The sequence below is a fragment of the Centropristis striata genome, chromosome 17, assembly GCF_030273125.1.
Source record: "Centropristis striata isolate RG_2023a ecotype Rhode Island chromosome 17, C.striata_1.0, whole genome shotgun sequence".
In the NCBI taxonomy this organism is placed as follows: Eukaryota; Metazoa; Chordata; class Actinopteri; order Perciformes; family Serranidae; genus Centropristis; species Centropristis striata.
Window position 1 is genome coordinate 28783093 of NC_081533.1, and position 72089 is coordinate 28855181.

Below are 72089 nucleotides of genomic sequence, written 5' to 3' on the forward strand. Positions count from 1 at the left end.
GTGACAAGGAATGTGAAAGTCCCAGTTGATTCCCAATGCCTAACCCAATTAGTTACTCTGGATGTAAAAGGTGTTCCATTATCTCAATATATTCCTAAAGGTGTTCCAAATTGGGGAATAATGTTCCATTAAACACTTAACCACAGTTCTTTTCTTGTCGCAAACGCTTCCAGCTTTTTTGAAAATCTATCAAATGACTAAAAGAGAGGAATATCCTCTACATTTAGGCATGTGTGAAATCAATTTGTAATGACCGGAATGGTCCTTCAGGTCTAGGCAAATGGTGTAACTCATGTAAATTATAAACCAATAACACAAAAACGCACACAAACGCACAAACCCACCAAAACATGACCATGTACATGATGTACAAGGGTATCATAAGCTACTTTTAGGTAAATCTTGTTTTGGTCTTTCCATAGAAGATAACTGTCTTTGAAATATGTTATGACTTAAAAGGATTGTTACAGTTTCGGGTGCCTGTACTTGAAAAGCAATTAAGTCATTAGTAGTAAAAGGAGGATCAGAAACTTGTATTGTCACTAATGCTGCATCTATCCATAGTGGAAAAGATGTGTTTATTGTGGCTTCTTTGGCATATTTTACAGCTAAGTAATTTCCTTTTGCTACATCTGAATCAAGCTGTGTCCAGCACATTTTACTATGGCGATTTGAGCAGGCAGCATTATTGCTGTTAACAATTTTTTTTTTATTTTTTTTTTACAAATTCAGAATGTTGAATTAGGTTTTATTACTACTGCTGTAAAACCATTTTCCCATATTTTACTAATCACGTGCAACTGAGTAAGCATAGTTAGAATCTGGGTAAATTGTTACTGATTTATCTTTTGCAACAACTAATTGATAGGCCTCAACACAGTTATCAGGTTATGCGATTGTCAATGATCAAGATAACAGTTTTATAATCAGGGCGCATGGATGAACTGATGGTGTGCATTTTAGAACAAGATAAGTGTTTGTTTAATACACATTTATTCCATCCGACGTCGGGCTCATCTCGGCCATGCATACAGAAGATATGCTGACAACTCACTGACCCAGTGTAGAGACGCAAAGTCTGTTCCTGGAAATGCACACATACCTAAGTATCAAGGGTGCTGAGTTTACAGATGCATGCTGTGGAGAAAACTGAGAAAAGCATTGTAAATTAGGTAAACAATTTATTAAGCTACTGATTCGCTACCGTGTCAAAACCGCTGGATAGCCTGTCGGAGACCGGCTGAAGCTAACGGTAGGCTACTGACGTTTAAGTCGTGTGACTGTAGTATAACGTTAGCTTTTTACTTTTGTCAGCTGCATTAACGCTTCAAACATAATAACAGTGGTGTTCATTTGTGAAGATTCTTCCTTCTGAACAAAACACGTAAGCAACAGAAACGTGTTTGCCACACAGCTTATTTTCTGCCATGATCCATAATAAAAATAATCCAATGCAAAAATCCCATAGGCTGATTCTCGATAGACCCTATGGAGATGCTACTTCCGGGTTGGCCTACAAAAATACATACTTTTGTTTGCTTTAAACTCAGTGCACAGACCAAGAGACACCACATCTCCTTTTGTTTGCTTCATTTACATTACTAGCCAAACTCAGCAGTGAACTGGCTGACAGGGGTTGGCAAGGTTTGAAGCTGCTCAGGCTCATCTGGGCTCTTGGGCTAGAAGATCTGGGCCATATGTTCTTTAACATGGCATGCTGCCATCAATTTGAATCGTGTTTTCAGGAATTGGGACGTCCTTAAATCAAGTATGACACTTTTAAATCAAACGTCTTACAAAATAACTTGCATTAGTAAATATATTTAATTTGCATTGAGTTTATATTAAAACACTGTACTTCAACAACTGATCATTCTTAACTGGGTCATGTAGAACAGATTCATTAAAATTATACATCCCATATGATTTCACATTAATCAATTATAAATAATTATAAATCCTGAAAAATCACGCTTAAGTTGCATGGTTTCTTATTTGTTGTGTTTTTGAAAATGGTTATCATCACAAAAGCTCAAAAGGTATTAACCCTAATCAACCTCAGGATCATGTGTTAACACTGCAAAGTTATATTGTGTTAACTGTGCAGTAATGCAGTATGGCTATAATGATTTTTTTAAAAATGTAACTGAAACATAATTATACTTGAGCCGTTGCTATTTTAAAATGGCATTATTGCATAATTCACATGTATAATTCATAATATCAGACATGTTATAGAACAGATAGTGAATATTTATATTTTACACCCATGAAGTGTGATGAAATACTAAAACGCTGGCAGGCAGGTGTCATAAAAGAGTATTAAACAATGTCCCAACTTTTTGTTTTTCAAGATTCAGGGTTGTACTGGTCCATTAGTTTAACTGTGTTAAGATCTTTTAGCATTGGACTGGTTATTGGTTTAAAAGTTCTACAATTGTTTCAAACAGATTAAGAGTTCATAACAGTGGACAGGATTCCAGGATAAAGTGTTAGATTTTGGCCATCATGTTGTACAGGACATTTTGAATTGCACTTAGAATTTCACAGACACTTTTCCATGGTTGTAGTCCAGAGGCGGTTCTAGAGTTTCGGGCGGAGGGATCCGACGCCAGGCTTGTCTGAAGAAAACTCTTTCCACCAGGAGGGCCGCTCCAGCACCTGGCTGCCCTGCATCACTGTCGACCACAGGTTCTTGTAAAGCTATGTGAAGAAGAAACACGGAACGGGTTTTAATGAGGTCACTGAAAAACGTCCTGATCCATTTCCAACCTTCTGGTTCTTTCAATATATAGAGGGGGAAAAACACCTCATTCTGCTGAAATACTGGAACCATTTCCTGATACAGCTTTCTGACAGAACTGATAAATACCGCTGGGTTATCTTCTTCATGCCATATTTTGATATGACAGAGTTCCCTTCCTGTATAATCTAAGCTGTCATCATCACTTCCTGTCTAACCAGACATCACAAACCTGCAATCAAAATGCCTTCTGGGTCCACACCAACCACAAGAGGCAACGCTGTCTTCTTGAGGAAACTATAAACTTATTACTGTTCTTCCAAAGGTCACATCACAACAAACAGATTTGATGAATTATGGCTCGAAACCTCAACATGTATTTGCATGTGGCCGCTGCTGAACAGGAAGTTTGTTTATGTGGGTTAATAAAGATTGCAGAGAGTGATTCATAGCAGAGCTGCCTGCTGAGAAACTCTGACTTCAGTGTTTATCTTTCTGGATCATTTTTATGTTATTTGTGTTTCTCTATATTGTTGTTGTTCCAAGTTTACAGGAAGGAGGATTAGTAGGACATGATGCGTGACCATGGTCAATGACTTCCTCCTATTTGGCTTGGACATGAGTCATATCATGATATGATTAATCTTTAATACATCTGCTGTGGGAAACGTGCAACTAGAGGCTTTCAAACTGAATTATCAAGCAGACATCTGCCTGAAGGAGTCTAATACCCCTTTTCCACCAAGGTAATTCCAGGGCCAGCTCGGAGGGGGTGTCCAATCTCGAACCAGTTCTTCACTTTTTGACAGCCAAAAAAATGCCTCTCAGCCAGGAAAACTGGTTGTCAGAGTTATAATTAGGCTTTATGTGGTTGTATGTCTTTACCTGTCCATCAGCGTAGCCAATAGGTGAGTTGAGAATGAAATCAGAAGGTGCCAAAACATCCACCAGTGCTACTGCATCATCTTTCAGCTGGAGGAGACACAGACAGCACATGAGCTTAAAGGCAGGTGGATGTGCATGTAGCAGAGTCAGAACTTTTGTTAAAAATTAAACTGTAATTAAGAAACACAGAAGATATAAAGATCATGTACCAGTGAGCAGAGAGTGAGAATGGCCGTCTGGACCAAGTCTGTGGGCATCCTTCCACTTAAATAACCACCTGTACAGGAACAAAACTATGTTACAAATATCTTTTCAGCAGGATGTGTTATCTAGATCAGTGGTTCTCAACCTTTTTTCAGATGTACCCCCTGTGAAATATTTTTTTAAAGCCAAGTACCCCCTAACCAGGGCAAAGCATTTTTGGTTGAAAAAAAAAAAAGACAGTGCTGTGCCATCAGTGTCTGAAAAAAATACCCTATTCCAAAGTTTAATAAAATCAAATGTTTGGAACTGATAAATGTATACAAAATTCAAACATTTTAAATGTTAATAATCCATGACTAAATTTATTGTAATATTTCTCATCACTAAAATGTGGTGATTCAAACTAATATAGTTTTCAATGCTTATATGGTCACTGTTTTTACTACAGCTGCTATGCTTCAACCACCAACTCCATCTTTGGGTTTTCAAGTGATTGACAGGTGATGCCAGGTGGCATATGACAGGTTGGGTCGAACCATCCTGGTATGGGGGAGACTCTGGGTTTTTAGGATAAATAAATTGAATAGCCTACTGAATATGAAATTCATTTTATGAAGTTATACCTATATTTTCCTAAAATATTTAAAAATAATTAAAATTAAAATCTCACGTACCCCTGGAGTGCCTTCCCGTACCCCCATTTAAGAACTACTGATCTAGATGGATGCATGCAGATTACAGAGTTCAGTACACACCCTGGTAAAGTGTGGTCATGTGGTTGCTGAGGCTCCACAGTCCATACAGGGCACACAGTCTGCTTAGCACAAGTCTGAGACCAGCTGGAGTGTCCTGATCAGTAGTCAGCTCATGGAACCTCTGGAGGCAGTTGAGTTCGATGTAGGCCATGGCCAGGGAACGACAGTGGTACACCTAAACACGCACAGCCACACACATGCACACACAGAACATTTGTAGCATACATGTTATTTCTGCTTTAAACATCTCGGTCTGGATACCATTACTCCAATCTTGAATTTTCTCTCAGATCCCTCCCTCCCTCCACTCACTCACACTCTCTCTCTCTCTCTCTCTCTCTCTCTCACTCACTCACTCACTCACTCACTCACTCACTCACTCACACTCTCTCACTCTCTCACTCACTCACACTCTCTCTCTCTCTCTCTCTCACACTCTCTCTCTCTCTCTCTCTCACACTCTCTCTCTCTCTCTCTCTCTCTCTCTCTCTCTCTCTCTCTCTCTCTCTCTCTCTCTCTCTCTCTCCCCCCTTAGTGTTCATTGTAGAACTGTATTATTACACAATCATAATGTCTGATGTGTGCACGTCATATTAATTCTCAAAAACAAGTCTATTAAATTAGTTCTGGGAAATGTGTGTGTCCCTGAATTAACTACTACTAGACACACCCGTCTGACACTGTAACCTCCAGTCTGTGTCTGTGACATAAAGATATAAAGCAGATGACGGCAGCCTCGGAGTCAAAAACTCACAACTAAACACCATTTATTGCTGTTTCTTATCATCTGGCCTGGAGACAAAACATATATCTTCTGTGGACGGCAGTTCAATTGCGAGACTTTACTAATACTGCTTTGGTTTGACCATGATTTACATCATTGGCTAAAACTTTGGATGTCAATAGTGATACAGAGAAGTGGATACGATGGTGCTGAGAAACAGGCTGATATATTCAGCATTATGATGATTCCAATTAAAATGATTACTAAATAGATAGTCGAGCTGTAGAGCTGATCGCAGCATTGACTTGGAAACATAATCTTTGAATTGTCTCGATTGTCATTTCATTGCTCTCATGTATTATAAAAAGACGGGAGATATAATAATTTTTCTTTCAGTTTGAATTATGGGCCTAGCTGATAGTATCCATAGAGTCTGAACTGCACGAACCTGTATGAAAGTTGCTTCACAAAGTTTGATTGCATTTCAAAGTGATACCTGTATGAAAGTTGCTTCACAAAGTTTGATTGATTGAATGATTAGTTAAGTGCAGTTCAAAGTGCTTTACAGATGACTGACAAGCCAATAATACGACAGAACAATAAAAATAATAATTGAAAAAATTATTGAAAAAAACCATTGAACACTTATAGACCAATGCACGGGAGACAAAAAAATCAAAAGAAATTACAATAAAATAGCTATATAATAACATTTAATAAATATAAATAATATATAATACAATACATATGTATATTGAAAAGAAGATACAAGCTAGATAAAAAGACAAAATTGAAGACTAACACTTACAATAATTATAATAATTTAAAAGATGAAATAGAATAGGCTTAAATTATACTTAATAAAATAAAAAATAAATTGTAAAATTACATAAATAAAGTTAATAAAATAAGAGGAGGGGCTGTAAACTGTAAGCATGTGAGTCATAGATGCTGCTGCAAGACAAAAAAATGCTTTAAAAACAAGTAAAATATATATATTTTTTAATCTGTGTGTGTGTCTTACCTGGCTGTTGTTATGGGCTTCAAACTCCCCCTTTCCTGAAGCGCTCTGCTCAGCCAGCCTCTTCTGGCTCTCTTCCAACAGGAAACAAACGAGCCACTTATAGGCAGCCAGAGGCACTGATGTGATAGACAAAGAGTATAGAGATGAGGGTAAACTGAGAAATCACTTTGCAATCAGTAGAATGTTTCTATCTGTGATATTAAGTTAACTGGCTGAATTTAGTACCTGCAGAGTCCATAACCTCTTCCATCGTTGTGGCTGTAAACTTGCTTTCCATGATCTTGTGGAAATCATTGAGGAAATCCACAGTGTGCAGAGGAGACTCAATCCGCTCACCATCTGACAGCAGAAAACACAGCAGCTTTAACTTTACAGATCCTGGGCTCATTATATTACTAAAGCTGTCACTGCCTGAAGTTGCCAATACATTTTCTAATGTTTTATACATATTTACTTAAACCCCTTTTCGGGATCCTGATTCTTGTGATGAGCTGGTGCTGATTCGCAGTTGGTTCAACTTGTGAACCGTCTCAGAACCTGTTTGCTTTTCTACAGACTCAAGAGCCACGTCATTACATCACTGCTCTCTCAGCAAGTATAATAACAATGGCTTTCTACATTGTGTCTTTACAAATGTTGCTCCTGGCTTCGGGAGCCTACTTTGGCATCCGAACACTACTAGTACAACACATTTGTGCTGCTCGTCTTGAACGATATAGACCGCCATTAAATTCCAATTAAAACTGAACGTAAGATGTTAATGTTAGACTTTGTTGTAAGCTAACACTAACCCAGTAGTGCTAATCCACTAACACAAGCCCGTATCAATCACATTGCAGTTAACCCTCTATGGTACGGTGTTGCCCTCAGGCAACATGTCCATTTTTGGCCTGTCAAATTTCTACAATGCATCTTTTGGAGTGTTGAAACACTTTTAAAAAGAGGGAAGATCATAGACTTTTCCAAACAGCTTTGCAATATGTGCCACAAAAAAGCTCTCCAAACATAATTTCCTGGCCTTTTTCTTTCTGGAAAAAAAATCCTACTAATAAGCGAGTCAATTTTTCATTTTGGATACTTTCATGCAGTTTATTTTCTAATGAAATAATGAAAACTTGCTAAAATGCAACTGTTGCCCTGAGGCAACAACATACCATTATGGAAAATTGCTATGTTGCCTCGAGGGAACAATGAACCATTGCAGTTAAACATAATTAAATGAATGATACACGTTTTAGTTGGTCTTGTTGGTCAGATAATCCCGCCCCCAGCCCCTGATGTAAGTGGTTTGTGGTTCAAGACCAGCAAAGAGTTGCTGCTGCTCTGGAACCAGTTTTTCGGAGAGCCGGTTCTTTGGCAGTCGAAAAGTGAAGAACGGTTTAGGATTAACCCGGTCCTGGGACCGCCTTGGTCGAAAAGGAGTATTCGTGTGCCGGGGACTGACCGCAGCGATTAGCATGCAGCCAGCTGAGCAGGTAGTTGCTGGTCTGTTGCAGTAGAACGTTGTTGTCTCCTTCATATGTGCAGTTTGGGTCATTGTCATTACGCAGATCACCCAGCCGGTTCACTGAAAGAGAGACAATGTAGTTAGGTAGGATAGAAACTTTATTAATCCTTTGGGAAGGTTCCCTCAGGAAATTGTGTTTATAAATATCTGAATGTTTAAAGACTTACTGGCCAGGTATCCATGTCCACCACAGGCCTCTCTGCACTCCTGGATCCCTCTCTGAGCAGTCCACGAGCCCAGTGGTTTACTGGAGCAGCCTATAGCATGGATCTCCCTGCCCATCTCTGCCTGCAACACACACAACAGACATGTAAAACTAGAGTTTATACAGTATAAGAACACTGGAAATAAACACACACATGCACCTTATCTTTACTTACCTGTCTGTCACTGTTGTCCTTCATCATCAGTCCCATCTGGAACTCAACATAGTTCATGAAGATGGATTTGGTGAAGTTTTGAAGAGCATATGCTGCTGCCAGGTACGGGATCAGACGCCATTGCTGAAACAACATTAAAATATACAAAGGAATTAAACCATTTACAACTAGGGCTGCTTATTGTGTGCAAAAAAAACTCCATAGGCTAGAGAGACGTCATTATGTCACTATACATCTGTAAATGTCCCTACTTTCCCAGAAATGCTAGAGCCAACTTCAGGTATAATAACATCAACAATGACGGACTACATCGTCTCTCTACAAATGTTGCTCCTGGCTTTGCGAGGAGCTGCTAAAACACATTTGTGCTGTTCGTCTTGATTGCTATGGATGGCGATTATGCTCTTATTAACACAGAACATAAGGTTTTCATGTTCGTGCTCAGTAACTAGCAGACAGCTAGTATCATATATAACTAGCGGACAACCTGGTATCGATCACACTGCAGTTAAATAATTATATACGTCTTAGTTAGTCTTGTTGGTCAGACAATCCAGTCCCCAGCCCCTGACGTAAGTGGTTTGTGGTTCAAGACAAGCCAAGAGTTGGTGCTGCTCTGGAACCAGTTTGATGTTTTTGTTTTTTTTGGCAGGAAAAGCATCAAAAGGTACACAGGCATTACCAATTGATTCAAACAATTCATTGTCAATTCAGTTGACCATTGGCCCAAGCCTAATTATAACCATACTCTTGTACATACATACCATGCAAAAAAAAAATCTCATTTTTAAGTGTTTTTAGATTAGTTTAACTTCAGTTATCTTGCCAAGATATTCTGTAGTTTGATAAAAGTACATCTGGTATCACATCCACCCTCTCCATCCTGACCTGTAACTGGTACTCCAAAACAGGAATCTCCTCTGTGTCTTTGGGTCCAAACTGTCTCCTGGTGGCTGAGAAACGAATGGCGATGACCAGAGCCAGCCTCAGGTTGGCCAGAGACACCCTTGTAATGTACACCCTGCCTCCTGACAGGGCACCCAGAGACACCCCGAAACGCCTGTTGGGGTCCTGAAGGAGACGAAAGAAACAACGGTGAGAGAGACATGAGAAACAACTGAATGAATAAGGAAAATAACATTATTAAGCCATGTTTCATCAAAATCCTAGAAGGTTTTGTTGTTGGGTCACGGTGGACTGGAGCCGAGCTCCATTTGTATTGACCGAGTTCAGATAAGTGCTTAAGGATAATGAATGAATGACTTTCCTGCATTTACAGCTGTAACTGTGTTGCTTTTAGCTTGGATTATATGTTTAATTTCTTCGTATTCATGAAAGACAGTAGACTCCTCCGTGTTTGCGATTGGTCATATGCTGCAACCCTCGGCCTTTCATGTGAACATGCTCATAACTGAATTGGGAAACCCTGGGTTAACTTACCGAGTTAAAAAGCAGCGTTGTACGACCCCTTACCCCGATTACGGATGCTAGGTTTAGTGAAGCCAGATAATAAAAAGATACCATCGGTATGTTGAGAGTACAGGCCCAGGTGTGGCAAGGTATTAATCATTTGATACTTGTTTACTGAGCCTGGTGGGATGTTTGGTTCAAGTTAAACTTAGTGAAGCCAGCTAACCTAAAGAGAACCAGACTAAGTCTTACAGTGGCCATTCTGAATGAGCAGCATCACCAAGCTGCTTTGAATTGGTTCAGTAACTCTGAAAATGCTCAGTGCTTGAAAAAGCCCAAAGTGAAACAGGCAGAAACCAAAAAGTGATATTGCGCATTGTGAAATATCGACAATATAATCACATAACTGTAATAGAAACAGAAGCTTGGGAAACACAAGAAATTATTTCCAAATTAATAAAAGTAAATGAATAACTGCAGGGATTATTATAAATGTACAGCTAGGGATGGGTACAGAATTCGGTACTTTTATAGGTACCGACCGAATTCCGTCGGTACTACCGAGTAACGATTCATGTAAAATCGTTAGGCTAGGCTACCATGTTTCGGTACATAAGCGGCGTTAACTTTAGACCATTGATTTCAACCAGTTTTCATTTGACGTCTTTGATTAACAAGCGATCGCACTACTTATTTTTTATTTTATTTACCTCCTCGTCTGGTCCTGTCTGCTCACCGCAGACACTAGCTGCTGCCCTCTTCCACCCCGGCGCAGAGACGAACAGCCCGGCTCTAAGCCTGCTAGCCGCCAGCTGCTATCTCTCCAATGTCTCTACCTGGGCTTGGCCTTCGTCTGCCTCGAGTATGGACCTTCCTTACTCCGTTTGCTCTCTCCATTCTTCTGTAGACCAGTCATTAACAGCTAGCGCCTAGCTGCTGCATCTCTGTTCCTCCACTAATACGTACCGACGGCAGGTGGGCCGGTTTTCGCCAGTTTTGTTTTTTTCCGGACGCCGTAGGGTTCACTTTTAGGAATGTACTGGAGATACTGGTATCATATGAAACCAGAAGATATAAGGAATCTATAGGGAAGTTGTGGAAATAACGTTAGGCATTTTTCATGTTTCATTCAGAAACATTCAGAGCAGTGAAGCTAAAAGTTGAGGAAAGTTTGAGAAAATGCTGCAGTTGTTGTCGTCCATACATGTTTGATTTCAGTTCAGTTTGACTGAAGACTTTGTTGGTCAGTCTGTGGGTTTGACTCATTGTGGAGAAATAAAAAGACTTAAGTGAGATGAATACTGAGAATTTTCTCTTATTTGACAAAACAATTCTTGATTGAATTTGATTTTGTGGACACAAGATCAAATTCAAACAGTAAAATCGCAATCTAATGTATCGCAATACTCACCATTTCGCAAAATGCTTAAAATCGCAATAATATCGTATCATGACTCAAGTATAAATCGTACTTTAATCGCAAAGTTGGTTTGGAGCCAGGATTTTATTTCAGTGATGCAGTTGGTGAGGGTAGAGTGGGTGGCAGGAGTGATGACTTTGGTGGAAATGTGGAGCTGGATGTCATCTGCAAAGAAATTAAAATGGAGTCCATGGCAGCAGATGATATGACCAATGGGAAGGATGAAGAGGAGGGGGCTGAGAAGTGAAGCTTGGGGGACACCTTGGGAGAGGGGAGCAGAGGGGGATTTGCAGTTAACGTTGATTGATTGCTGTCTATGATTGGAGCCAGGAGAGTGCAGTGTCCATGATGTTGTAGAGAGTTTTAGGCAGGAGAGAAGGATGGAATGGTTGATTGAAAGCAAACCAGACTAAATAAAATTAACTTAAAGTATCCTCATCCTACTCGACCTGAACGCAGCATTTGAAACAGAGTGCAGAAATGTAAGCAGACCAATTAAAAATATTTGCAGAGGGGCGTGTACGAAGGCGGAGGGTTGGAAATATACTAGCTGAATTATTTCTTACTGGTTGGAGTAATCCTACTCTGGTGTTCCTACCAAACACATTTGGAAAGAAATGCTCAGAACGAACTCCTGTTGACGTGCTGCAATCACACACCTGTGTGATCAGAGAAGGCGAGCCTTGATGCACTTCTACTACGATCTGCTTCATTACATTATTTTGAGCAATACATTGATAATTCTGCAATGAGAAATCAGCTTAAGATCAGTGGTAGCCTACAGAATGAAACTCAGACACACATTTCTTCTTTATGCTATGAAGGGACCTCACAATTTGACTAGGAGCAACAATCTGCTGTGTTTTGGTTCATTTCCTGTAATTGGCTCATATCAAACCACACTAGGGTCTGTTTGGAAACGGTCCGAGACCCCCTCTGACAAGTGGTCTCGGACTGGTTGTTTTGGTCCGCACAGAGGAGGGAATATTCACACAGATGCTCAAATCCCATTGACTACAGAGTGTGTGTGTTTAAGAGGGAAAGAATGGGGCAAGTTCTCTCAAGAATAATACACCTGAGCGGTAGCCCAGGTGAAGTCTATTTAAAGGAAACAGTGGAACAGGCTTTTAAGCTTTCATTCCACTGAAAGGGTCATAAATTATGAAAAATGGTGGTTTAATTGCATATGAACTTACAGAATGTCTATCGAGTAGTTTCTTTGGCAACCAGTGCTAATGTTACTAACCTTGAAGGGTGTCACGTATCTGCCATCAGGAGTTACATCTCCAGTCCTATTCAGTAGATTCTCCCGAGGGATCCTCACATTATGAAACAAAGCAAACCTGATGGGGGAAAAACAGAACAATTATCTGACTGTACAGACATGAGAAAAATAAACGGAACACAAAAACACACATTGAAAATTAAGTGATATGCTGTGTCCATTAATAATCATATTAATCAAAAAATAGAAAACCTAACCTAACTAAAACTACAGGAGAACAAAGAAGAGATGATTCATCCAATGGCTAATATCATAATCACAATTATTTGGGTCAGTATATTCAGATCATGATTATTGAACACAATTAATCATTGAAAAAATATTTTTTTTTAAATCCTAATGTTTCAGGAGTCACAGTGGATTTTCTTGAGCTTAAAATTCAACTGACAAACACAAAACACATGGACATATTTCACCATACTGTGTTATTGACATGTATTCTGTGTTCTGTCTCTTCAAGCTTGCACCTTGATTGTTTATACCACGGGTGGCGCCAAGTTGAGTTTGGTTGTTGGAGTGAATGAATAAAAGACACGCCATTGCGTTGTCGACATGAGAAATCCTCTTCTCTGTATTTATTTAATTTTCACAGTGTAAAACAAAATTGAAAACAGAATGCATTCAATTAATAAAAGTTCAAACATCAGTTCTCCATTTAATATTTGTAACAAAGTATGAGCTAATTACCACATTATGTTTTATTCATGTTTTAGACTGAGCCCAGATGAATTGGGGTTGTATTTAATTCAGTAATTCAGCAAAATTGGGTGACACTGTATGTTCACAGCGTGGGTTCTCACCGGGTACTCCGAGTTCCTCCCAGTCTAAAAACAAGCAGCTTAAGTTTAATTGGTGACTCCAAATTGCCCGTAAGTGTGAATGAGAGCGGGATTGTCTGTCTCTATCGTCTCTTTTGTCCCTTTCATAGTGCCGTTTCATGCCGGGATCAAGTGATCCCACCAATTTTCCGCCTCCAGAGATAATCACAGAGGCAGAACTGGGACTGTTGGAAGCGGGACCACTATGAACGGGCCATCGGGGCGAAGCGGGATATTTGACGTTGCGTGTGACGTCTAACACGCACCTCCCACTTGGTCCGACAGTCATCAAATCACTGTTCAGCAGCACAACAACTGCAGCCGCTGTCGCTAACTGTGCTGAGCGTCCGCCGCTTATTGTAAACAAACCAGCATGCTAACCGTACACGTAGTTACCGCCGCTGATCGTGAACAAACCAGCTTCATTAACTGTGCACAGAGTGTCCGGTGCTTGTTGTAAACAAACGGAAGTCGCTAATTGAACACATCCTGCTGCAGCACACACATACTGTACTGCTACAGAGCTAACTGTGTAGCCCATTAGCACTGCTGCTGCTCTGTCACACGTCACAATCGTCTCCTCCCACTATCCTCCCACCTTGTTCCGCAATGCCAGACTGCACTATGAAAGGGCAGAATATCACACCTTCGCGGGATCACTATGAACACCCTAAAGCAAAAAGCCGGCACAGATCTTTCCGGCAATATAACATTTGCGGGATGGCACTATGAAAGGGGCTATATGTGTCAGCCCTGTGATAGTCGGCGACCTCCCCAGGGAGTACCCAGCCTCTCGCCCAATGTCAGCTGGGATCGGCTCCAGTCCCCCGAGACCCAAGTGTGGATGAGCAGTTAAGGATAATGAATGAATGAATGAATAAATGTATGTTCACCGTGTCATAAGCCAGTAACTGTCAGTGACTTTGACAGAGGACAGAATCTAACAGGACAGGGCTGGAAAGTAAACTTTTCAACATAACAAAGAGCCAGTATCAACATGACTCACATGATCACAACATTAGAAACCATTATGTTGAAAATTAATTTGAAGAATTACAACACACGGTGTTAAATAGACAAACATTAAAAATAAGAAATCATTCAATGAAACATTGAGAATAATTCATTAACTGCTTTATTACCCAACAAACCCTGAAAGGGTTTCACACACATTCCAGACAGGATCAGAACGTTCCAGACAGGATCAGAACGTACCAGGACTATTTACTGTATGACTACAGAAATAAGTTACACATTCTTTCAAGCTTAAACTCACTCATATAAACTGGAGATAACGGCTTTGTTAAAATCAGTTTTACTGCATATTGTATTATTATATCATACTTTCAGTCTCAAAAGTTTCCTGAGTCTGACATTTCTCTTCTATAATCTATGTATGGTGTGTGTAGGGTGGTTTAAACTAAAGAAGCCATTTTAACGTCAGAGCCCTGTTCCAAGTAGAAGGTTCAACAACCTCTGAGTCTATCCAAGAACACTGAGTTTATTTACCCTCAGACAGGAAGCTCTGAGTTTTCAGTTCCAGAAAAGCTGATCTGAGTTAGATCAGATCAACTCAGAGGAGGTTCACGCCCGTGCACCATAAACTGTATAAAATACACCACTATAAAAAGGCAGCATAAATGGAGCCGCGATATTACGATTCACCATGGCAACAGGTAAAACAAATGGTTGAATTGAGAGCATCATTCGAATGTACGGTGAGTTAGAATACAAATTAAAAAATAATTAAATAAATAAAAGCAACACGGTTGCAGCTGCAAAGGAGAAAGAAGAATTCAATTTAATCACGAGTACAATATTACAGGTGAAAACTGGCAAAATGGTATCGAACCTAAATTTTATTCATTTAGTTGTAATCCTGAAGTAGATTCTCAGAGTCAGTTACCGCGGCAACCCAGCCAGAGCTCAAGTTACCTCCCTTTCTGGAACGGAAAACCCAGAGTTTCCCTAATTTCAGGGTTAACAAGCTCGGGGTTTTCAGATAACCTGCTACTTGGAACGGGCCCAGATCTTCTGGTAAAAGACAACAATGTCTCCCTGTGCTGTCACCTACCCGTTATCCAGTCCATTCTGGCCCAGCTTCTTGCCCATGTCTCCAACCAGCACACCAGGCAGAGCTAGCAGGGTCTTGGGGTCTCTCAACTGCAGCACAATGATTCAAGAATTAATTCTGACAAATTTAAAAGCCTCCTTGTTAAAATGTGTATTTGTGAATGATAAGTGTAACCAGATAACTTTATAGCTCTGCCAATTTCATGCTCTTTTCAGAAGTGAGTGAAAAGTAATCTTGAGTCAAGTTAAAAAGTTGAACCCAAAAGAACAAACTCTTCTCTCTTTTACCATTTCCACACACAACATCACATTTTGATAACTGGAATGACTGGTTTCAACGGACAGCTATTCAACTGTCTCATTAACTTGCTATCAATAGTTGTGTTTCTATTAAAGTTGAATCGAATTTTGAAATGTTGTATTAAAGAAAATGCGAATGAGGGACGTTTCCATCAACTTATTTAGATCGAATTAACTTAGCTGGACTTTCGTCAGTAAACCCTAGAAGAAGACATTAAGCAAGAAAGAAAATGAATAGGTTGCTTATTTAGACAACTTTCCATCCATGAGAGGAAATATGTCTTCAGGTATTCGATTAAATTGGTGAATTTATGATAATTCTTTCACGTCAGCTCGTCTCCATCAGCAGAGCGGAAATGTCAGTGATTCATTTTAGTTTAGGTGCTACTTTAAGGTTTTTAAGCATATACGATCATTATCATGATAAAATTTTAAGTCACATACTAGTCAGGTACCTTATAAAACATTCCTTCATTGGTGGGCAGCAGGGCTTTAAATTCCCTAAAATTCTCCTTATTTATTCTTTTAACCAGGTCTTATTATCACAGTAGTTCTCAAATTTAAACTGTAAATCGGCTTAAAGCGTATGCTAACTGTTATTTTTACTGATTAAATCAAGAGGCACTTTGTTCATTGAGGTGTAAACTTCAGACAATATCAACTTTTCTGTTTCTTGATTACAAGATGTGTTAATTTTTTATTGTCTCAATGTACTCCAGAGATTTCAGGACAATATAACATAACAGCACCTGTTTATATAACCAGATGTAACTTGGTCAGGGGTCAGAGTCTTACCGGGACAACAAAGGAGTGCAGGCCGTGGCACACCTGGTCAGGTGTGTAGAGCTGAGCGTACACCACAGCGTGCGTCGCAGTCTTACCCATATTCCCCACCCAGAACTTGGCAGCCTCAAAGTCTGGAGAGTTGATGACAAACTCCTAAAGAGAAGAAAGTTAAAGTTTGACTGCTTGAATGTAGCCAAAAAAATTTTAATGCTAAATTTCATTAACCCATTGAAGCCTGGGAAGCGGATACGTCGTTTTGTAGTATTTGTATAAGCTCTCAAATACTTTTTGAAGTGTGTAGTGTGGGTTGTGTGTTGAAGGGTGTAGATATTTTTATGCTATCATATTGCCATGCGGGTCCTGACCTGGGTGGAGGGATCATATGTTGCTGTGGTCCTCATGGCTCTGGTGTTGCTGCCGTGGCTCAGTTCAGTCAGTGCAAGGCATCCATATATCTATAAACAGATAAATTCATGGTTATGGAAATGAATATGAATATAACATCTGAATAGGATTAGATATTAATGCAAAAATGTATTAAAATATTATATGACTGTGTATCCCTAAACCCTATAGGTCACTGTGAACATCAATCACTACCTACATGCACCATATACATCTAAAGGGAATTACCCTGTTCGAGTAAAGCACTTACCCAGCCGTAAGGTGGAGTGATTGGTGGTGCTGAACTCTTACCGTCATGTCTTCAGCGGATTGTACAAATTTCCTGTGTCTTGCTGATCCTAAGTTGGCAATAGTCGATCCAAACATCTGCAACAGAAGATGTTTTTAGCATCTTTTACGGGGAAGAAACATGACTAAAAAGGAACAAAGGAAAAGTCTACAGCAAGGCTAGCAGCCATTTGAGGCTGTTAATAAGTTTTTCTACAGCAGAAAGTGATGGTTAGGGCGGAAAGCGGGAAATGTTACAGAAGCTGTTTAGGTGATGTGGTTGACATGAGGGCAGGGATGGGGTCAGAGATGACTCCAGGGTTTGGGTAGAGGGGGTGATGATGGAGCCATCAAAATTTGTTCTTTGCATCCATGTTCTAATTACCATTAGGAAGCGGTAAGAGTGGAGACAGTGATGGTCTTGGAGATGAGATGGAGTTGAGTATCATCGGCATAAACGAGAAACTGGAGGCCATGCCGGCAAAATGGCAGCATGGAGAGGAGGAAAGGAGTTTTGCCAACTAGAAATGGTTGGGCTCACCTTTACGCATAGTGTGGGCTCTGGAACCAAACTCCTTGAGAGAGACACAAGCCCCAGGCTGAGCAACGCTGTGTTGGAGTTCTCCCCAAAGGAATGAGAGGGTCGCCTCCTTGCTGCTGCAAGTCGTGAGGAGAAGGTCTCACAGACTGTTGTCTGTGCTTATACAGACAATTCATGATCTGAACCCGAGTGGTGTTTTGTTATTTGACTTCTGTGCCAGTCATGGATTGTCCATAACAAACACCATGTTTGAACAAAGAGTTGCTCATAAGTATACTTGGTATGAGAGCACTCTAGGCCAAAGATCGATGATCAATTTCATTATCGTATCGTCAGATCTGCAGCCGCATGTTTGGGACACTCGGGTAAAGAGAGGAGCAGAGCTGTCAACTGATCACAACCTGGTGGTGAGTTGGATCAGGTAGCGGGGGAGGCTGTTGGACAGACCTGGCAAACCCAAATGTGTAGTGAGGGTGAACTGGGAACGTCTAGCATATGGGATTAGAACACTGACATAAATCGCACACTCGTAATGAGACCCGCGCGATCGTAAATCAAACATCCGCGGGCGAGTCTGAACTACAAACTATGATGTATAGTTCGGAGGAAGCTGACTTTTTCTAGACAAGAAGGATACAGTGTTTTAAGAGCCCAACTCATACTGGTGGCTTAAGTTGGAAAATCTTTTTTTGTTTGTTTTGACACAGAAGTGGTAATTGAGTGTTTAACAGTGAAAGTGTCATTGAGAGAGTAGCAGGCAGGTGCCGTTCTAAGTTGTTCACATTCTATTCCTTCAAACAAACAGGAATTTTTTACTTGTTGTAGAAGTGCTACTCCTTGATGTAAGTCAGAATAGTTATTATGTAATAATTTTGGTTCAATGCATGGGTCAACGATATTGCCTTGACCTGGGCACCCTCCCTGCTGTGGGTAGCAGGTGACCTTTGCTGGTTGGGTTTCCATGTAGCAAAGTAACCTATTAATAAATGTTATGAAACTAAAATATACATTAAATAATAACATCACTACTACCCTAGGGTACATATCTACTACTATTTTTATGTTATCTTAATCTAAACTGCTACAGGTCACTAATATGTGCTTACATTGTCAAAATGCTACAAGATGACAAAACTATAAACAGCTAAAATACATTTTGAGGAGAGCGGCACCAAATCTATGAATATTACCTAATTTATTTGCAAATAGTACTTGAGCACTGAGATGCAATTTGCTTGGCAGCGCAGATAAGGTGCTTTGCGCATGCTTTGAGAATTGGCAAAACTGCACTAGATTTCTGCCGCCCTCAATTATATTACATCATAGTAAAAAGATAGTCTTGTAATGTTCAATATTTCATGTTATACACCTCCCCACACAGCCACCAATGCACATTCACCTCTTTGTTGAGGAAGAGCCTGGCTGCTAAGGACCAGTCATACATGCCCAGAAAATCATTGAAAGTCTGCATCTTCAAGGGATTAGCCATCATCTCTTCTTTCGTCAGGAAATCGTAGCGGAAGAGCTGCTTCACCCTGTAAATATTTATCTGAAGCTTTATTTTCTGTACGTACATTATAAGGACATGATACAGGGGGCTGCAAAAGTAGGTATACAGTAAGGATTATAATCTGTGTATCTTCCGTTCAATCCATATCCTTTTGGAAATCAAAACACAGATAACAAAAAGTGACCTGTTTTTTCAATAATCAACCTTTCATTCATATTATACATTATACAAAAGTCCTACTTTTCTCGCTTTTAAACACAATGCATGACCGGGATATCAAGTATGAGAATAAGGGCCCGAATGTTAATTTTGAAAATTTACATTTTGCAATTTAGTGGTCAGGATTCTATGACCCCGAGGTTCCCGCGACCTCTTTCATTAGGTCCATGCGGTTCCATGCAACACGCAGCAGCACAGGCACGCTTTCTTATTTGATAACATTTCAAACATGGACACATACACACTTTTTAAAGGCGAACGGAGGGTAAACTTAAGGTTGGAGGATATATGTCCATGGACAAAATATACCATATATTACTGCGGTCAAGCCCAGTTCGGAGAAATACAGTCAATCCAGCCGCCACTTGTTTTTGCGATGCATGTATTCACTAGACATGCATGTATTCACTAGACATTATGGTACCAACGTGTGAGAACGGCCTTCAAAAATAAGCGGTTTAACTCTCCATCTAATTTTAAATTGCAATTAAAAGGAAACTTTCCATAATCAGAGGCTCATTCAACTTTGGGTAGTCAGTGGACATCCTCAGGATGTCCCTCAGCCGACTGCAAGACATTCTGATGTAAACTTTCAAAATTAAAGCCTTTTGAATTTCTTCTGAGGTTGTGGGTATGGCAAAAACACTCTGGCTGAGATGGGTGTGCACAACTGCTCGAGCATGACGGGCAGATATGTCTGCATGTAATTCCGTTTCGGAACAGATCAATAGTATAATCAGCGATTGGCTCAAGTGATGCCATAGCTGGCCCAATGTGCCATGGTTGTCAATTTTTGCCGCATCGATTTCTTCCGGGCATGGCAGGAGAGAGATGTGACAAATGCCCATTTTTCTCATTTTCTGTTTGTCTCATTGCCCATCTTCTAATATTAAGGGAGACATGAAAAATAAAAATGAGAAATGCCAATCAATTCATATCTTACAGGCATATTTTGAATAAAACAATCCTTTTTTTAATAAAAAAAAAAAAATACAACAAAAAATACTACATGAAATCAAACTAGTTTTTTCGGTTTTTGTGTTTTGATTTCCAAACAGATATAGATTGAACGGATGATACACAGATTGATTATTCCAGTATTATAATAGTGGTGCTAGGATTAATTTAATACTAGAATTGATTTAATTCATTAAAAAAATTTTTTTTTATATTTTATTTATTTTCATAATTTGGGGGAGCCATTTATTGGCCACCACATATAAAATATGTTTTGTGCGTATGTTTTGTTTTTCATTACTGTATACCTACTTTTGCAGCCCCTTGTATGAAACAGTCTGTTGCTGATGGTTAAAACGCTTTCGTTATGTTGATACCTGAGGAAGGTCAGCTCTCTCATTTTCTCCAGAGGGATGTCTTGACCGGGCTGGTGTGCAAACAGAGGGTCATCCTCAAGTGTCTTTGAAATGTATTTCTGCAGCACAGAGAAGAGCAAATGTACATAATGTGTCGAGGAAATTATTATAAGAGTACTAAAAATGAGAGAGACATATATTTGTAACCTATGCATACTTTTGTAGTTTGACAACAAAAGCTGTAGTTTCTTAACTAATTAATTGAATATTAAAGTCCATATGCAGGTCTTTGTCCTTCTGCCAGCCTTTTTTTCAAACACTACTACTAGGAGTCTACACAATGGGGCTTTAGAAGGGATGGTTTGGATTTTTTGAAGTTGGGTTGTATGAGGTTCTTAACCACAGTCCTTGGATTACCTGCAGTGGATGATGGTCTGCATGTTGCTGCAGATGGGTACCCACAAAGACCCACCATAAAAGTGTTATACTTGTATAAGTGTACACTATCAATGATATATTCACCGATTTTCATTGCTATCCACAGCTATTTCATTTGGCACTACTTTTTCTGTGATGGGTTAAATGCAGGACAAATTCAATGCTAGCTGTTTGAGTGCGTGTGTGTGCAATGTTGAAATATATTTAACATTTGTTGTTCAATAAACTATTGAAAACTTGATAAAGTTCTACTTACAAATCTGTTGAAATGTCATTTTTTAACCCTTGTGTGGTGTTCGGGTCTGTGGGACCCGTTTTCATTTTTTATTAAAAGAAAAATGATACAATTAATTAATTTTTCAAACTGAGACTCACTGACTTTGGCTCACGCACACACACACACACACACACACACACACAGCAGGCCTAGACAGGAGGAGGACAGAGTGTACCTACACAGAACATCAGAGGGTCAAATGTGCGAGAAAATGAGAGCAGACAGTGTTGACAAACAATGTTGCAACCTTGTGTGGGAACCAAACAAAGGTAAAGGGCAAATATTAACCATATGTATTGTTTATACTGCTTGTTATTGGGATAAGGTAAACATCTGTTCAGTATTTTAACATAAAAGTGTTTGATTGTGAGGCATTAAAAGCCACAAAATGCAATGGGTCCATCAGACCCACAAACGCTGGCTGAGTAACAACAATATGAACATTACACAAGGGTTAAATTACCATATATTACTTTGCATGGTTGTCTGCTTATGACAAAACAAAATGTTTATATTTATGTTCGGATATGATACAGTTTGTTTATATCAACCCTGATTTTCAGTTAATTCCCATAAATTCCCATACATTTCAATAATTCCCATAACTCCAATGGAAAGTTGGAAGTCTGGAAATTTACTGGAAATGTTCCACACTTTTGCAACCCAGTAGCAATACATTCATTTGTTTTCTGCCTGGAGCACTTCTGCTTCTCCAAACAGGGAACATGCAGACAGTCATCTACTGCAAGTAATGCACTGACTACCGGAAATGACCTCATGCAGCCTCACTTCAGAAAATCCAAACTATCCCTTTAATGATATTAAAACTGGGCTGTGGTTTGATTCCAGTCTCTCCACAGTAGAAAGTGGTACTTGTTATGTATTAACTATTCCACATTTAAAATATCACAGATTAAGTCCTAACTGCAAAGAGAATTGATGCTGACGCTACCTTAAATGCCACAATTTCTTCTCCTTCTAAGAAGTAGAGCATGTCCTTCCAGTTAAAAGAGGCTTTTTTCCTGTAGACATCCAGTGGGCCACTGGGAAAATCAGCCACTTCAAAATCCATCTTCTGTTCAGACTGGGCAGAGGACATAAGGCACTCTTGTTTCTCTGGGAAGGAATGAAACGAGGAGATGTGAAAGGAGTGGTGGAAGAAGTAAGACCAATATGATTTTCTTCATTCAAAGCAACCTTTGTAGTCCAGCTGTTATCAATACTGAGCAGAGTTCTAGGTTGAATCCGTCTCTGGAACCTCTGTCTACGTGCAGCTTAATTTAGGTTAGCTACAACCTTCAATAACCTTGGACTGGAAGATTGCTTTGAAACCCTGCCTAGTATCGCTCCGACTAGCCTATCAATTAAAAATAATGTTTACTAAAGAAACAACCTCCACTCCAACTGTCATTACACAGGCTTCAAACCAAGGTTATTATAGTTAACTAAAACTAACGAAATAACGAAAACTAGAATTGAAAAAACATTTTCGTTAACTGAAATAAAAATAAAAACTAGAGTTTTTAAAAAAACGGTAACTAACTGAAACTGTATTTTGTGGTTACAAAACTAACTAAAATTATAGTGGAAATGTCCTTAGTTCTCGTTTTCGTCAACTTTTTTCATTCATAATTCAGTGTTTCTATTTGAACATGCAACACATGGTAAATATGTTTACTGAGACTTGGATGTCTACACTCCAACCAAAATTCAAAACAGTTAATAACCTTATTGGGGCTGAGATGATAAACCAAAGGAAATAAAGGCAAAATTTAGTATGACCACTTTGAATCTGGCACCCAACACACACGCCCATTACAAAAAAACTAAAACTAACACTAAAACTAATAAAAACTAAACTAAAACTAAGCATTTCCAAAAAATAAAAACTAAACTAAAACTAGAAAACTCACTCTTAAAACTAACTAAAACTAACTGAATTTGAAAACAAAAATTCGCAACGAAATTAAAACTAAAACTAATGAAAAATCCAAAACTATTATAACCTTGCTTCAAACATTATTTGAGTACGTTCAAAACACTATTGTAAAGTTACCATGAAAGAAATACTAACATTCTGTAGGCAGTTGACATTCAACGTTGATTGTTTAGTTGTGTCTTACCTTCTCTGTCTACTTTCCCTGTTGATGTGGCTGTCTGTCTACATCGACAGGCAAAAATAACCTGAGGTGTACAGCTGAGGTTTGTGTGTCAAAGGGAACTTGGACCTAGAGAGACAATACCATCTCCTTTCTGTAACCTTCAGGGTAAAATACTGTCTCCACACTGGCAGAAGTTCATAATCAGACACCAGACAAGTAAACAATGTGTATTGTTTACGATAACAATCAGTATATATGCTACCATTTAGTAGACATTTAGATTAAAAAACAAACCCGGTCTGCTGTACTCTGTTCATAACTTCAGAATAAAAGCAAACTCCTACAGGTTTAACTCAGTTGACTTCAACCTTGGTCAGTACCATCATAAGGCCTCTGAGATCAAAAGTTATTAAAAGGCTTGACATTTCATCACACTATGTGGGCGTGGCATGGTGGCAAAATATGGCGTTTTGCCATAAAAAAAAATGAGATTGTTATAACTTTGCCATACTTTTGTCCGATCTAGTCCAAACTTCTCATGCTTCATAAAGGTCTAGTCCTGAACACGTCTACATCATTTCATAAAATATTTCATAAAGCCCTGCCCCTTATGCTTTAACCCCTTCCCCTTTCATAAAATGACCATATTGCGTGGTTTAACAAACTCCTCCTACAGATTTAATGCGATCGACTTTAAACTTGGTCAGTACCATAAGAAAGGCTTTGGGATAAAAAAATTATCAAAAGCCTGATTTTTCATCACACTATGTGGGAGTGACATGGCGGCAAAATAAAGTGTTTTTTCAGAAAACACAAGATAGTGTAACTTGACCATACATTGTCCAATCTGTACCAAATTTCTCACATGTGATGGTCATCTATGGACCCTCCCAACAAAAAGTTATTAAAATAATTTTGATTTTCTAAAGAATATTCAAGTTATTAAATAACAACTTCCTGCAGATTTAGTTTAAAACAGGAAGTGTTGCATATCTCCACATTGGTGTGTCTGAATGACATGAAACTCAGGTTACTACTTCCTCATGAACCCCTGAGGCTCTCTGCAAAATTTTGGGCAATGACCACAAGGTGGCGCTCTCTAAATTGAAGTATTTTATATCTCCACATCAGTTGGTCGGGTTAATACAAAACTTCGTACAATTATTGTCAATGCCCTCCTGAGGATAACCCTTGAATTTTTTGATCTGCCCCTAGGTGGTGCTCTGGTGGCACTCTTATTTAATATTTGCCACCGTGCCCACACCATAACACTTAAGGCAATTAAATTCATAGGGGGTGGTAAAGACTGGCCCCTGTAACTTACAAACCAAAAATGACCAGCAGGTGGCGCTATTATCAACACAAAACCGTTTTTGGCTAATAACTCCGACATAATATGTTGCACATTGTTAAACCTTATATCTACGTCTTCCCTCAATTGAGCTGAATTGTGTAATGAAGGCCACACCCACTTTTGCGGTAAATTTCCATTCGCAAAATCTTAAATTTTTTTACAAAACTCCCTTTTTCGAACTCCTCTTATGCCATTTGACCAATTTGCACTTAACATCTGTAGACAGCCCTGACAAAAGGTTATCAAAACAATTGTCATAGTTCAAACATTAATCAAGTTATTAAATGACAACTTCCAGTAGATCTTGGTCAAAAGAGGAAGTGTTGCATATCTTGGCAAAATACGTTCCCATTAACACAACACTTTTGCTTATTGTATGCGTGCGTGCGTGCGTTAGCAATAACAGATTCAACTTTTAACTCTCCATTCATTCCCTGGTCATGTGGAATCCTTGCATACTCTTGTGCTAGGTCAGGAAAATGTTAAGTGTTATTACGCTTGAAACAATTTTCAATTCATAAGTTTCTGTTTTAATCTTATTTTTGTTACAGTTTAGTTTTTTATTTTATGTTACAATGTAATCTGAATGGTTTTGGTTCCCTAATGCTGTATGAGTATAAAATGTCTAGGTCTCACTTTAGATTAAATAATCTGTTGTAAACCTAGTATCAGAGTATTATTACTAAACAAGTACAAAATATCAGCATCACAATGGCCCTCATTTATCAAGCGAGCGTAGAAAACAAGCGCAGATCTGAGTGTATATTTCGTCTTACGACAGGATCCACGTGCGATTTATCAAACGATCGTATCTCTCCAATCACATCGTAAGAATGATCGGCTGTTGATAAATGTGGCGGCTCGAAACATGCGTAATTTAAATGTCACGCCCTAATATGTACCCGATTCAGAAGACTAGCCTTCAGAGTTTACGACACCGAAGGACGCAATACGGCCAGAGATGATTTTTTCACCCTCTAAAGTCAGCTTTATTAGCAAAGTGCACCGTTACAATTAACAATAGGGGCAATTTAGACATATTAAAGAAATACGCAGCGATGGAGGTTTATGAAATAAAAGTACTTATAGTTATAAACTCAAACAAGTTTACCGAATATTTTACATTTGGAGCACGGACTTTGAAGTTTTCAGGTTTTTGGTTGAAGGAGGTAAACAATGTTTTAAAGTAAGTTTTAATTCCAAAAGAAGAGGAATTTCTCAGTCAGAAAGTGAAACGCTGACGTCCAACAGCAGCAACACAACAAACTGGTTTTGTTTGGCAGCATAAAAAGTGAAAAAGAAGGAAATCAGTGGTGCTGTCAGCAAAGTAGCGGACTATTAAACTCCCGGCGAGGTCTGAGTAATTACATTGTGATATATAAAGCCTAATAATCTATATATTATCCGAATATTGCTATTATTATGATGGAGATATATTATTCACCTCTTTACATTTACTAATAATGATGTCCTAGTCAGAGGAGCGTGTGGCAGCGCTAATTGGAAATGTTTCTATTCGGGCAGCACCGGTGGTGGAGGAGACACTGAAGCGTCTGCTCACGTCCAAATTGATAAATGCCGAGGCTTGCGTACAAATCATCTTACGCCCACTTTAGGCTCACTTTCTGACGTACGCTCATTTGATAAATGAGGGCCAATGTGCCCAGAGCACTTATTAGGCTGAACTGACTTAAGTTGCATACTTGTGGTATATTTATAACTTTAAATTAATAACACAATAAACAAATGTACAACTTTCTGTATGGCATGGCTGTGTATACTTTGCACATAGTACATCATCAGACTGAAGCATATATATGAATTAACCAAGTCATAACTTTAGCCAACTGAGACGGCATCAATTAACTTAATTGGCAATCAATCAATATCAAGATGACATACACAAACAAATGTCAGTATATTTAGCTAAAATAATGAACATGTTTTGCTTGACTTTGAACACAAGTTTTTTAAGAGATGTGGTCACAAATATTCAGTGTAATATATATATTAAATACATAATATATATATATATATATGGGCTCACGGAGGATGCACACAAGCATCCTTGGAATTTGGGCAAAAGAAGGACTTTGTCCTTCGGAGGATCCTGGACATTGGGACAGTCCTTTGGTGGATGTCAATGACGTAGCATCCTTCAAATTCAGTCGTTCAAGGATCCTTCCTTGATTTTGGGATATAGCCTCAGTGTGTCTGCGTAGACTGTGTAGAATGACAGAGCAACAGCAGGGCAGTCCAGATACTCCGATGATGATACGCCGTCAGATCCAGAGGAACACACAGGGAGGATGGTGGACTGGACTTTACTGGAGATCACTACCAGCTGATGAGAGAAGAAGACAGAAGAGATAAATCGGAGATTACAGAGACTTCCTTTATCAGCTGTTAGTCAGTGATGCAGCGCATCCAGTATAACCTCCTGTAAATCCAAGAATTACGCGATTTACAGCCCCTGTTCCCTAATTTACAAAGAAATAAATTAATTTACAGAAGATATAAATGTTGTGTCTTTTCTGAATCAGTCGTTCAACTCGATTGTCCAAACCACGTCTTTTTTACAAAGTATTTGTCACATCTGTTCCTCTCCTGCCTGTCTGCTGATAATTTTTTACTGCTCCACTCTACCTGGCTGCCATGCCCCCTCATCAGCTCAACTCGCGTCACCTGTGAGCTCACCTGCACTGATCAGTTCTGGCAGCATTCAAGCCCTGACTGCCTGCTCTTCAGTGCCAGACTGTTCTTTGAGATATGCAAGACTTTCTATTGTTTTTTCCCAGACTGATCTTCCATTAACTACCCTGCCTGTTCCTGACCTGCCGTTCCTTGTCTCTGCCCTGGTGATGACCTTCTGTCCCAGACTATGAGTTCAGCCTGTTAAGACAGAGTTCAGTCTGTTATGAAAATATTGAACTATACAAACAGATGGACAGATATACTCATGTGATGTTAAAGCCTGAGCCGTGAAACATCGGCTGTAAACTCTATACATAGCAGAACCTCTGCTGAAGTCCAAAGACCACATGGTTACTAAATATAATGATGGTTCTATACAATAAGAGCCAGATATTTGCAGGCTTCAGTCAGACTGTTTTCTCATTTCAACACTATACAGTTGACACAGCTCTATGATCAAACACTTTTAGATCAGATATGATGAATGAGGACAGCTGTCTGTACATGTTGTGATAATGTCAACTGTAATCCAGATTTATTTCCTGGAGATATGAACACAACAACTCAAACACATGATCACAACAAGCTTCTGGCTGTGTTCAGTACAAGACTGCTGAAACCCTCTACTGACCTCAGAGTCTCCAGTCTGCGTTTTGGACTCTCCAGAAAATCACACAGCAGCTTCACTCCTGAATCCTGCAACTTGTTTCCTCTCAGCTGCAGCTCTCTCAGATGGGAGGGGTTGGACTTCAGAGCAGAGGCCAGAGAAGCACAGCTGATGTCTGAGAAACTGCAGTCCCTCAATCTGAATAAATAAATGATGCAGATAAAAATGTATTTATAATCCAATCACAGGTGTACAAGTTTTAATGTGCAGCTCAACATTATTGTGTCATAATCAATGAGCTTTTATCTAATTTGAGTAGAGTGACTGCAATTGTGTTATTTATCATCATAATGTCAGCCTTCTACAGACATCATCCAAATGTCACCACAACATTCATAAAGTTATTCATGTCAACACGGATTAATAAAATGCTGCTGCTCTGTCAGGTCTGTCCTTAGAGTATTAATACTATATTGATCCTTCAACAGCTGTGTGTATTCTGTAGGATCAATGTTCATGATACATTATTTTTGAAAACATAGTAAAATGACTATCAGTTTAAATCAATAATTAGTTCAGATGATCTTCTGTATACAGATGTGATCATTAACAATAAAGTAAATCAATGTTGATATTTGTTAACTAAAGCGCAGTTTGTTCAAAATGTCCTTAGTGACTGCGGATTAGATTTAGTACAAGAAAAATAAAACGTGTGCCATGTTATGAAATGTTTGTACATAAATTATGTTCCTTTGTTGATTAAACATATTAGATCTACAAAAGTAACAGATAGTGAATTGACCTCAGAGTCTCCAGTCTGCAGTGCCGATTCTTCAGGAAATGACACAGCAGCTCCACTCCTGGATCCTGCAGCATGTTGTCACTGAGGTCCAGCTCTCTAAGATGGGAGGGGTTTGACTTCAGAGCTGAGGCCAGAGAAGCACAACTGATCGCTGACAACCTGCAGCTCCTCAATCTGAATAAAGAATAAATTATGTGACTTTAGAAGACAAAGTTCCTGCTTAAAATCATTCAGTGTTTAATAATGTGTTCAGAGCTGAAGAAACTTTTTAGTTTAATTTAGAAAATGGAAACTCCTGATTCTTATCATCTAATTATATCTTATATTTCACCTGCTACTGCTGCTTACTTGTGCAATAATAGTATGTTGAAGTCTGTATATTTCTGTCTTTTCTTAAGTCTATATATTTAGCTATTTCCACCATTTTATATACATATATAGTGAATTTCCCTCCGGGGATCAAAAAAGTATTTCTGATTAATATGGAGTGAAATATAAACCTATTGAAACAAATTTTTCACAGATAACCCGCCTTAATTACTGTGTCAAAGTCACAATCGCTGACTGTTTCCCCTTTGGTTGAACATGGAGATGTTAACGATACAGGTGCACAGTAATCCACGACGCACAGGTACCTCTCCTTTCAGAATCAGTCTGTTGCATGTTTGATCCTGTATGTTATGTTTAATTGGGACAAAAAAGTATAGGCAAAGTGTGGCTTATAAACTGATGCATAAAAATAATTGCGTAATGTGTGCCAAATCATCATCATCAAAGGCTGCTCTGTTGGCTCTGGAGGAAAGAGGCAATGGTACAGTTTAGACTGAGCATGAGTTTAGGGACACGTGACACTGCAATGGTGCAGGTCTCAGTGACACCTTTTGCTGATCCCAGACCTAAGGCACCTAATAGCACATTTTCCTGCCTCCACCTCGGAGATCAGCACTTCCACCTTACGCGCAGTGGCAGCAAGTTGATTTGCCATTGTTTTATCGATAATCAGCAGGCATGCCGGCGATTTACTGTAATTTGCATGTCATCTGCGGATTCATTTGCAAGAGGAGCCAGGGCGTGGTTGGTGGCTCATGCATGTGTGCTCAATTCAACGCTGATTGGGAGGCACCAAAGAAAGGTACGCAGAACATGGCATAAGCACAGTTTGATGCATGTGGAGGTACATTTGCGTAGGTACATGATGGAGGTTAGAAACAAGTTATGTGACATTCTTTTCATTCTTAAAAAAAAAAAAAAAGGTTTTCTAATTGGAAATATGCAAAGTGCTTCTATGGAGTGAGACAACTTGTGTGCACAACATGTACACAATGATTGATCCATGTCTCTCCCATAAAAGATATAATCCACATCCTTTTTTTTCTCCCTCTGAAGCGAGGTATCTATACATAATCTGACATAAAATCAAACATGATGTAATAAAGAGATATGACATAGAGCTGGAATATATAAAACCAAACTGGGAGCACTCCACTGTTAAGTGTTCCTTTAGTATGTGTCTCCTCCCCTGTCGGTTTTCTGTGTGTGTGAGTGAATGGGTGTGGCTTGACCCCCAGTCTCTTCACTTGTTGCCGGATCGTTTGTAACCCAGTGTGGTAGAACATGAAAAACTCAAATGGGAATGGGTAGGACATGTAATTTTTTTTTTCGTCGTTCACATCCAATAGCAGAGGAGTTTGCATCCTTATTAACAAACGGCTTCCTTTTACACTAGAATCCTGTACTAAGGAAAATGCATATGTTGCAATAAAAGGAAGCCTGTTTGGCTAAAATATTTCTATTTTAACTGTCTATGCCCAATCAGGTCATCCTCCTGATCTCATAACAAAAGCTTTTTCAGAATTGGCATAGTTAAACTGCTCAGTCAATTGCTGGTGGAGACTTTAACTGCATATTAGACCCTCACATTGATAAGTCACCTGCTGAAGGAAATAGCCCTAATAAACTGGCGTGAGCAACAGCTGATGTTTGTGAAGAACTAGGATACCTGGATGTGTGGCAAACGTTGAATCCAAACAACAAAGAGTTCACATTCTTCTTTGGAATGCATAAAAGTAACTCTAGAATAGACTACTTTGTTCCTAAAACAATGATGTATTCTGTTTCATCTTGCAAGATTGGGAGCATTACGATATCGAACAATTCTCCCGTTTACTTAAATTTCTCACATGGAGAGGCACAGTAACGACCAAGTCAATGGCGGTCTAATAATAATCTGTTGGATGATCCAAATTTCATATCTTCTTTTCAGACTGAATTACAGATATTCTTTTCATGTAATATCACACATGTCCCCCATAAAATAGGAGGATACATCAGGTAAGGCTTATTACCGTGGTCTGATTATGTCTTATGAAAAGAGCACAAAACGAAAGCGTCAAGAAGAGCAACGGAAATTGGAGATACAGCTATCTGAGGGTGAGAGGGCATACAACCAGAACCCTATGGATACTGATCTTAAAGCAACTTTGACCACAAGAGCAACACTTAACTCGCTGCTCACTCAGAAGGCAGAGCAGAGTATAAGATTCGCAAGGCAAAACTCTATGAATTTGGTAGCAAACCCAGCAAGTATTTAGCCAGCCTGTGTAGATCTGACTCTCAGAACATATCCTCAGTTAAAGACGTCTCTGGGCAGGTGAAAATGGATAGCAAAGGCAAAAATAAGGTTTTTACAGAATTTTATGAAAATGTATATACGAGTGAGCAGCCAGCAGTGGTCTCTAGACTCATGGAGGGCTTTTTCTCCAATCTGAATCTGCCCAAGTCTAATGACCAACAAAAGACAGTATTGAATGGACCTGTAACACTGGAAGAAATAACTGAAGCAGTTCGTGTTTTACAATCAGGAAAGGCTCCGGGTCCTGATGGCTTTAGCTTGGATTTTTATAAACATTTTTAGCTGTTGTTGGTGAAATCTTTACTTGCCACTCCTTTGAGAAGAGAGCCCTTCCCAAAACGCTTACAGAGGCGAACGTTAGCCTAATTCTTTAGAAGGATAAAACAGCAGATGTGTGCTTATCCTACCGACCTATCAGTTTACTAAATCTTGATTTCAAAATTTTAACTAAAATACTAGCCTCAAGACTAGAAACTAGAAAATCCTTCCATTTATCATTAATAACAGCCAGACAGGGTTTATTACTGGAAGGAACTTGTGTAATAATGTTAGAAGGTTACACAACAAAATAATCTTAAAGGTATGGTAGTGTCATTGGATGCAGAAAAAGCGTTTGATCATATAGAATGGGATTTCTTGTTTTTTACACTTAAGGAATTTGATTTAGGTACAGAGTTTACTGAATGGGTCAAGTTGCTTTATCATAATCGACTAGGGGGTGTTTTCACCAATGGTAAATGTTCTCTCTCTCTCTCTGTCGGGTAGGGCTGAGACTAAGACGTTGCAAGAATTAATAGCTATTAATTAATTAGCTATTAAAGTTGATAATAGGTTGAGAGAGAGATGCAGGGAGAGAGCTCATGTGAACACTGGGAGTCTCCCTGGTACCGCTGGTGCTGGTCACGCCATTAGGATTAACCAATGCACCAGCCATTTTCCAGGCTATGGTGAATTATGTTTTTAGAGACTTCCTAAAACCATCCTGCGTTTGTTTACCTGGATGACATACTCATATTCTCAACCTTGAGGAGCACATAGTTCATGTGGGACGGGTTCTCCAGAGGTTGTGGGAGAACAGACTGCTTAAAGGTGAAAAGTGTGAATTTCATGCCACTTCTGTTTCCATCTTGTGCTATATATTGTAGGAATATAAACGCAGATTATTCAGTTAAATAATTAATAACTAATTAATTAAATTAAGATTGATCTTTAATTCTTATTACCTCGTAAAGAAAAGGCACCACTGTCTTGAAATACAATATTTTCCACTTAAATTCATTGGACTATTTAACTGCAAAAATAAGTATCCTTAGTTTAAACTATTCAGTCATTAGAAGCAACAGATAGCATCATAGCAATGCGGGAAAAAGAAAATACTGGATATATTTGTTCTATTTATGTATTTTTATGTTTATGATGTCAAATATAAGATTAAAATATATCCCTGTTGCTGCTGTTGTTCAGTGAATATGTACTGCTTGTTATCATATTTTATTCTCATATTTATCTACAACCTTTTATACTACTTGTGCTTAAATTATATTGTACATTTTCTGTTATTCTTTGTTTCCTGCCCAGGGACTATGGACAGAAATGAGCTTGTAGCTGACTCTAGGACAGCCAACCAAGTATTTAAGCGGTTCAGAGTGAATGATCCAGTGGAGGACTAAACCACTGAAGAAGTAAACAGACTTGAGCATTCAGATACTCAGTGTGGATCAGTATAATATCAGCCTTATGTCAACACCACTTTAACATCATAATCATCTCAGCCCAGAAGTAAAAATGGTGTCTGACCTCAGAGTCTCCAGTCTGCAGTTTGGACTCTGCAGAAAATCACACAGCAGCTTCGCTCCTGAATCCTGCAGGTAGTTTTCACTGAGGTCCAGCTCTTTCAGGTGAGAAGGGTTGGACTTCAGAGCTGAGGCCAGAGAAGCACAGCTGATCTCTGACAAACTGCATCCCCTCAATCTGAATAAAGAATAAATGATGCACATAAAATATATCTAAAATCCAATCAGATGTGTTCAGGGTTTAAATGTACAGCTAAACATTAAGTAAAGTAAGTAAGTAAACTTTATTTATATAGCACCTTTCACAGACAGAAGTCACAAAGTGCTTCACATAGAAATCATACACATAACATAAAAATGTACATACAAGTTTTAAAAGACCAAAACAACAGCAATTTAAACAACCATAGCAGTCCCGAAACAATTAATCAAAAGCCTGAACAAATAAAAATGTCTTCAGTTGGCTTCTAAAAGTGACAACAGAATCTACTGAGCGCAGTGAGGGAGGGAGACTGTTCCAAAGCTTGGGAGCAACAGCCTGGAAAGCTCGATCACCTTGGGTTCGAAAACGGGTGCGTGGAACCATGAGCAGATTCTGATCTGTAGACCTCAGAGCCCGAGTGGGGGTGTAGGGCTGTATCAGGTCACATATGTAGGGTGGAGCCTGGCCATGTAAGGCTCTGAATGTTAAAACCAGAATTTTTAATTTTATTCTATAGGAGACAGGGAGCCAATGTAAGGCTTTAAGAACAGGGGAAATGTGAGACCACCTATGCGTGCGGGTCAGAATTCTCACTGCAGAGTTCTGAACTAATTGCAGACGCGACAGCTCATTTTTGTTAAGACATGAAAACAAACTTTTGCAGTAGTCTAGCCGAGAAGACACAAATGCATGAATAATGATTTCTAGGTCATTATGCAACACCATTTTTCTGAGTTTGGAGATTTTTCTCAGTTGAAAAAAGCAATTTCTCGTGAGCTGTTTACAATGCTTTACTAGGGACATGTCTTTGTCAAATATGACGCCCAGATTTCTCAGGGTGGGTTTAGTTGACTGGCTTAAATCACCCAAGTACTTGTTTATATCTGGAATTAAGTCCTCCGGGGCAACAACCAGGGTTTCAGTTTTATCAGGATTTAGCTGTAAAGGATTTTAACAAAGCCATTGTTTCACTTCCACTAAACACTGGACTAAGGAGTCAAGCTTCTGGACCTCCGTAGGCTTAAAGGAACAGTAAAGCTGTATATCATCGGCAAACAGGTGGAAAGAAACATTGCTAAACCTTTGGATGACCTTACCCAAGGGGATCAAATACAGCAGAAATAATATAGGGCCCAAAACGGAACCTTGGGGGACACCACATAACAGGTCCGCTGAATCAGACCTTATTTGGTTGGCTGAGACACTAAAACTATGACCAGTTAAATAGGAGGAGAACCAATTTAGAACTAGCCCTGACAGTCCTACTAGGTCCCTCAATCTTCTCAGCAGGATGCGGTGATCAACAATGTCAAAAGCTGAGGACAGATCCAGGAGAACTAAAACAGTGCATTTACCAGAGTCAGCAGACATCATAATGTCGCTGGACACTTTCAGTAAAGCTGTTTCCGTAGAGTGGAGTTTGCGGAACCCAGACTGGAATGTCTCATGGATGTTATTTTGATCCAGAAAAGATGACAACTGTTCAGAGACCACCTTCTCTAAGACTTTAGATAAGAACGGGAGCTTGGAAATAGGCCTGAAATTTTTTTAGGTCTGTCGGGTCTAAGTCTACTTTTTTGAGTAGAGGCTCCACTATAGCATGTTTAAAAGCACTGGGAAACACACCAGTGGAGAGAGAGAGATTCACCATTTTGGTAACCCAGGGGCCAATTACATTGAACACAGAACCAAAAAGCCTGCAAGGAAGGACATCGGATGAACAAGAGGAGGGCTTCATTTTAGTCACTAGCGCAGAAATATCATCAAGGGTCACAGACTCAAACGAGGACCACACGTTGGAGACAGGCTCTGTGCCAGCAGGGGAATCACACAACAGGGGCGGGATCTTATCCTTAATTGTCTTAATTTTGTTTATGAAAAATCTTAAAAAATCATTGCTATCAGCATCACAGGAAACAGGGAGAACTGGAGAAGTAGGATAGACAAGACAATTTATAGTGTCGAACAACACTTTAGGGTTTCTCTTGTTTGCCATGACCAACTGACGGATATAGTCAGATCTGGCATTCTCCACCATCTCATTGTATGAGAACATGAGATCCCTGAGATAAAGCCTGTGCACCTCAAGGTTTGTCGAAAGACTGAGCGTCTGTGGAAATCCACAAAGTCTCCTGAGATTTGAGATGCGTTCATTGATCCAAGGGCACCTTTTCTTCTGAGTTGACACACTGGATTTGACAGGAGCCACCTGATCCAGGATTTTTACACAGTGATCGTCAAAACAATGCATGAGATTGTCCATATCAAGGCAGTCCGTGAACAAGAGAGGGTCAAACAGGGAGGAAAACCTGTCTGCAGTATTAGCAGAGATAACACGTCTCTGGGACCTAACTTTTGGAGACCTGGGCTCAGGGCGGAAGAGCAGATCAAACAAAACAATACTATGGTCACTCACATGGACATCATTCACAGACATATTAGAGATGTCCAGGCCAAGTGTAAAAACTAGGTCCAAAATGTGGCCTTTATTGTGAGTGGGCTTAGAGACATGTTGTTCAAAATTAAAAGCTTCAGTCAGCGATAAAAGTTCCATTGCAGAGCGGGATGAGCTGTCATCAACATGAAGGTTAAAATCCCCAAGGATTAAAACAGATTCCAACTTTAATATAGAAGATAAAAAGTCACTAAAATCCTTTAGAAAGACAGCAGCGGGGCCAGGAGGACGGTAGATTAAAACACAGTAGAAAGGGTTTGAAGAGCCCACTTTAATCATCAGTGATTCAAATGAGGTGAATTCTTGGGCCTGGATCACTTGACAGGTGGAATTTTCTTTATAGACAAAGGCAAGCCCTCCACCACCACGAGAGGGGCGGGGCTTCCCAACAGCAGAGCAGCCAACTGGGCAGAGTTCATTTAGATGAATAAACTCTTCCTGTCTCTGCCATGTCTCTGAAAGGCACATAATATCCAGTTTTTCACGTGTACAAAGCTCATTCAAGGAAAATGATTTGTTCGCAATTGAACGGGCATTTAGTAGGCCGATATGAATCACTGCTGCAGAGGCCGTGTCCACAGAGCACAGTGGGATTGGTCGCAGTAAACTTAAATCCACCCCACGTTTTCCAGGCTGCCGCCCCAGAACTCCAGGGCTGCAGTTTAAAGGTCCTGGTACGCCGCTCTTCTGATGACGAGACAGATGGCGCAGCATGGGCGCGCCAGAACGAGCCGCAGTCCACAGGCTTGGAATCGAGCCATCAGCCCCCGTCCCGGAATAAACAAACTGCCGCTGTAATCGCCAAAGAGGAGTGCCTTGGCTTCTAGCCTGGCGAAGGTATGCCTTGACTCGGACAAGCACACCGGCGCGTTTTCCGCGCCTCCTAGCGCGTCTCTTCTTAGGAGTGAGCACAGTGCTGGCGCCATCTTGCCCCAAAGGCAAAGGTGTGTAAAAGATGTGCTATAATCTTTATAGATCTTTTTGAGCTTTTCTCTGACTTGAGTAGAGTCAAGTCAAGTCTTCAATAAATGAAAAAACAAAAGAAACAAAAGAAAATAGGCAAATATTATACATGACAAAAGAAACAAAATTACAAATATAACATGAAGTAGGTTATTACAGATATAAAACATTAAAATGAACAAAGACGTGTGATGCCAATGTATTACAATTAAAAGGATATACAATTTATATAAAAGGGAAATTAAAAACCTAATTAAAAGTTAATGAAAACATATGTTTTTAGTCTGCCTTTAAAAGAAGACACTGATGTAGCAGACCTTATTTTGTGTGGTAGCAAGTTCCAGAGAGTCGGGCCTTGGTATAGTAAGGAGACCTTTACTTGATGATCTAAGGCAGTGGTTCCCAACCTTTTTCTTGAGGGACCCACATTTTCACCACTGTAAACTTTGGTCAAATGTCATGGTGTCACCGTCTGGTCACCAATCAGTATGATAATAATAGAATAATATTAACTTTATTGACCTTGACCTCCAATGTAAAAATGAAAATTTAGAAAAATCTGCAAGAAACAGCCGAGGAGAACTTGACTATGAAGGCATATTAAGGCCAAGTATGAATAAAAATAATAGTTATTTTTCTAGAAAAAAGTTGCAAATTTACTAGATTAAAGTGGCAAATCTACAAGAAAAAAAGTCGCAGATTTAAGAGATTTAAAGTAGCAAATCTGCGCAAAAAAGTTGGAGATTTACGAGAAAAAAGTGGGGAAAAAGCAACTTTTTTCTTGCAGATTCACCATTTTAAATCTCATAAATCTGCACATTTTTTCTCGTAGATTTGCCACTTTAATCTTGTAAACTTTTTTCTCAAAATATTATCCCCCTCCCCCGGGTACGTATGTATATATATATTTTTTTTTTTACACATTCTGGCTGTATGTAATATCCTCCAATAGGATTGAAATTTGGAATTTGCAAGTATTTCAAAGAGTGCCCTATTAAGGGTTATGAGGTAAAATTTAAACTTGCATATGCTAAATTACTTTTGAAAAAGCAGACATTCAAACTTGCATGAAGCCTTGCCATGTGTTGTGAGCTTGTATTGCACCCTGGGAATCACTGATCTAAGGGATCTTTCCGGGGTGTATGCAGTGAGCATGTCAGCAGTGTAGGAAGGAGCTAAGGTGTTCATGGATTTAAAAATTATTAGAAGTATTTTAAAATCAATTAAATCAAACTGTTTGTTTTTGTCAGTATTCTGACTGCAGCATTCTGAATAAGCTGGAGTTTATTCAACGCCTGTTTTTTCAATCCAGCAAAAAGAGCATTACAGTAATCTAATCTACTGGAAATTAATGCATGAACCAGAATCTTTCAGAATCTGATTGCGATAAACATCTGATTTTAGATATATTCCTCAGATGATAGCTTCCAAAACATGCATCTAATATATCCAAGACTGCATTCTAAGTTCAGCATACAAAATGACACCCAAGTTTGTTGCATTCTCACAGGGTACAGACAGGGGAGCAAATAAAGGGCAAATCTGTTGCCTCAACGTCTTAGGACCCACTAAAAGAACCTCTGTTTTGTTTTAATTAAGCTGTAAAAAGTTACAGGCCATCCAATGTTTGACTTCATCCAATGTTTTACTGAAATTAGTCATTGGGCTAATATTGTTGGCAGAGACTGATATGTATAATTGCATACCATCAGCATCGGAGTGTTATGAAATATTGTATTGCTGACTGATTAACCCAAGTGAAAACATATACTAAATAAACAGCAGTTGACCAAGAATAGACCCTTGAAGAACTCCATATGTTATGTTAACTAAATCAGATTGAAATTTGCCAATGGAAACAAAGAAAAATATACGAGTGAGATAGGAAGAAAGCAAATTAAGAACTGTACCTCTGATGCCCAAACAGTGCTCGAGAAGCTGAAGAAGAATTGCATGGTCAACTGTGTCAAAGGCTGCACTAAGGTCGAGAAGTACTTGGACATAAACTTTGTGGTTGTCAGAATTAATTTTAAGATCGTTAGCCACCTTGACAAGAGCAGTTTCTGTGCTGTGATTGATTCTAAAACCAGATTGGTATAGCTCTAACAGATTATTGTGTGACAGGTATACAATTGTTGGTAAACAACCTATTCAAGAATTTTCCCCAGGAATGATAAGTTTGAGATTGGTCTATAGCTTTCAGGAACACATGGATCCAGATTTCTTTTTTTTCAACAGTGGTGTAATAATGGCCTGTTTCAGACCAGTGGGGAAGATGAGATTTTTTTAGAAACCTAACACCTTCCATTTTTCTCCACGGTGCTTTTGTTTTAACAGAGATTACCTTATTTTGGAGAGGTGCGATGTCGTCTATGAAAAGTTAAAATGATTTACTAAATTGTCGCATAAAGACAGGGAAGAAATCAGAGGGTGGACAGGCAAATTTAATAGCATTATTTTATCAGGTTTATCTGAACAAATTGTCTGTTTGTTTTTTGACCACTTTCAAGCCATCTACTTGTTCAGTCAGCCAAGCAGCATTAAACAGAATACAATAGTGATCTGAAATCCCAACATCTAGTGTACACTTTGAACTTATATCTAGACCTCAGTCAGTCATACAATATTGATCCTTTAAACAGCTGTGTGTGTCTGAAGGATCAATGTTCATGACACAGCGTTATTTTTTAAAACATATTAAAATGACTTCATCAGTTTAAATCAAACTTTAGTTCAGAGGATCTTCTGTATACAGTTGTGACCATTAACAACAATTATACACATAAACATACTTTTAATAACTAACAGTATGATGTTCACCACATATTATATCTACACAAGAAATGGTTAGTGAACTTACCTCAGACTCTCCAGTCTGCAGTTTGGACTCTGCAGAAAATCACACAGCAGCTTCAGTCCTGAATCCTGCAGCTTGTTTCCTCTCAGCTGCAGCTCTCTCAGATGGGAGGGGTTGGACTTCAGAGCTGAGGCCAGAGAAGCACAGCTGATCTCTGAGAAACTACAGCTCCTCAATCTGAACAAAGAATAAATGATGTGACTTTAGAAGACAATGTTCCTGCTTTAAATAATTTGCTTGTTTAATAGTGTGTTCAGAGCTGAAGGCTTAGAATGAACAAGGTTAGAAAATATAAACTCCTGAAAACATCTAAACTTGACATGATAAAGGTTAAAAACAAGTTGTGTGAGTACACTGACATCAAATCAGACATGTTGGATTCAAAATAAACTTGTTACTTTCTTTGTTTCTCCTTATTCACAACAATCATGTCATTAAATGACCAAAATTAAATAAATAGAACTTTATATAAGAAATAATAATTGTGCACATCTGATCCATTTCTAAAGAGGACTGAGGATGAAGCAGAACTCACACTCAGTTAGTTGTGTGTTGATGAGAATAGCCCCATTCTGTGGTTTGATATGAGATAATATGAAGTGGATGAGTTTGCTCAGAGTGAAGTGAGATAAAAGTTCTCTTCATCTGAAATGTAATCTAGTACCTTCCTGAACAAACATACCTGCAGCTCATTATTTATGCTCAACGTTTTCAAAGTGTTTGTTCCTTTTGATTACTGACTATATTTACAGGGAAACCAGCTGTTCTTGTAACTTGATGCTGCCAGATGATTTGCTCCACAGAACAAAGAGAAGACATCATTAAAAAAATACCAGCCAGGTGATTGGATTAACTATCTCAGAGGACACTGGTCCAAACCACTGGTGGACCCAAACACAGGACTTGAAGCCTGAACATATGGATTTTTGTGATATGTGAGTCTAAGTGTAAGAGAACGGACTGACAAACTGGGTTATTGATCCGTGTTCAGGCAAACTCATGAAACAAATTAACCAAACTGAAACTTCAATTATGATTTAAATTCAGCAGATATACACTGTCTATGAGCACAACACAGGAACTGACCTCAGAGTCTCCAGTCTGCAGTTTGGACTCTCCAGTCCAGCACACAGCGTTACCCCTGAATTCTTCAGGTAGTTGTGACTCAGGTTCAGCTCTCTCAGATGGGAGGGGTTGGACTTTAGAGCTGAGGCCACAACTTCACAGTGAATCCCGGAGAGTCGACAGCTAGAAAGTCTGTGGTTACATATAACATTTTAAATTTAAACAGTTCTAATACTTTAAACTTACCTCATTTTCATCTCACATTTAATTGATTTAATGACTGTCCCCTCGCTGTATCACGCTCTCTGGTTCTAAAGTATCGTCAGAGGACGTGAACATTGCGCAATATGACAATGTGATTTCCATATTATATTTCTTTACAAACGCACTAACAGACCCACCAATGACTGACAGAGTGTGCTCAATGTAACATTACTACAGATATGTGGTGGAAAAAACTGTTTGCTCTGCTGTTTGCTGCACGAATGGAGGCACACACCTGTTCTATCAATGCAGTGATGAGAGCTGATGCTTCTCAAGAACATCAAAATTATTTAATCCAATGATAACAGCCCATGTCAAAAATGACTAACATCAGGGTGACCATGTTAATAGGCTACAGAAAAAAATTAACACACTTTAAAAAACTTATAAATTCATTGTTGGGACCTAAATGTAAAGTTGGACCTTTTATTTAGGAGAACTAGAGATATTTTGTTCTTGAATATGGAGATGGCATCCCTCCACATCCTTCCAAAACAAACAATAATTATAGATTCTGTATAAATTGTGAAACTTTTCTTAATATAAAATAGTTCAGAAGCTGCTGAGAATGAATATCATAGAATTAATTGATTGGAGTTTTATTTTTCTCAATGTAGCTTCAGTGACATAATTTCCAGTAGAAGACAAATATTACATGTCTTTGTGTCTATTAAAATAATTAAGTAGAAGTAAGTAAGTAGACACATTACAGAAACATGATGCAGATACTGTATATGTTTTAGAACAGGCTGTGTGTTGTGATTAAGTGATGTGCAATGAGTGTGAAAACATTTTCAGCACACACTCTTTAGTTTTCTGGGCTGGATTTGTATGAAGCTTCCATCACTCAGAGATAGGAGATGATGACATTGGCAGTGTAACATGTAGAATGTTTTCAATATGACGCTTAATGGTAGTTTAAGAAAACGTTTATAGTGTGCAGGTTTTATGTTGTGCATGTATGTAAAGTGTGTATCTTTACTCGAACACTGATGCTTCAGCTTTACATTGCTGTATAATGTTGATGATAACATCTGCACTTACTGAGCTTTCCTGCAGTTCCTCACAGCTGGAATCAGTCTCCGGCGTCCCTCCGCGGTTGTGTTGTACTTCTTCAGGTCCAACTCATCCAGAACCTCCTCTGACATCTGCAGCATGTAGGCCAGAGCTGAGCAGTGGATCACAGAGAGTTTCTTCTTTGATCTGTTCTCTGACTTCAGGAACTCTTGGATCTCCTGATGTACTGAGAGGTCATTCATCTCCGTCAGACAGTGGAAGATGTTGATGCTTCTGTCAGGGGGGATCTCATAAGTGTTCATCTCCTTCAGGTTGTTGATGGCTCTCTGGATGACTTCTGGACTGTTGTCTGTCTGACCCAGCAGGCCTCCTAACAGTCTCTGATTGGACTCCAGAGAGAGGCCATGAAGGAAGCGAACAAACAGGTCCAGGTGGCCATTTTTACTTTTAAGGGATTTCTCCATGGCTCTCCTCAGGAAGTCATCCAGTGGGCAATCTTCTCCTTCTTCTTCTTCTTCCTCCAGAAAAGCCTCCACTACCTCTGTGTTCCTGTTGGTGTAACAGTGGAACATGTAGACTGCAGCCAGAAACTCCTGAATGCTCAGATGAACGAAGCAGTAGACTGTTTTCTGGAAGATCACATTCTCTCTTTTAAAGATCTCTGTGCAAACTCCTGAGTGTACTGAGACCTTTGTGACATCAAGACCACATTGCTCCAGGTCTTCTTGGTAGAACATGATGTTTCCTTTCTGCAGCTGTTCAAATGCCAGCCTCCCCAGCTTCAGAAGAACTTCTCTGTCAGCCTCTATCAGCTCCTGTGGACACGTCTCATGTCCCTCATCATACTTCTGCTTCTTCTTCTTTGTCTGAACCAGCAGGAAGTGTGAGTACAGGTCAGTCAGGGTCTTGGGCAGCTCTCCTCTCTGGTCTGTAGTCAACATGTGGTCCAGGACTGTAGCAGTGATCCAGCAGAAGACTGGGATCAGACACATGATGTGGAGGCTCCTGGATGTCTGGATGTGTGAGATTATTCTGCTGGACCGCTCTTCATCACTGACACTCCTCCTGAAGTACTCCTCCTTCTGGGCGTCAGTGAAGCCTCGTACTTCTGTCACCCTGTCGACATACGCAGGAGGGATCTGATTGGCCGCTGCAGGTCGGGATGTTATCCAGACGAGAGCCAAGGGAAGCAGCTTCCCCTCGATGAGGTTTGTCAGCAGCACGCTGACCGATGACTTCTGTGTGACATCAGACACAACCTCCTTGTTGTTGAAATCCAGTGAAAGTCTGCTTTCATCCAGGCCATCAAAGATGAACAGAATATTACAGACAGCGAGCTTCTCTGCTGTGACCTTCTGTAATGTTGGATGGAAAACATGGAGCAGCTCCAGAAGACTGTACTGCTCATCTCTGATCAAGTTCAGCTCCCTGAACGAAAGCGGAATCACCACACTGACGTCTTGGTTTTCCAAACCCTCTGCCCAGTCCAGACTGAACTTCTGCACCGAGAAGGTTTTTCCAATGCCAGCGACGCCGTTCGTCAGAACGACTCTGATGTCTCCCTGTTGGTCAGGTAAGGCTTTAAATATGTCCTGGCACTTGATTGGAGTGTCGTGGACGGCCTTTTTCTTGGAAGCTGTCTCCAGCTGCCTCACCTCATGTTGGCTATTATCCTCTTCACTCTGTCCCTCTGTGATGTAGAGCTCAGTGAAGATCCTGTTGAGGAGGGTTCCTCTTCCTGTTCCATCAGTTCCTTTAGTCACACATTCACATCTCCTCCGCAAACTGATCTTATACTCTTCTAAAACCTCCCGCAGACTAGGAGGTACTAAAAAAGGAAAGAGTTTATTGGATATCATTGGGGGTTTTCTGGATCTCTCGCCACACTTAGGATAGGAGTTGTCTCCTGATGAAGCAGATTGGCCACCTGAGGACCCTGGTTCATCACTGAAGTTCAGGGGAGAATTGGTTCAATTTTAGATGGCAAATATGTTTTAGTAGAAATTTAACATGCAGGCAAAAAAATAATTTGACATATTACAGAGGTAATGATTATTAAAATAAACTTGTTGACAGCAGTTCTTTTACTTTGTGTCCAAGGGTCCAGGTTCATTACGGAATAATGGAAAATGACATTTGGACTGGTCACTCTTCAAAGACTGACAACCAGAAACTACAGACTCTGCTCTGTGTCAGGACAGAACTCTGCAAACACAAAATAAGTTTCAGTCATATCACATGAATCATTGATGAATTATAATTTTTAAGCTCTCAATACACACACTCCTGTTACTGCAGATAATAAGGAGGTTTACTATTTGTATTAGTTCTCAGCTGTTACTGATATGAATTGGAAGATGGCACAATTTTTTGTGTGTATCACTAAACAAAATTGACAAAAACAGTGCATTGGCAGAAAAAAACTGAAATTTGTCATAGAAATTAGTTAATATCAGTACTCTCTTACTTTGTGTCTGAGCTTCAGTAATGAACCTGGACACTCAGAGGTTCACCGTTTGACTGGTCACTCTTCATAGACAGACTGCCGGATATTACAGACTCTGCTCTGTCCTCTTTCTCCACACAATCAGTCATCTTCTGAACTGAAGTCAGGTTGAGAGGTAAAGCAATATCAGTTAATGTGAACTCAGAACATGTGAAGAAACAAGTTTACAAGACTCACATGCAAGACTGAGAAAACACACACACACACACACACACACACACACACACACACACACACACACACACACACAAAACACACCCTTGTACTTCTATCTTTGTGAGGTCCCTCATTGGAATAGTGAATTCCAAGCCCCTTACCCTAACCCTTAACCTAACCTTCACCATCACAACTAAATGCCCAACCCTAACTCTAACATAACATGCCCCTTTCAACTAATTGCCCAATTGCGCAGCCTTAAGAGCGTGCATATTACGAATGCTGGGTCTTTTTTTTGAGAATCTACTGCACCTACTGGTAACTTGTTTGCCATGTAGCAATACAAAATATACTACAAACCTGGATTTATCTGGTTAGTCACATTGGACTGCTATTATTTTTTAACACTACTGTAGCTTGTTTCAGTGCCTCTGGGAATGTACCCTCATTCAAGAATTTTGGAGAGAGATTATCACAATTGTTTCTATCTTTATCAATGAACAACTTCCATTGTGCCCCACACTTTGTATTTCTGGATGCTTCCCATCAAACTGTACACTTAACAATAGCAGGAAGAAGATCATATTTTGTCTTCTTGAAGCTTAACATAAAATTGCACTGTCATGGAAATCTGTTCACAGACCAAGCAATCTGGGTTGAGGGGTTACTGCAGTGTCTTGCCCTAGAAAAATATGCATATGTTGTGAGAGGGAAATATAACACTTTTGTACAGATTTGGGGCACATTTATGAAAATTCCTATAGTGGAAGATTTCATTGCAGCTTTGTAGTCAATTGTCTTTATTTATTTATTTATTTATTTTCTCATTAAGATCACTGATCATATTATGAAGAGTTGAAGCATTCTGTATATGGGTTACAATCTGAGTCCATCTTAGTATTGTAATTGAAAAAAGACAATACCTTTTTTTTTTTTTTTTTTAAATAAAAAATTGACACAATGTGATAATATTTAACATAAATCCTGTTATATCAAAGTCCATAAAACTGACCTTTGGTAAGATTCAGATATTTAACTGAGGCTGTATTTAGTTAAATGGGTTCAATGAAATTAAATCACTAACCACCTCCTGGACTTCAGTCAGAGAGACAACCCGTAACACTGAGTATGAGATAAGAACCATGACAAACAAGTTTCTTCAAGTGTTTCACCTAAGACTGAAAAAAGGAACGGCCACACAAACACACACATACAAACACAGTAACATGAACCTATCCAGTACTACATCTGGGCAGTTTTCTTGTATTAGATTTAATGTGCATTATATCGCCAATCAGGCTGTATCCACAGATGACTCATAAAACTGTTGAGTTAATTCTAACATTTCTTTCCTCTGCAGTTCAGGGAGAAAATGATGCAGACACTTTTGAAGTAAAATACTAAAAATGTTGGATTGACACTCACCCTGCCTCAGCCTTCAGTTTCCCTTCACTTGTCAACTCAAACTGAAGTAACTGACTAAACAATGTTAGTGCCAAGGTTCCCTCCCTGTTATGTACTTGGATAACATGGTCAGTGTAGCTCCTCCCCTCTCCATATACAGGAAATCAGTTTAGTCGGGCATGGAAGAGTCTATGGAAGAGTCAAATCCACTGAGCAGGCATTCACAACATGCTCAAGTGTTTCCATTTGTGCCTGGAGCTCCTCTTCATTCACATCTGAGCTGCTGACAAGAACACAGTCTAAACATCAAACTAAAGCAGTAAAATGTTCAGCAATAAAGGATTCAGAAATAAAGCATTAATATAACATGAGGGGCTCATACCACTGACCAGTAACTACAAGGAGTGTAGAAGGAGGAGAAGACATGGGGTGAGATGACATCATATCATTGGAGATACAACACATACGCAGTTTACTGAAACTCATTGAAAAATATCTTTTTGTTCAGACAAAATTCTTTTGATTTGAGTAGTGTTTGTATTGGTCGTACTCACACACCAAGTGTTACAAATGGAGATAAGGTAAACTCTCCACACCATAAGCAAAGAAACACACTGCAATAAAAACACAGCAAGCACAGGCTAAGAAATAAAAACTCCTGCAACATTGTCACATTCCTGCTGTTAAACTAAAACAGTCCTGCCATGTGTTATTTACCTGCAGTGTTTACAGACTCTGCTCTGCCCTCTTTCTCCACACAATCACTCATCTGCTGAACTGAAGTCAGGTTGAGAGGTAAAGCAATATCTGTTAATGTGAACTCAGAACATGTGAAGAAACAAGTTTACGAGACTCACATGCAAGACTGAGAACACACACACGCACACACACAGTGCAGTCAGTGTAATATACAGTATATGAGACAATGAGGGGTGTACTGTAAATGTCACTTCTCCACGAGCAGTGTAAAGGTTACAGCTGAAGCTTCATTTCTTTAACTCAAGCTGCCTTCAAAATGAAACTCCTGACTTGGGTCCTGAAAATAGTCCCGTTTACATCAGAGAATTTCAACTGCATTTAGATGGTGAGGAGCCTTGGCATAAGAATAAATTATGGATATGACATGCATCCTTAAACATTGCTTTCTTTAAAACCCACTTGATGGCATTTATAAGACAGGTCTATGTTCACAATTTTTTTTTTTTAAATCCTGACTTACATTATGATTTATGTTAAATGATTGCATATTCTGTATTACATTTCGTATAAAAAATAGACTCCACTACATTGATTTTACATGTAAATTTATTTGCATAAAACTCATGATAATTTTACAAAATGTATTGTTACAGATTGAAATACTTTAAGATATGCAAACAAAGACAGGTCATTTCGGCCGAACAACCTTGTTTTTGCTACTCATTGACCAATGGTAAAAAAAAAAAAAAAAGGTATGGTCTAGAGCAACTATTCTCAACCTTGGGGTCCCGACCCCAATTGGGGTCGCGAAATGATTTCTGGGGGTCGCCAAATCATTTTGGAAGTCAGCTCTGTCTCCACTGTGTTAAAGTGTAGATGTGTTGATGTGTTTTAGTCCTTTTGGTCATTTAATGTCTTTTTTTTTTTTTGTAATTTTGTGTTTCTTTTAGTCATTTTGTGTCTTTTTTGGTCATTTTGTTTCCTTTTTTTGGCCATTTTATATCTTTTTTTAGTCATTTTGTGTCTTTTTTGGTCATTTTGTGTCTTTTTGGTCATTTTGTGTCTTTTTTTGGTCATTTTGTGTCTTTTTTTTCTAGACCAATGTGGAAAATTTTTAATCAACATTTTATCGACTCAATCTCTCTTCCTGAGCAGCTCTTTACTTGTGTTTTCTGTTTTAATTCTTGATTGCATAAGAGGAAACTACAGGGCGTGTCCTCTTCTAATGAACATGTATTTGAACTTCTGAACCAAGTTTTTGCATTCTCAGAAAACAAATTATAGGAATGTGAAAAAATGAAAACATGCAGCCTACTGATTTAATCAAACATCTTTTATTTACAGGCAATGAGGCAACTTAAACTAACATAAATGAACAGTGAAGCTTTTTTCCCATGTAAAATGGGCTTCATCATTAACTTGGAGAGTAAATAATTCATCACACTACAATCAGCTGTCTTTTTACATAATTTGAGAGCAAAAATAACACAATATTAAGAAACAACATGCTATTGAAACATGGACAACATCAAAGCAAATATAGTCAAAAGCAGATGGTAAATGACTGGGCAATGAGTGTGATTCATCGTTCTAGAGAAGCAGAATAACAATAATAGCTTTAGACAAATCAAATTATGTGTAACAAGTGATGTAGCCTTTAAAATGACTGTTAGGCTGAATGGTAGCTATACACCACAAACTACTTTTTGCATAACATCCAAATTAATTTAATTGCTACAAGGTTTTAATGTTTGCTCTAATATTTATGTTTAGTGCTAGTGACCATTCTTTAAGGAGTAGAATTGTCATGTGGTGCTAGGAGTTTAAATAATGGACATCACTAGTGAAGTGACAACGAAGCGTCATGAACAATTTGCTTTATTTTTTTTACCCCACAAGATGGCGGTCTTGGCTTAAAAAAGGCTCTTGCAATGGAAATTGATTGTGTTTGTTGAACAAAGAGCAGCATCTAGTGGAAATAAAGAAAATGTTTCACGAAGCTTCATTGTCACTTCACTAGACGTCACCCATTGGTTTGTGGACTGCCCATTTGAAACAGCGAGTTTGGAGATACGGCTGTTGCCATTTTGCTTTACGCCCATGACCATCTTTGCTTTTTGAAACCAGGAGAGCCATATGTGGACTGGGGAGGCACCAGGACGGGTGTATCTTAAAATAAACTTAACACTAAAACAAAATGTACGTTACTTACTGGAAAAACAGACAACCCCTTGGAGTGTCTTTAAGTACAACGAACACTAAACAAGACATTTTTAAATGAATAAAATGTTTAAATAAACTTTCATGAAATGAAAACGCACTGTGAAAGGGTCAAAGATGCAAAAAAGTTAACCGCTTTTTAGAGGTACACAGGCCATGGATAAACATTGTTTTGCTACTTGTTATCGACCTGTCAGTCAAAAATAACCATTATTTACACAAATAACATCATATTTTCTTGATGAAAACCAGCGATTGAGACCATAATGTTGCCAGATTAATTTTTGCTGAAGTAATAAATCAAGTGAGAAGTTGTCTCATTTTCTATTGAGACAGATAGAACCGCAGTTCTTTTGTTGGCGACCCCTGTTGGATTTTTGAAAGATTGCAGGTTTAAGGCACGTCTGCTGCTTCGTTGCTCAGACAGGGAGGTTGCCACCTGGTAATCTAACAAAAGTTTCAGTAGCTTTGTGAACATGAAGCATGAAGAAACTGATGACAAATAAATACTTGGCCCAGTAAACCTCAGTGCAAAGCACTGAGCAGCTAACTTGGACTAAAAACGCAACAATGTTTTATTAATAAAAATCATTGCTGAGTCTAATTTGGGGTTTACAAATTCCTCCGATACCAATATCTCACTTGAGCCTCAGTAATCAGCCTTTGACCACGCAAGGGCAAGAAGTTACAACAAAACTATCCGTAGTGATGGGACAATGCAGCCTCATTAGCCATTTACTTTATTTTCTGAGCTGACTAGATGGATAGAAAGTAAAGAAAAGAGTTCATGAGGCTTCATTGGCACATCACTAATGGATCAGTACCAATATGTTCATGAAATACTGCAGTGTAAACTGAAAAAGATCAAGCTTTACAGCTCATTGGAGCATGAAGCTGCAACAAATCAGGGAAAGAAACTTGTACCCTGAGTCTTTGAAAAGGCAAAAAGGATCTGTCCGCAGAAACAGGAGTGGTGTGTTTTTCTGTAAACCATGTTTTCCGATTGCTCAGCTAAACTTGCTCTCTAGTCTTAATTTACATGTGCCATGAATACAAATAAAGAGGTGACAGGAGCTTAATTTGGAATAAAATTGGACTAGACTTTGACAACTAACTTTAAAAACATGCTCCAAATTTATTACTAACCCTTATAGCACTTTCTTCAGTTGTATTTGAAACACCATCAGTCCTGAGAAACAAAGGGCTTGCCATTCCTAAGGCTCATTTTTTTGTACTTTTTGTAGACATATTGGTTCCAATTGGTTGACTGACAGAACATGTTTCTTCTAACCTGGGAAACATTTCACCAGCAGTTGTTTGAAATAGCTCTGGAACTTTTTCCCAACAAATCTGTAGAAGATGGGAGTGATGCAAAAGTAAGCGTATGCCATGACACGAGTGACTTCAAGAGCATAAAACAACTTCTTCGATCCCTCACAGCTGCGGGATTCGTCGTGAAGCTTTATAATTATCAGCTCTATAATGTTGAATGGGGTCCAACAAATGAAAAAAATCCCAACGAAAAATATAAACCTGACTATCTTGAACTTTTTAACTATCGTGGATGACATGACAGTGATAGCAATCCTAAGGTAGCAGTAGATAATAACAACCAGAGGAAAGATCAAAAAGAGGATAAGCTGGAGATAAAATCCAGATTGTTTCAGCAGCGGCATATTAATATTACCTAGGTTACCATGATATTCATCACAGTTTGTTAAATTACCCATTACCTTAAAGGTTTTGTGGAGAATCATCGGCCTGATGCATGCCAAGCCACTGACCAGCCACACCACAGCGCAGGAGATCACTGCATACCTTTGGTTTCTCACTTGACATGCGCCCGTGGAGTATACAACTGCAAGGTGTCGGTCGAAGGTCAAAAGAGTTAGAAAGAGGACAGAACTGTAGAAGCTCAGGTAGTAGAGGCTGCCAACAATCTTGCACATGGCCTCCCCAAAGATCCAATCGGAGCGCTGAATGTAGACTGCCCGGAAAGGAAGGCTGCTCATGCAGAACACGGAGGAGAACATCAGGTTCAGAAACAAGATGTTGGTCACAGTGGTCAGCTTCTCAAACCTAGAAAGGGATAATTGCAACAGTTAGATGGAAAGACAAAAATGCTAATGGGTAGTGATGGGCGAATGAAGCTTCATCAATCATTTTCTTTATTTTCTGAGCCCACTAGATCAAACCAAATCAATTTTATTTATACAGCCCAAAATCACAAATCACAGATTTGCCTCAAAGGGCTTTACAGACTGTACATGGTACGACATCCTCTGTCCTTAGACCCTCACATCGGCCAGGGAAAAACTCCTCAAAAAAACCCTTTTAGCAGGGGAGAAAGAAGAAACCTCAGGGAGAGAGAAAGGAGGGATCCATCTCCCAGGACGGACAGACGTGCAATAGATGTCGTTGTAAAGGGCAGATCAACAGAGTAGATAGAGGTTGAAGGGGGAGAGGGAGAGAGGATAGAGAGATGGTTGAGAGGGAGAGAGACAGAGAGGAGCAGGAGTTCTGACTGAAGGAGTAAATAATATGGATTTAATATTCAATACACTCAGGTAATCTTACACACTGATTTGTTTACCTTACAAGTAGTTCGAATATGCTTCTAAAATATGACTTAATTTGCATTATAAATACTGAAACACCAGTCCTATGCTGTTGACCGTAAGTATGAGGGTGTGGGGAAAGTATTGTTCTCAGATAATAATAGTAATAGCACTATGCTAAAAGTCATTCAATGTATTTGCATTCTGATGACTCTCTCCGTGGTTGTTTTCATTGCTACTAGACGTTTTTTCGCTGGATTTACATTGCCTTCACATGCATGATTCAAATTAAATGGTGCATCATGTAATCTGATGTTTGTGTGTAACTGGAACTCTTTGATATCGGCTTACTGTTTACTATTCACTGCCTCACAACCAATCACTTTGCGCCAAAGTTAGTCTACCAGTGAACCACTTTGTAGAGTAATGATTGACATTACAATCTACCAATCCTCATCCAAAAGGAGCCACCAGTCCGGTCAAAGGTCTGGAGAAGGTGTTGAATTAATGTTGAATAAGTGTTCCCTAATATAAAGTGTTACCCAATTTTCTTTATTTTCTGAGCCTCGTAGATGGCACTCTTGGTTTAAAGAAAAAGGCTCAAGGAGTGGTAATTCATTCATTATCCTTAAACACTTATCCAAACTCGGGCACTGCAAAGAAAGAAAAGTTGGGTGAACTCAAAATATTTAGTTTAATTGTCCAACTTAAAATTTTATCGAAGTTTGTTGCCGTGAAATTTTAAGTTTTGTTTTTGAGTTTGCTCAACTCTGAATTTCTCTGGCACGATTGTAACACCGCTATGAAATGTCAGCTAATGTTGTGACCACAATTTTGAGTTAGCATTGATACGCTAATGGCTACTCTTGTAGCTGTAACAAGCAGCGCCGCTAGCATCAGTTAGCCGCTAGCTTTCACTAATGACCGAATTTCACAACAAAGAAATAAGAGTTAGCAGAACTATTGTCCCTTGTTGTGAACCCCAACTTAAAGATATAAGTAACAACAACTCACAAACTTGTTTTTGAGCATACAACTGGCTTCCTTTGTTGTGCTAACTTACATTATTGCCCTAAATGTCAATAATTTATATTTCCAAGTTTTACCCAATTAAATCACTGTTTTAGACCAAAAAATACAAGTTGGCTTTTTTGCAGTGGGCGGGGGGCTGGAGCCGATCCCAGCTGACATAGGGCGAGAGGAAGGTACACCTGGACAGGTCTCCAGATTATCGCAGGGCTGACAACCATTCAAACTGTCATTCACATTCACACGCCAAAGTCAAAAGATCTGTAGACTGACCATGCAGATAGTAAACTGTGTGTAAGTTAACCTGTGGACTGGCGGAACTCGTTGCTACAGTTTGGTTGTTAGTCAGAATCTTTAAGTGCTTTTATGTTGCTGCGTTTCTGAGATTCTGACAAAATAGAACATTTCGGAAAACTCTTGTAGGTATACACCGTTTGTTTCTGCATCTACAAATCGAGCTTATCTGAGATGGACTGACACAGAATGGAAAAGAGTGCTGTGATCTGTTGAGTCTACATTTCAAATTGTGTTTGAAAGTCATGGACATTGCTCAAGAGAAAAAAGGACTGTCCAGCGCAAACACTGTGCTACAACTAGTACCTGATACTGTATAGGGCTGTTAGGTGAAGAACTGCCCACCTCTATCTCCTGAAAAAGGTAACCAAGTGCCACATGTGTATTCTTGAAGGTAAATCACTAAATATTTCAAAATTGACCCATTGTAAGACCTGCCGTGTTGTTTGTGTAACATTCTTTTTAAATGACTTCTGCAGTTCTCAGTGTTTTCATTTCAGCTCAGAGTATCTGTTGGTCCACTCACCGATGGATGATGAACAGGACCAGCCCATTGCCAAAGAGACTGAAGATGAACATAAAGTAGAAGAGGATGGATAGCCGAGCTTCCAGGGACTTGACATGGTTAAAATCACAAGGACTGACAAGGTCCCCATCGTCCGTCTCATTGTCGTAAACGTAATCGTAATCGTAATAATTAAAAGTTGTAGCTTCCATCTCAGTCTGAAATGTTGGAAGGGAAATCTGTCAGCAACACAAATACAGCCTCAAACTTAACATTTGCAGCATGATGCAGTCAGTATGAATTTAAAATGATCAACCCAAAACTGCTTTAAGGTGTGTAAGAGCTGTTAAAGTTAGCTATAAAACAATGCCTTTAACTGAGAACCTGCAAAGAGCACAAGAAATAACAGCAGATGTTTGTGGGAATGAGGATCATACTAAGTATGAGGGTGTGGGGAAAGTATTGTTCTCAGATAATAATAGTAATAGCACTATACTAAAAGTCATTCAATGTATTTGCATTCTGATGACTCTCTGTGGTTGTTTTCATTGCTACTAGACGTTTTTACGCCTGATTTACATTGCCTTCACATGCATGATTCAAATTAAATGGTGCATCATGTAATCTGATGTTTGTGTGTAACTGGAACTCTTTGATATCAACTAACTGTTTAATGTTCACTGCCTCACAACCATGTCAGAGCTGGGTTGAATTACTGTTCCTGCTGCTATTGCTTCATATTAAATGTTTTCAATTGCCCAAGCATTGGGTTGCTTTAAGAGGAAGCATCCACAGGAAATACAATGTTGGCTATCAGATCTTGAAGTTTGTGCTTACTGAAATAAGGCTCTCCAAAATATGATTCTTTTGCTAGTTCAATTTCTGCTGGATCTGCACTGGTGATGTGCCTATGAAGCCATAAGAACACTTTATATTAGGGGACACATATTCAACATCAAATAGTTGTTTATTAGCATGCAAATAAGTAACATATTGACTCTTAATTAGTAATTATTAAGTAGTTATTAATGCCTTCTGCATGGCCTTATTATACAACCAGTAAGCCATTAACTAAGAGTTTTATCTCAATAACCTCAGAATTATTGCTTATTAGTAGTAGGTTAGTAAGTTGTTGGATATGAGTTATGATCTTAATATGCTTTACTTTGTATGGACTTTATAAGTCTCTACATGGCGGTGAACAAAACCATGGAAATGGTAAATAGCCACCTTCTCCAGACCTTTGACGTGACAAGCTGAGTGACTTACCATCTGGCCCGTAGAGAAGCTTCTCCTTGTTGTCTGACTGTGAAGGCTAGAGCTGACTGACAATCAGTGAGTTCAAGTCACCCTATGATAAGTCGGCCAGCTAAGGGAAGGAAGTATGCAATAGTGTGTATGAGGGGGAGGGACTGGCTGCAATCATGTCTCGGTTATTTTGAAGGGGAATTGAATTGACATAATTGAGATCAGGGGCATACAATTATGACAGCGTTTCCCAAACTTTTTTAGCCGTGCACCCCCTTCTATGTTCCAACCTGGTTGACGCACCCCCAATCCCCCATACCTTCAAAAAAACTAAATGCAACAAGCTTTTTTATAGCCATATTAAAGGCAGCATGTTTAATCATGCTCAAATGACCACAACACACATATAATAAAATAATCACCATTTTAATCACCAGTTTTTGCATTAATATTAGAACCTTTTACAGCAAAACCAGAGTGGAGTAACAACAATGTTGTTGTCTTCTTTCAGCTTTTATATTTTGTTTTCAGTGAATAAACATTTTCAAATTGATTTTATTATAAGTGTGTTTAAAAGTGTTTAACAACTCTATTCAAAGATTTGTGTATTTTCAACTTAATATTATAAAGTAATATTATATGTCTTAACATCATTGTATCACACTTTTTTACTTGATCACTATCTAGGTATTAATTTCCCTGTCAAATAAACTTATAATTTCTATTATTTTCATGTTTACGTAGTAGCTCGCCGTAGATAAAAGTTTTCTTCCCACGCAGACTGTACAACGGAAGCTGATGTTTTTGTCACTTTTTACCAAGTCAAACTCAAAGTAATGCACTGGAAAAACCAACTGACAAAAATAAAAAATAAAATAACTAGAATTAAGCAAATACATGCTCGGAACAAGTAAAATGATCTGCCAGTGCAGTAAGTAAATGTTTCTTTGTAAGAACTCTTTAAATAAGTAATAAAATATCTCGGCACTGGAAAAACCAATGATGTCTTAAAATAAATCCAAAAATACTTAATTTGACCAATTGTGGCTTGAAAAAGCCCGACTGTAGCAACATTAAAATAAGCAGCGATACTTGAATTGAGCACATTTTTTTTCTTCATTTCAGTATCTGTGGGTAGATACTGGTGGTAGAAAATGCTTTTGAAATAACATTTAAACTCCATGCAACTAAAACTCTCAACTGGAACCAATATTTTAGGTAAAAACTCACCATATTCAACAGTTGAATAGATTGAAAAGCATGAAAAAAGCTCATAATGTCAATCCTAAAAACAAGTCTTTATACAAGACTGAAATCCCTGTGAAGAGGTTATTCACTCATTTTAGTTATAAAAAGACACATGTTGTTATAATAAGCACATGAAGCTATGGTCAGTAGGTAAATTATACTCAGAACAAGCTTCATATTTTTTGCAGTGCAAAACAGCAGTTCATCACTGCCTGCAGCTTTAAATTTAAAATTAAATAAAGAGTTAATTTCTTATTTTAAGTGTTCAACATGCTTATTTCTAGATTTAATAACCTTAATGTAATAAATCTTGTCAAGGTAAATTATCTGTCCATGCAGCAAGATCATTTCCCTCAAATTTACTGTTTTATCTGGTTTTTAGACTAAACACCTTTTATTGCAGTGAAGCTATGGTCAGTAGGTAAATTATACTCAAAACAATATAATTAAGGTACTATTGCTAGATAGAAGAAGAAACTACATGGTAAGCTTCATGTTTTTTGCAGTGTGTCGGTACTTCCCAAGGTTATTATAGTTAACGAAAACTAACGAAAAAACGAAAAACTAGAATTGAAAAAACATTTTCGTTAACTGATATAAAATAAAAACAAGAGTTTTTAAAAAAACGATAACTAACTGAAACTGTATTGTGAGGTTACAAAACTAACTAAAATTAGAGTGAAAATGTCCTTAGTTTTCGTCTTTGTCAACTTTTTTCATACATAATTCAGTGTTTCTATTTCAACATGCAGGAACACATGGTAAATATGTTTACTGAGACTGGGATGTCTACACTCCAACCAAAATACAAAACTGCCCGAACTGTAAGAGTTAATAACCTTATTGAGGCTAAGATGGATAAACCAAAGGAAATGAAGCCACATACCCATTACAAAAAAACTAAAACTAACACAAAAATGAATTAAAACTAAACTAAAACGAAGCATTTTCAAAAAATAAAAACTAAACTAAAACTAACAAACTCACTCTAAAACCTAACTTAAACTAACTGAATTTGAAAACAAAAATTCACAACGAAATTAAAACTAAAACTAATGAAAAATCCAAAACTATTATAACCTTGGTACTTCCAGCCATTAAACACTGCATGTTCCACTCCATCTCTTGTTGACACGTGTTTGTTACCACTGACGTCGCTCCGCTCAGACGTGATCGTCATGAGACGCTCTCAAACATAATCATGGTTTAGTAACGCAGTAACGCAGCCTGCTTGCAGGAAAGTAACTGTAATCTAATTACAGTTTTTGCAATTGTAATCCCTTACTTTACTCATTAATTGAAAAAAGTTTTCAGATTACAGTTACGCGTTACTGCCCATCACTGATCATGAACACAAAAACAATATGCAAGAAATGCAACAATGATCCACATCAGTTTGAAGTAAGTTTAAGCAGCTCATCATATTCTCACCTGGTTTCTCTCCTGAGGACTGAGGAGGGCTGAAGGGGAACAGATGCACCTTTTTACTGGAAACATCTGTCACTTCACATTTCAATGAGTCGTTCTTTGACTTCTGATTGAAGTCAGATGTTGTATATTTCGCTCTGGCTGAACAGACATACTGTGATGTCTTTTTGTCTGTGACATCATTTCCCTCATGCAGCCACTTCACTGAGTGTTCACACCACCAACTAGTGACAGAGCACAACAAGCTGACTGGACCAGCGTTCTTCTGTTCAGTGACTGGTGAAGATGGAGATATTGTGAGAGAAAGACAACAAGAGTAACATTAACTTCATCACTCTAATCTGAATATTGTTAAATTTAATTATTTTTGTTTTAACAAGACAGTAAAACTTTATGACTTAAATACTCACTGCTGACAACAGATAGGTAAGCATTATCACCTCGTCTTGGTCCGATCTTTCTGCAGGTGTAACGACCAGAATCCTCCACTGTGACATTCTTTATAACCAGAGAACATTGTTCTGTAAGATTCAGGCCCCGTTCACACGAGGATGCTCGCGGGTGAAAACGACAAAATATTTTATCGGAAGTGCCTTTAGTTTAGACGGTGACGGCGTTTTGGGGGCTTAAAGACGCAAAAATCTGAAACCACCCTCCGGAGTGGAAAAATACGCTCCGCCGTATCGTGTCCGTCTACACTGCCAAGACGCAAAACTCTGCTCAGATCTGCTCACGTCACGTATGTGTTTATGTCACATACATGCTCCAGTACAGGAAAATAAACAAATGTGGGATTATTTCCATGCGTCGGACCTTCAAGCTGCTCTGGCAGCTCTAATAAACTTACAGGAGTCTTTCCACCAAATGTACAGGATATGTAGAGATAGTATTACTGAACAGAGAAGGATCTGGAATTACCTCTATCACATTTTGGATACAGCAATTCGTCGGAGGCGAGCCAGACGGCTGTGAACGAGACCTGGGAGATCTAGTGGATGGTGGAGAACTTTGTGGAAGGAGTAGCTGATGAAAATGCGTGGCGTGAAAACTTCTGCATGCCCAAAGATGCTCTTATCGCTTTAAGTGATGCCGCCTGGCTGCATACAATCGAATTTCACACACTTTTGCGTCACCGTATGCACGCAGATTTCATCCCGAAAACGCTTGTCTAAACGAGGAATAAAAAGTAGAGACGCGACGCCACTTTTGCGTCTTCTGTTAAGACCGTCCTCGTGTGAACGGGGCCTCAGTCTTTCTGATTTAGTTCCAGTATCTTCAAACAGTGTGACCCTGTTCATTGAAACAGTGAACTCCCAGGTAACTTTGTCACACTTATCCTGATCATGTTCCACATTTTCACAAGGCAAAGTAGCTTCATCTCCAACTCTGACAACAACATAGGACAATTGCCCAGCTGCTTCTGTTGAGAAATTATAAAAAAAAAAAACTAAAATAAGAATTTGACTGTTATGTTTATAATAAGTGTGATGATAGTTTAAGATAAGTCTGTCTATCTTTGGTTTCAAGGTAAATGTAGTTGTATAGCACCATTCATACACATTAAAGACATTAAAATGGACATTAAAAGCACCAGAAGCAGCAATGTGTCTCATTTTTGGCTCCAAGAGTTCACTAAACTCACCACGTTACAAACTAAACGTGTGTTCTTACCTCTAAAGCTGAACAGCAGCATCACAAATGAAGACATTATAATCCATCTGAATTCAGCCATCGTGCTTCTCTCTTGGTGTCTCGCTCTCAACTGTCAAAGTCTCTGACGAGCTGCTTCTTAAAATGAACACAGAACACATGTTAAAGGTAGAAGACGTCTTGGTCATCAATAGAGGAAGTTTAATGTGTGAAGATCGTTTCTTGGTTCCTCATTTTGTCTTGGCACTAATTAATTTATGTTTTCTAAGAAAGGAGAAGTATTCTTAGAATGTGTCTAACAGCAGAGCTCTGCAGATTTTACCACAAATCACACCAACAAGGATCTGCTTTTTTTGGAGTGTGTGGGTGTGTGTGTGTGTGTGTGTGTGTGTGTGTGTGTGTGGATGTGTGTGGATGTTTATGTGTTGGTTCGTGGCTACAGATGCACTGTGTTAATGAAGTGTCCTCGCAAAGATAGAAGTAAAAGTACGTGTGTTTTTATTCTGTTTTTTCCGGCGTAGTGGGGACCAAGGCTTTAAGCAACAATGTGAGGATTTTTTTTATTCTAAGGCCTGTTTTAGGGTTCAGACTCGGTTTTAAGGTGCAGGTTATAATTAGGTTTAGGTGAGGTGGTTAGGGTTCAGTTAGGCATTTAGTGTGATGGTGAAAAATATAAAATAGAATAAAGATAGAAGTGTTTTGAATGCCAGAACACAGAATATATACAGTAGTAGTAACAAGTAGTATTAATTTGTATGAGTACGTGAGAATTTAATACAACACTTTGCTTAACCTACTGACCCTGCGACCCAAAATACACAAAATAATTCCCTAAAATAATGAAGTAAATCTACTGCAGCTTGAAACAGAACCAGTAAATCTTAAACTAACAGCAACAGGAATCCACTTTAGATTGTTGGTTCTATTAAACTTTATTGTTCAATGCAAAAAGCAGCAACATGCAGAGTAATGTACATATAGTATAATATAACAGTAGGGGGTGGATATGAATACATTAAGATATAAACAGCATGAAGATGTGCAGCAGTTACAGCAGACAGTGCAGGTATAAGTATAAAATATATCATGCAGGTGTGAGTACAAGCATAGACGGATTATCATGACCACGGGCCCTGGACACAAGCTCGCCACGGGCCCCTGTCTACACGCAAACAGTGTGCGCGCAAAGGCGCTCTTTCCATTACGCACATAACAACACCGGGCAACACACAACCACACAATATTACTGTCATTTTAGGTCTGTTTTGTTTGGCACCTGCCATGTACAAGACAAGAAACTAAACTAGAAAATTTCCTCTGGGGAAATTTTGAAAGGGCCACGGGGGCTATTGCCGGTGTGTGTACACTATGATGAGATTCTTCAGAGATTTCAAACAATTAATACTAGTAATGTTATGATACTATATAATATACAAGGAGCACACCTACAACAAACATTCCTCTTCAAGTATTTATTTATACAGCAACCTATGCCCTTTAACCTCAAAATGTGTGTGTGAAACATTTGTATCTGGAGGAGTGTGGGCACTTACGCGCGCATATGTGTGTGTGTGTGTGTGTGTGTGTGTGTGTGTGTGTGTGTGCGTGTGCGTGCGTGTATCTTTAACTGTTATTACATTAAATGACCAGTGTGTGTGTGCGTGCGTGTATCTTTAACTGTTATTACATTAAATGACCAGTGTGTGTGTGCGTGCGTGTATCTTTAACTGATATTACATTAAATGACCAGTGTGTGTGTGCGTGCGTGTATCTTTAACTGTTATTACATTAGATGACCAGTGTGTGTGTGTGTGTATCTTTAACTGTAATTACATCAAAGCATCAAAGCATCAAAGCATCAAAGCGTTGGGGTCGACCAATCAGAGCAGAGCAATCAACGGAATTAACAGCTGTGGAATCATCTGGCACAGTGAAAGCAGCCAGAGGTGGGCAGAGTGAAATTTCTGGCCTCGAACAGAAAGCTTTTTTGGCAAAACCATAATACCTATCATTGATCCGACTTCACTTTGAGCGTCCTGAGTTCTTCCTGAACCTCTACATATGTTTTTTTTTTTTTAAATTAAAAAATAGCTTTGTTAGAGCGATCTAAAAAAACAGTTAAATCTCACTTTTTCCGAAATCTTCCTGCGTTTTTAATATGGGACCCAATGAGGCTGTTGGTGGTTTTGGTGGCGCATCTTTGCGTCGTACGCCCAAACTATAACTCTGACAGCTTTACCAGAGGATTGTGAGTGAGAAGACAAATTTTCCTACATTTCTATGTATAAATTATTTCTGTAGAGTGGAATTTGCGGCCTGGAGTGCAGTTTTCAAATTTATTTTTTGACAGTTTTACCTCTCCCTCTACACTCTGAGCGATGACATCACACACTCTGACACGAACATTCCGTGCAATACACACCCATTATAATCTCAGAATTTCTCCAAAAATGATCATGGTCATTGAACAGGGATTGATAAAAAACGATATGACCTATCGAAACGCAAATTAATACACCAATACACAAGACTTGTGTCTACTGTTTAAAGTTTAAATGGAGTCTCTAGGTGAAATTATGCCGGAGAAGTATACGTCTGAAAATCTTCAATTAATGTTCTTTTTTGCTCATTTTCTTTCGGCCGTCCCATTCATTTCAATGCAAAATTTTGGGCAGCTTTTCTCGACTTACGTCGCGAAAAATTTGTATTCCGTAGAGAAAAGTAATAGCACACACATCCCGATCAAACCGCATGTTTTGATATATAATTTGTAGCGGACGAAATTGCGTCCGCAAGAGGAATAAGAAGAAATCCATAGTATAATAGTCCCTACAGGTTAAACAGATTTAACTGGTCCCTACAGCTATTGCTGTATGGGACCAGTGCTCGGTGCGATTGCCCCGAGGCCCTAATTAAAAATTTGTGTGTGAACTAGAATTTCAAAACAGCAGTTAAATGAGCTTTCAGACATCTTTTGAAGCATTTTACAGAGATGGAGTCCTTTGTCAGATGGGAAAAGGTATTCCACAATCAGGGCCTCGGGGCAATCGCACCGAGCACTACTGTTATACTGTGGATTTCTTCTTATTCCTCTTGCGGACGCAATTTATATATCAAAATGTGCGGTTTGATCGGGATCGGTGTGCTATTACTTTTCTCTACGGAATACGAATTTTTCGCGACGTAAGTCGAGAAAAACTGCCCAAAATTTTGCATTGAAATGAATGGGACGGCCGAAAGAAAATGAGCAAAAAAGAACATTAATTGAAGATTTTCAGACGTCTACTTCTCCGGCATAATTTCACCTAGAGACTCCATTTAAACTTAAACAGTAAACTTAAACAGTAGACATGTCTTGTGTATTGGTGTATTAATTTGCGTTTCGATAGGTCATATCGTTTTTTATCAATCCCTGTTCAATGACCATGATCATTTTTGGAGAAATTCTGAGATTATAATGGGTGTGTATTGCACGGAATGTTCGTGTCAGAGTGTGTGATGTCATCGCTCAGAGTGTAGAGGGAGAGGTAAAACTGTCAAAAAATAAATTTGAAAACTGCACTCCAGGCCGCAAATTCCACTCTACATAAATAATTTATACATAGAAATGTAGGAAAATTTGTCTTCTCATTCACAATCCTCTGGTAAAGCTGTCAGAGTTATAGTTTGGGCGTACGACGCAAAGATGTGCCACCAACACCACCAACAGCCTCATTGGCTCCCAACGCAGGAAGATTTCGGAAAAAGTGAGATTTTAAAGTTTTTTTAGATCGCTCTAACAAAGCTATTTTTTTCATTTTTCTTAAAAAAAAAACATATGTAGATGTTCAGGAAGAACTCAGGACGCTCAAAGTGAAGTCGGATCAATGATAGGTATTATGGTTTTGCCAAAAATGCTTTCTGTTCGAGGCCAGAAATTCCAGTCCACCTCTGGACCTCTGTCCACCTCTGGCTGCTGTCACTGTAACAGGTGTCAGTTAATTCTGTTGATTGCTTTGATCTGATTGCCTTTGATCTTTGATGTGATTACAGTTACAGATACTCACGCACATGCGCGTAAGCGCTCACACTCCTCACACATGCATACACATGCTTCAAACACACATGCGCGCGCACACACAGGTAAATTCATGTGATTTTCGCTACACACACACACATATTTTGAGGTTAAAGGGCATAGTTTGAAATCTCTGAAGAGTCTCATCATAGTGTACACACACCGGCAGTAGCCCCCGTGGCCCTTTCAAAATTTCCCCAGAGGAAATTTTCTAGTTGTTTTTGTTATACATATGTTTTTTCTATTATTAGTTTATTACTTTCTAATGAATTTTTAGTTGGAGGCTTTAAATAAGCCCATCTGGGTTTTCTGCCTCTCCCTGCACTTTACATTAAATGTTATCTTTGTCATTTTATGTAATTCTAATTGTGCAAATAAAGATAAAACCTAAAAAACAGACGCACTTTCACACAAATACAGCACATGCCATGGAGGAGTCATGTTGTAATGGTAATAAACAAATACACTAAATCACACTAATGTGTTCAGACCGACCGTCCGACCGAACCGGCTACAGTCCTAGAAACTACTCACCTAAACCAGCTGTTCTCAACCTTGGGGTCGGGACCCCAATTGGGGTCGCGAGATGATTTCTGGGGGTCGCCAAATTACTTTGGAAGTCAGCTCTGTCTCCACTGTGTTCATGTGTTAATGTGTTTTAGTCTTTTTGGTCATTTAATGTTTGTTTTTTTTGGTAATTTTGTGTTTCTTTTAGTCATTTTGTGTCTTTATTGATCATTTTGTGTCCTTTTTTGGTCATTTTGTGTCTTTTTTTGGTCATTTTGTGTCTTTTTGGTCAATTTGTCTTTTTTGGTCATTTTGTGTCTTTTTTGGACATTTTGTGACTTTTTTTATCATTTTGTGGTCAATTTGTGTCTGTTTTGGTCATTTTATTTCCTTTTTTGGTCATTTTGTGTCTTTTTTAGTCATTTTGTGTCTTTTTGTGGTCATTTTGTTTCTTTTTTGGGTGATCTGAACTGTGCGTGTGAGATTCTGTTCAGTGAGCGGGTGTCGCGGACAACATACATGTTAAATTGGGGGTCGCGACTCAAAAAGGTTGAGAACTACTGGTCTAGAGCAGGGGTCTCAAACTCAAATTATCTGGGGGCTGCTGGAGGCAGTATCAAAATGAACAAAAAAAGACATAAAATGACTTTAAAAAAAAGACACAAAATGACTGAAAAAACACTAAATTACTTTAAAAAGACACAAAATGACAAAAAAAAATACAGAGAATTACCAACAAACACACAAAAAAAACTAAATTACTTAAAAAGACACAAAATGATCGAAAAAAGACAGAATTACCCAAAAAGACACAAAGTGACACAAAATGAAACAAAATTACTAAAAAAAGACACAAAATTATTTTAAAAAGACACAAAGTTACAAAAAAATACACAGAATTACCAAAAAAGGCACAAAATTATTAAAAAAGACACAAAATTATTAAAAAAGACACACAATTATTAAAAAAAGACACAAAATTACCAAAAAAGACTCAAACGTGTTAAAAAACACACAAAATTATTAAAAATGACACAAAATTACCAAAAAAGACAAACTTATTAAAAAAGACACAAAATTATTAAAAATGACACAAAATTACCAAAAAAGACACAAATTTACCCCAAAAAAGTAATTAAAGGGACCTTCCACACACAACACAGTAAAGTGCCATTCATATAAAACTTACATTACTTTCATATCAAGGTGCGTTTGAGACCCATGGTCAGAGGAATATGCGGGAAATCTGATCACCGAATTCAATGTAAGTAAACTTAATTTGCATTAACCCAATTGAAGTGTTGATATTCCTTGATTAGATGCTGCTGGTTGATTGACTGAAACAGCTGTCATAATTTACATGCAGATGTAAACCCATTTAAAGCATGCACTACAAAACTGAAAATTTCCAGGCATAATCTAGAGGAGCTCTTTGTGCAAGTGCAAACACCAAAGATTGGATTCACAGCTAAGGGAGGCAATGGACAATAGATGATGTTATTCTAGTGTGTCTAGTGTGAATGCTTTAAATTAATGCTTGATGCTTGATGTGAGCTGCAACATTTTGAACACTGCAAGCTAGCAGAAAAACAAGAGAACATCCTGTGATTTCTCATAAAATAAAGGCTGTTAATTTTTTTTTTTTTTTAACGCAACAAACAACTGCAGCTTTCTGCATCATTTTCTGCCTCTTGTACACTCTATCCAGGTGCTGAGGGGGGAGAATCACAAATATGTTTTTAAAAAATTGCCACAGCTGTGTCAATCAATCAAACAGCAGCATCTAATCAAGGAATATCAACACTTAACCACCTGAATACATTAAATGTAGCAATGGTCAAATAAAGCTTCATCAACAATTTTCTTTATTTTCTGAGCTCATTTGATGGCACTCTGTATTCAACAAAAGTTTTAAAGCACACTGAATTGTCATTCCTTGAACCTTTCTCTTTAAATCTAGTGGGTTCAACAAATACAACCAAAGGTTCAATAATCTTCATTTGGACATCACTAATTGAAGGTGACTATAGTTCTATTAAACATTTAACTAACACTTCTGACAAGTAAAAAGACAGTTGTGCTTTAGCAAAATGCTAAAAAGTAAATTGATTTTAGCTGCAGATTGTAATATCATTTTCTCAACAGATTATTTTGCACATTCAAGCAGTACTTCTCTGCACTGGTAACTACAGTCAATAGAAAATGCTTGTTGATTAGCACCAAACAAAGAACAGCTGAGGATAATGGGACTATCAGTAGTCTTACAGTTTTTAGATTTGAAACCAAGGTATTTCCACAAAAAAATCTGAAGTGTAATGGGTGTGGAGGCAGGAATACCAGCATTTTAGTTAAATACACAGATTATAGGAAAATTATACTATAGTTACCTACTAGATATCACTCCATGTATTTTTATCTGTGTGAACTGACCTTTTAAAAAAGAACTGAAATCATGTTTCTAGACCGATGTGGAAAATTTTGAATCAACATTTTATCGACTCAATCTCTCTTCCTGAGCAGCTCTTTACTTGTGTTTTCTGTTTTAATTCTCGATTGCATAAGAGGAAACTACAGGGCGTGTCCTCTTCTAATGAACATGTATTTGAACTTCTGCACCAAGTTTTAGTGTTCTCAGAAAACAAATTATAGGAATGTGAAAAAATGAAAACATGCAGCCTACTGATTTAATCAAACATCTTTTATTTACAGGCAATGAGGCAACTTAAACTAACATAAATGAACAGTGAAGCTTTTTTCCCATGTAAAATGGGCTTCATCATAAACTTGGAGAGTAAATAATTCATCACACTGTCTTTTTACATCATTTGAGAGCAAAAATAATACAATATTAAGAAACAACATGCTATTGAAACATGGACAACATCAAAGCAAATATAGTCAAAAGCAGATGGTAAATGACTGGACAATGAGTGTGATTCATCGTTCTAGAGAAGCAGAATAACAATAATAGCTTTAGACAAATCAAATTATGTGTAACAAGAGATGTAGCCTTTAAAATGACTGTTAGGCTGAATGGTAACTATACACCACAAACTACTTTTTGCATAACATCCAAATTAATTTCATTGCTACAAGGTTCTAATGTTTGCTCTAATATTTATGTTTAAGATTATGGGACAATGGGCTCCTTTCTGGTTGGATTTTTTTTTTCCATATCATATTTTGTTTAACAGCTCAATATTTGAAATTCTGGTATGCAAGGCGGTGCAGATAACTAGTGATGTGCCAATGAAGCCTCATGAACCATTTTCTTATTCTACTGAGCCCACTAGATTCATTTTTGGATAGTTGATAACAGAAAAAATAACATCATAAATATTAATGATTAATTGCTGTATGATGCTCCTTGACCCCATACTTCAGTATCATAGGCATCATAGACTGTATACTGTTTATATTTAACATTTAGTCATTTAGCAGACACTTTTATCCAAAGCAACTTACAGGAAAAAAGGGGAACAATCAAAGTATTGTGCAATAAGAACCATTAGTGCAGCAATAAGTGCTAGTGACCATTCTTTAAGGAGTAGAATTGTCATGTGGTGCTAGGAGTTTAAATAATGGACAATTTGCTTTATTTTTTTACCCCACAAGATGGCGGTCTTGGCTTAAAAAAGGCTCTTGCAATGGAAATTGATTGTGTTTGTTGAACAAAGAGCAGCATCTAGTGGAAATAAAGAAAATGTTTCACGAAGCTTCATTGTCACTTCACTAGACGTCACCCATTGGTTTGTGGACTGCCCATTTGAAGCAGCGAGTTTGGAGAAACGGCAGCTGCCATTTTGCTTTACGCCCATCACCATCTTTGCTTTTTGAAACCAGGAGAGCCATATTTGGACTGGGGATGCGCCAGGACGGGTGTATCTTAAAATAAACTTAACACTAAAACAAAATGTATGTTACTTACTGGAAAAACAGACAACCCCTTGGAGTGTCTTTAAGTACAATGAACACTAAACAAGACATTTTTAAATGAATAAAATGTTTAAATAAACTTTCATGAAATGAAAACGCACTGTGAAAGGGTCAAAGATGCAAAAAAAAACGATTTTTAGAGGTACACAGGCCATAGATAAACATTGTTTTGCTACTTGTTATCGACCTGTCAGTCAAAAATAACCATTATTTACACAAATAACATCATATTTTCTTGATGAAAACCAGCGATTGAGACCATAATGTTGCCAGATTAATTTTTGCTGAAATAATAAATCAAGTGAGTAGTTGTCTCATTTTCTATTGAGACAGATAGAACCGCAGTTCTTTTGTTGGCGACCCCTGTTGGATTTTTGAAAGATTGCAGGTTTAAGGCACGTCTGCTGCTTCGTTGCTCAGACAGGGAGGTTGCCACCTGGTAATCTAACAAAAGTTTCAGTAGCTTTGTGAACATGAAGCATGAAGAAACTGATGACAAATAAAAACTTGGCCCAGTAAACCTCAGTGCAAAGCACTGAGCAGCTAACTTGGACCAAGCCAGGCAACAATGTTTTATTAATAAAAATCATTGCTGAGTCTAATTTGGGGTTTACAAATTCCTCCGATACCAATATCTCACTTGAGCCTCATTAATCAGCCTTTGACCACGCAAGGGCAAGAAGTTACAACAAAACTATCCGTAGTGATGGGACAATGCAGCCTCATTAGCCATTTACTTTATTTTCTGAGCTGACTAGATGGATAGAAAGTAAAGAAAAGAGTTCATGAGGCTTCATTGGCACATCACTAATGGATCAGTACCAATATGTTCATGAAATACTGCAGTGTAAACTGAAAAAGATCAAGCTTTACAGCTCATTGGAGCATGAAGCTGCAACAAATCAGGGAAAGAAACTTGTACCCTGAGTCTTTGAAAAGGCAAAAAGGATCTGTCCGCAGAAACAGGAGTGGTGTGTTTTTCTGTAGGGAACCATGTTTTCCGATTGCTCAGCTAAACTTGCTCTCTAGTCTTAATTTACATGTGCCATGAATACAAATAAAGAGGTGACAGGAGCTTAATTTGGAATAAAATTGGACTAGACTTTGACAACTAACTTTAAAAACATGCTCCAAATTTATTACTAACCCTTATAGCACTTTCTTCAGTTGTATTTGAAACACCATCAGTCCTGAGAAACAAAGGGCTTGCCATTCCTAAGGCTCATTTTTTTTTTACTTTTTGTGGACATATTGGTTCCAATTTGTTGACTGACAGAACATGTTTCTTCAACCTGGGAAACATTTCACCAGCAGTTGTTTGAAATAGCTCTGGAACTTTTTCCCAACAAATCTGTAGAAGATGGGAGTGATGCAAAAGTAAGCGTATGCCATGACACGAGTGAGTACAAGAGCATAACGTAACTTCTTCAATCCCTCACAGTCGTGGGGTTCTTGAATCAGCTCTATAATGTTGAATGGGGCCCAACAAATGAAAAAAATCCCAACGAAAAATATAAACCTGACTATCTTGAACTTTTTAACTATCGTGGATGACATGACAGTGATAGCAATCCTAAGGTAGCAGTAGATAATAACAACCAGAGGAAAGATCAAAAAGAGGATAAGCTGGAGGTAAAATCCAGATTGTTTCAGCATCGGCACATTAATATTACCTTGGTTACCAGGATATTTCAGACAGTATGTTTTGTTAAGTACGTTGCTCTTAAAAGTGTTGTGGAGAATCATCGGCCTGATGCATGCCAAGCCACTGACCAGCCACACCACAGCGCAGGAGATCACTGCATACCTTTGGTTTCTCACTTGCCATGCGCCCGTGGAGTATACAACTGCAAGGTGTCGGTCGAAGGTCAAAAGAGTTAGAAAGAGGACAGAACTGTAGAAGCTCAGGTAGTAGAGGCTGCCAACAATTTTGCACATGGCCTCCCCAAAGATCCAATCGGAGCGCTGAATGTAGACTCCCCAGAAAGGAAGGCTGCTCATGAAGAACACGGAGGAAAACATCAGGTTCAGAAACAAGATGTTGGTCACAGTGGTCAGCTTCTCAAACCTAGAAAGGGGTAATTGCAACAGTTAGATGGAAAGACAAAATTGCTAATAGGTTGTGATTGGCGAATGAAGCTTCATGACCCATTTTCTTTATTTTCTGAGCCCACTAGATGGTGCATTCTATTCACCAAAGACCTGAAAGCACATTCAATTACCATTGCTTGAGCCTTTTTCTTTAAACCAAGTGCGCCCTCTAGTGGGCTTAGAAAATACAGAAAATGGTTCACGAGGCTTCATTGGCACATCACTACTAATAGGTCACACAAGCATTCCTGACAAAGCTGTTTCACACCAGTGTTTCACCGGTATGCATTGAACAGCAGTGCAGCACCCAAATAAAATCTTCTTTACTCTACGTTGAGCAGCAAGAGTTAACGTGTCTCATATTCAGAATGAGTGTATATATCCTCCAAACCATACAACCTCATGTGTCATTTGTTTAAAATCTCAATTACAGATCAACATGTCCTCATACATAAACCTGACAATCATTGCGGAAATGTTGTTGTTTCATTACAGTTAGGCTACAAAACTATTTCTCTCAGGTTAGGGCAAAAAACTTGGTGTTATAAAAGACAGTTTAAAAATTAAAATATTAGTTACAAGGACGTAACTGCCAGATGTGACGTAGTAATTTAAAAAACGTGATGCTCAGAAGTTAATTCCTACAAATAACATCTCCTTGGTGAAAGTCTGTTTTTTTGACACAAAGGAAGGTGGATGACCTTCTCTCACTCCTTCCCTAAGAGCAACTTTTTGTGTGTTATACTAATTTCTTTGCCTCCTGCCTTCGCTCCTTCTCTCAGCATGCAGACACCATTTTTTAAAAATCACAACAGCGCCTCTACCTGCTGAGGAAATTAAGGACTTTCAATGTCAGCACACATGTTTTAACTCTGGTCTACCAGTCCCTCATTGAATCCATACTCACTTTCAATATCTCTTCCTGGTACAGCCTCCTCTCATCCAAACACAAGACCAAACTTTCCCGTACTGTTAACCAGGCCAGCAAAATCATTGGAGCACCACAAACCCCCCTCTCAGAACTGTACAGCCGGTCTGTGATCAGGAAGGCCACCCTGATCACAGAAGACTTTTCTCACCCCCTCCACCACTGCTTCCAGCTGCTGCCATCAGGCAAACGCTATAAGGTTCCACTGGCCAGGAAAAACATCTACAAAAAATCCTTCGTCCCCTCTGCAGTAACCACCCTGAACAACAAAAAATGAACACTCTGTTGCTTTTAACAGCCCCCCCCCCCCCCCCTCCTCCTTTTTAGCAAGATTGTACACATTTTTGTGTTTTTAATGTTTGTTTGTTTCTTAGTGTTTTTTATATGAGCCTGTCAAAAATGAATTTCTGTCACTCGTGACAGACAATAAAGTTCTATCTATCTATCTATCTACCTATCTACCTATCTATCTATCTATCTATCTATCTATCTATCTATCTCTCTCTCTCTCTCTCTCTCTCTCTCTCTCTCTCTCTCTCTCTCTCTCTCTCTCTCTCTCTCTCTCTCTCTCTCTCTCTCTCTCTCTCTCTCTCTTCCAGTCTCTTCCACCATGGCGTCTTTCATAATAGAGGGTGTCTCTAACTGCAAATGTGGCTTCTAATATGGTGTTGTACAAACCGATATATGGGACGTATTTTGGTGGAGGACAGTCAAAAGCACAAACATCATCCCAGAGTTCTCTACAGTACTGCAGGTACAGTGGAAAAATAAGTGACATTGTGTTCTCAAAATTTAGGCATGAACTTGGTAAATAGGTATCAGTTCTTATAACATTCCAGGTTTTTACTAGCTAACTATACACTGTATAAACTAGTGATGTGCCAATGAAGCCTCATGAACCTTTTCTTTTTCTTCTGAGCCCACTAGATGGCGCTCTTGGTTTAAAGAAAAAGGCTCAAGCAATTGTAACTGAGTGTGCTTTCAGCCTGTTTTTGAACAGAGAGCGCCATCTAGTGGGCTCAGAAAATAAAAATAACGGTTCATGAAGCTTCATTCGTACATCACTAGTATTAACTACCAGAAGAGACCTTCATAATTGTGTATAATAAAAATTATATAAAATAAAGTAATAAATTTAACATTTTTAACAAATTTTCATTCAACATCTAACAAAAATTCACATATATTGCAACTTGTGTATTTAAAATTAATATCTGAATGTCATTTTTGGCCAATATTAACAGTATCAAAAATGTGATCACTATAAATCTCTGTAAATGTATAGTCAAATTACATATTCCTGAATATCAGATGACTTTGGTAAACTGGTTGGTGAGGAAGGAAAGGCTGATGATGTTCATGATGAAGCTGAGGTTAGATGGATAAAATCAAAGAAGAGGGGAGTTGGGTATGAAATGTCAAAATGCCTACTAGGAGTTATTACATTTTATTCTTGCAGGTTGCTTATTCAAGCACTTTGCTTCATGTACTCCATTATGAGACAGGACGACAGTTCGTGCAGGTGAGACAGGGT

The 72089-nt window shown here is 38.7% G+C and overlaps 2 protein-coding genes and 1 pseudogene across 4 annotated transcripts; all 3 read right to left on the reverse strand.

Annotated features, from left to right (window-relative positions):
* Positions 1-2339: 2339 nt before the first annotated feature.
* LOC131989367 (peroxisomal acyl-coenzyme A oxidase 3-like) lies at positions 2340-46220 on the reverse strand. 3 transcript variants are annotated; one of them, XM_059354559.1, is made up of 19 exons: positions 33273-33318; positions 22237-22400; positions 20591-20688; positions 18927-19062; positions 17011-17085; positions 16680-16769; positions 16324-16467; positions 15230-15318; positions 12299-12395; positions 9111-9293; positions 8223-8345; positions 8010-8130; positions 7780-7902; positions 6561-6674; positions 6336-6451; positions 4588-4762; positions 3838-3905; positions 3629-3715; positions 2340-2703 (listed from the first exon to the last, which is right to left on the reverse strand). In XM_059354559.1, the coding sequence occupies exons 2-19, from the start codon at positions 22381-22383 to the stop codon at positions 2584-2586; spliced, it is 2106 nt and encodes a 701-aa protein (XP_059210542.1). In that variant the 5' UTR covers positions 22384-22400; positions 33273-33318; the 3' UTR covers positions 2340-2583. The 3 variants fall into 3 exon arrangements, with proteins under 3 accessions (XP_059210542.1, XP_059210540.1, XP_059210541.1); XM_059354557.1 differs by lacking the exons at positions 2340-2703; positions 3629-3715; positions 3838-3905; ... (13 more) ...; positions 20591-20688; positions 22237-22400 and adding exons at positions 23337-27084; positions 28066-28239; positions 28844-29017; ... (4 more) ...; positions 44559-44694; positions 46179-46220 and having other exon boundaries at positions 33273-33446; XM_059354558.1 differs by lacking the exons at positions 2340-2703; positions 3629-3715; positions 3838-3905; ... (13 more) ...; positions 20591-20688; positions 22237-22400 and adding exons at positions 23337-27084; positions 28066-28239; positions 28844-29017; ... (1 more) ...; positions 40832-41002; positions 42119-44432 and having other exon boundaries at positions 33273-33446.
* A 4142-nt stretch (positions 46221-50362) lies between these two features.
* On the reverse strand, positions 50363-53664 carry LOC131989382 (C-C chemokine receptor type 1-like). Its single transcript, XM_059354588.1, has 2 exons — positions 53484-53664; positions 50363-51155 (listed from the first exon to the last, which is right to left on the reverse strand). The coding sequence occupies exons 1-2, from the start codon at positions 53534-53536 to the stop codon at positions 50363-50365; spliced, it is 846 nt and encodes a 281-aa protein (XP_059210571.1). The 5' UTR covers positions 53537-53664.
* Positions 53665-68720: 15056 nt separating this feature from the next.
* LOC131989259 (C-C chemokine receptor type 1-like) overlaps positions 68721-72089 on the reverse strand; it is a 7734-nt pseudogene continuing 4365 nt past the window's right edge.

Coding starts and splice junctions, on each gene's coding strand:
- LOC131989382 (XM_059354588.1), bottom strand. CDS start 53,536: ATGTTCATCTTCAGTCTCTTTGGCAATGGGCTGGTCCTGTTCATCATC. Junction 51,156..53,483: donor GTCCTGTTCATCATCCATCG/GTGAGTGGACCA, acceptor ATCCCTTTCTAG/GTTTGAGAAGCTGACCACTG.
- LOC131989367 (XM_059354557.1), bottom strand. CDS start 43,950: ATGATATCCAATAAACTCTTTCCTTTTTTAGTACCTCCTAGTCTGCGG. Junction 39,923..40,831: donor TGCAGACTGGAGACTCTGAG/GTCAGTTCCTGT, acceptor TTCTTTGTTCAG/ATTGAGGAGCTGTAGTTTCT. Junction 33,447..39,748: donor TGCAGACTGGAGAGTCTGAG/GTAAGTTCACTA, acceptor TTCTTTATTCAG/ATTGAGGGGATGCAGTTTGT.